At 35.7% G+C, this 72,089-nt stretch overlaps 4 protein-coding genes and 1 long non-coding RNA gene across 6 annotated transcripts in view; 1 reads left to right on the forward strand and 4 right to left on the reverse strand.

The window, feature by feature from the left end:
* Positions 1 to 12,917: 12,917 nt before the first annotated feature.
* Positions 12,918 to 16,026, reverse strand: LOC137838709 (receptor-like protein EIX2). Its single transcript, XM_090301084.1, has one exon. The coding sequence runs from the start codon at positions 14,902 to 14,904 to the stop codon at positions 13,501 to 13,503; it is 1,404 nt and encodes a 467-aa protein (XP_090157210.1). The 5' UTR covers positions 14,905 to 16,026; the 3' UTR covers positions 12,918 to 13,500.
* Positions 15,193 to 16,414, reverse strand: LOC150028018 (receptor-like protein EIX2). Its single transcript, XM_090301009.1, has 2 exons — positions 16,108 to 16,414; positions 15,193 to 15,698 (listed from the first exon to the last, which is right to left on the reverse strand). The coding sequence occupies exons 1-2, from the start codon at positions 16,412 to 16,414 to the stop codon at positions 15,193 to 15,195; spliced, it is 813 nt and encodes a 270-aa protein (XP_090157135.1).
* Positions 16,415 to 33,632: 17,218 nt separating this feature from the next.
* On the reverse strand, positions 33,633 to 35,300 carry LOC137836482 (uncharacterized). Its single transcript, XR_011085301.2, has 3 exons — positions 34,830 to 35,300; positions 34,531 to 34,730; positions 33,633 to 34,399 (listed from the first exon to the last, which is right to left on the reverse strand). It is a non-coding gene; the product is annotated as an uncharacterized LOC137836482 (long non-coding RNA).
* Positions 35,301 to 49,082: 13,782 nt separating this feature from the next.
* Positions 49,083 to 55,398, reverse strand: LOC137837550 (uncharacterized). Of its 2 annotated transcripts, XM_068646570.2 has the most exons (8): positions 55,222 to 55,398; positions 54,940 to 55,087; positions 51,408 to 53,546; positions 50,819 to 50,904; positions 50,102 to 50,461; positions 49,787 to 50,008; positions 49,580 to 49,704; positions 49,083 to 49,472 (listed from the first exon to the last, which is right to left on the reverse strand). In XM_068646570.2, exons 3-8 carry the CDS (start codon positions 53,520 to 53,522, stop codon positions 49,405 to 49,407), a joined length of 2,976 nt encoding a protein of 991 aa, XP_068502671.1. In that variant the 5' UTR covers positions 53,523 to 53,546; positions 54,940 to 55,087; positions 55,222 to 55,398; the 3' UTR covers positions 49,083 to 49,404. The 2 variants fall into 2 exon arrangements, with proteins under 2 accessions (XP_068502671.1, XP_090157964.1); XM_090301838.1 differs by lacking the exons at positions 54,940 to 55,087; positions 55,222 to 55,398 and having other exon boundaries at positions 51,408 to 53,509.
* Positions 55,399 to 71,581: 16,183 nt separating this feature from the next.
* LOC137838710 (uncharacterized) overlaps positions 71,582 to 72,089 on the forward strand; it is a 588-nt gene continuing 80 nt past the window's right edge. The window contains exon 1 of the mRNA XM_068647940.2: positions 71,582 to 72,089. This exon is cut by the window's right edge and continues 80 nt beyond it. Coding sequence (XP_068504041.2) covers positions 71,582 to 72,089 — 508 coding nt within the window.

Consider the following 72,089-nt stretch of genomic DNA (forward strand, 5'->3'; position numbering starts at 1 on the left):
AGTGAATCGCAGAGCTGGAGGAGGCCCAAAGGTCCGACGCAGATCAAATGTCCAAACTGGAAAAAAGGTCGACCGAGTGGGAAACTCTTCTGGGCAAGGTTGAACAAGATCGGGATAAGGCAGCCAAAGAATTGAGTGAGACGGCTACTGAGCTTGCCCGGGTTCGTGAGGAGAACGACGGGTTCAAACAGAAAGTCGACGAGCTTCAACTTGAAGTCACCCTGGTTCGTGAAGAGAACAACGGGTTCAAGACTGAGATCGACGAGCTTCAGCTTAAGGCTGCCCAAGTTCTTACTTCCAGCTTTGGAGCAGTTTGCTTGCAAATATCCCGATCTCGACCTCTCTGAGTTTTCAGTGTACAATGAAGTGGTGGATGGCAAGATCATGCCTCCAACTTAACTGCCCCCACCTGCCACTTCAACTTTATTGCCTTGAAATCTCTTGTATTTAACTTTGATTTTTATGTAATAATTTTCATTCTACTCGAACTGTTTGGATATACGTGAATATACGTGGCTCCAACTTTATCTGTTGTGCGATTATTTGATAACTGGTTGGTTCCTACTCAACCCAATTAACTTAGCACGAACTGACGCTTAATTCTCTGGAAATCAACTTAACTTAAACAAACGGTTAGTCTGCAGCAATAACGTATAACGCGAAATCACTTACTTGGCAATAAGGGCGTAGGTCGATCTTAGCATCTACAATCTCATTCGCCCGATCTGCCAAGAACAAACGTATTTCTACGTTATCGCCCAAAACTTCGTTGATCTGGCTCTCTCCACGTAATGCTCTTTCTATTTCAATCCTAAGCCATGGGTTTTCGGCGATGCCGTTTTCCTTTAACTGCAAATGTCCCCTGCGGGGCCATCACATGACTTCATCTTTGCTCATCTGGGAGGAGAGCTGCCTTCCGGATCTCCCCCTAACCTTCCCGAGTCCTTAACCTGAGATAACCTAAATCATTGTTCCCTTATCTGGGGGTAAAGCTGCCTTTCGGATCCTTCTCTACCTCCCTGAGTTTCAGAACAACGATTTAGGTGGTGAGGTGCCCTCTGTGAATCTTCCCCAACCACCCTTTAACTTCCAATTTAACTGGTCTTACTAGGTCAACATTGGTGTTTCACTCAAGGGGAAAGGAGTTTTTCTCCAACCCTCCTTTCCCATACTTAAGATTATTAACACCCCTGACCTTTCAGCTTCATCTTGCCTGAACTCACTCGAGGGTGAGAAGGACTTTTCCTGATGCCTCGACTTGCCCAGGGGTTACATCTCCTCCCCCCTGGGTGCATTAAGGGCTTTCAACTTGCCTCAACTTGCTCGCGCAAAGAGGTCTTGTGATCTGCTCTTTCCTGTACTCGCTCAGGGTGAGGAGGACTTTAATCTCTTCTCGCCTACACTCGCTCAAGGCGAGGAGGTCTTTTTGATCTCTTTCTCGCCTACACTCGCTCGAGGCGAGGAGGTCTTTTTGATCTCTTTCTCACCTACACTCGCTTGAGGCGAGGAGGTCTTTAAAAAACTTTATTCTTGTGCCTCTAGTCGCCATGTGGCGACGAGGACTTAAAACTTTAACTTGCACCTTCGATCGTCGGGTGGCGACGAGGGTTTAAAACTTCATACTTTGAAACTTTGCACTGGGTGCATGCGACTTGGATCCACCATTGTTTAAAACTACACAAGGGCGATAAAGTCCCTTTGCGAAAACTTAAAAAACGATGAGCTTGCAAACTTAATAACTGGGAAACTTCGATAAAATTCGAAACCTTCTTTATTGGGTGGCCTCATTAAAACCCTCCTTAGGGAAAAAGAGTGCCCCCTCAAAAAATTGTTCAAACTGAAACATCTTAAACTGTTCGAGTTAATTAATACTTACAATGCCTTAACTGTAATAAAACTTGAGATGGGTGGCGTTCCAAGTAAGAGGAATCGCCCCTCCTTCCAGCGTCTCCAAGCGGTAGGCGCCGTTCCCGAGTGCTTTGGTTATTCTAAACGGTCCTATCCATTTGGGTGATAACTTGTTCTCTATCTCGTACTGGTGGGCCTTCCTCATCACCAGGTCACCATCTCTGAATTGCCTCGGCTTTATTATGGAGTTGTACCTACGCTCAACTCTTCTCTTTACTGCCTCAACCTTCACCCGTGCTTCCTCCCTGACCTCGTCCAGCAAATCCAAGTTCATTCTCCTTTCTTCGTTCGAGTCTTCCGCCACGAAGTTCTGGAATCTTGGCGAGCTTTCCTGGATTTCGACTGGAATCATTGCATCGCATCCATACACTAAGCTAAACGGGGTTTCATGGGTTCCCGATTGCTCAGTGGTATGATATGCCCACACTATGCGGGGAACTTCTTCATCCCAAGACCCCTTGGCCTTTTCCAACCTCCTCTTCAAGCCTCTCAGCAGAACCCGATTAGCGGACTCCACCTGCCCATTCGTTTGCGGGTGTTCCACGGAAGCAAACACCTGTTGTGTCCCGATGTCCTCGCACAGCTTCTTCAACAGGTGACTTGCGAACTAAGTCCCATTGTCTGATACTAAACGCTTGGGCACACCAAAACGACACATAATATTCTTCCACACGAAACTCTGGATTTTGTGCGCGGTGATCTAGGCTACTGGTTCTGCCTCAATCCATTTCGTGAAGTACTCGATCGCCACAACCAAATACTTCATTTGCCTGATCGCCAACGGGAAGGGCCCAGAATGTCGATTCCCCACGTGTGGAACGGCCAGGGGCTGTAGATTGACTTTAACTCTTCATGGGGCGCCTTGTGCCAATCGGCGTGCTGCTGGCATTGCTTGCAACGCTGGGCATATCTCTTGCAATCTTCCCTCATTGTGGGCCAGTAATAACCTGCACGGACAGTCCTTGTCGCCAGAGCTCGACCCCCGATGTGACTTCCACAAATCCCTTCATGGAGCTCGGCCATAATTCTCGTGCACTTCTCTCCGTATACGCATACAAGAAGAGGGTGTGTAAATCCGAACCTGTACAGCTCGCCGTCGATGAGGGTAAACTTGCTAGAGCTCTTCTTTTTCTTTCTGGCCTCTGTTGAGTCCATTGGGAGCACGCCATCCACCAAATAGCGCTGGTATGGCGTTATCCACGTATCTGGTTCATGGATAGCGCAAACTTGCATCGTTTTTACCTCTTCCGTCGGGCGCGCTCTGACCCTCGGCGTCCTCAAGGTCTCCTGTGTTAGAGATCTATGGCTCCTGGCTGTCCTTTCCATTAATCTGCAAACATGAAGGACCTGGTGATCTGCGACAAAAGCCCGAGGTGTCTTCAAAGTTTCTTGAATAACGGTCCTCTATCTGCCCCCCTTGCCCGAACTGGCGAGCTTGGCTAGCAAGTCAGCTCGGGCATTCTGCTCTCTTGGCACGTGCACCACTTCAAACAAAATAAAGGATCTCCTTAACTCTTGCACGTACTCCAGGTAGGCTGCCATCTGCGGATCTTTGGCTTGGAACTCGCCAGTTACCTGCCCAGTGACCAACAGCGAATCACTCTTGGCCATCAGCACCTTTGCCCCCATTTCCTTTGCCAACAAAATACCGGTGATCAAAGCCTCATACTCCGCTTGATTGTTGCTCTCTTTAAAAGCGAACCTCAATGATTGCTCTATCAACACACCGTTGGGTCCCTCCAAAATGACCCTAGCCCCGCTACCCAGCTGGTTAGACGACCCATCCACCGAGAGCACCCAACGAAAATCATCCTTGGCGTTTTGCGCTGTTTCGGAAGATAGCTCGACCACGAAATCAGCGAAGATTTGCCCCTTGATCTGTCCCCGGGGCTCATACTTGATGTCGAATTTTGACAGCTCCACCACCCACTTCACCATCCTCCCAGCTACATCCGGTTTCTTCAAAACCTTCTGGATGGGTAAGTCGGTCATTACCAACACTGTAAAGCTCTGGAAGTAATGGCGCAGCCTCCTTGCCGAAAATACAACCGCCAGCGCCGCCTTTTCTAAGGCCTGATACCTCACTTCTGGACCTTGCAGCACCTTGCTAACAAAATAGATGGGTTTCTGGACCTGATCTTGATCCTGGACGAGCACCGCGCTTATTGCCCTCTCAGTTATGGCAAAATACAACCTAAGGGGCGCTGCTGCTTGAGGTTTGCATAGAACTGGCGGGCTCGCCAAGTATTCTTTGAGTTTTACGAAAGCTTCTTCACACTCCCTTGTCCAGACAAATCTGTTATTCCTCTTCAAGCATTGTAAGTATGGGTGGCCCTTCTCTCCACTGGCGGATATGAATCGGTACAGAGCGGCCATCCGTCCCGTGAGTTGCTGTACCTCCTTCACGGTGGCGGGACTCCTCATCGCCAAGATGGCGGCACATTTTTCGGGGTTAGCCTCGATTCCCCTCTCCGACAAGAGAAATCCCAGAAATTTCCCTGCCTCAATGCCGAAGACACACTTCTCAGGATTCAGTTTCAACTTGTACCTGGCTATGGTAACGAACAACTCTTCCAAATCGGCGACGTGCCTGCTCTTTTCCAGGGACGTCACGACCATGTTGTCAACATATGCCTGCTCATTCCTCCCGAGCATAGGTGCGAGCACCTTGTCCATTAGCCTTTGGTACGTGGCCCCTGCATTCTTTAGCCCAAACGACATCACCTTGTATCAATAACATGACCTTTCTGTCATGAAGGTGGTCTTTTCTTCATCCATGGGGTGCATTTTGATTTGGTTGTATCCTGAGAAGGCATCCAGAAAACTAAGCAACTTGCACCCTGATGCACTGTTTACTAGGGCGTCTATACTTGGCAAAGGATAAGAATCATTTGGACAGGCCTTATTCAGATCTGTGAAGTCAACACACATCCGCCATTTCCCGCTACTCTTATTGACCAGAACGACATTGGCGAGCCATTCTGGATATTGGATCTCCCTGACGTGGCCTGCTGCAAGGAGTTTCTGCGTTTCGTCCTTGATCGCCTGCCTCTTTTCCTCGTTGAACTTTCTCCTTCTCTGGCGGATGGGCCTGACTTGGGGATCCATTGCTAAGCGATGGCACAAGAAATCGGGGTCGATCCCCGACATGTCTGAAGCGGACCATGCAAATGCATCCAGGTGTCTACTTATCACCCTGGCGATTTGGTCTTGTGTCTCGCTGTCTAAGGTTTTCCCCAGTTTAAACTTCTTGTCGTCGATCTTCTTCTCAAGCCATTCCTCCACTGGCTGAGGCTTCTTCTCGCTGGCGGTCATCGCCCTCGCGATACCTGCTTCCCTAGCGGTCTCCGGGCAGTTTCTCTCTCCCTCCACCTGGGCGACGCTCTCGGACCTCGCCTCGATATCTTCCATTGGCAAATCGCCCTCGGCGGCCACTTCCAACGTTGTATCCGAAACTCGCCGGCTTTCCCGTGCGGGCTCCACGCCAGGGGGCGGCGTTGTGGTTATGTGGCATACAGATCTCTTGTTCTTGAGGCTGTTTTCATAGCACTTCTTCGCCTCCTTTTAGGCAAAACAGATAGTGATGATCAACCCTTCCATAGACGGTAGCTTGACCTTCATGTGCCTTGTTGAAGGCACAACTCCTGTCCTGTTGAGCGTTGGCCTTCCCAACAGTATGTTGTATGCCGACGGAGCGTTCACGACAAGGTACCTGATCTTCTCTATTCGTGAGGCCAAACCATCTGTGAACGTCGTCCTTAACTCAATATACCCCCTGATCTCCACTTGATCACCGGCAAAACCGTACAAGAAGCCCCCATATGGCCTCAGTTGATCGGGGGATAGTTGTAACTTTTCAAAAGTCGGCCAAAACATCACATCTGCCGAGCTTCCTTGGTCGACCAGCACTCGGTGAACAGTCCTTCCCGCCGTGACCAGCGAGATCACAATAGGGTCGTTGTCGTGAGGCACAACGTCCTTAAGGTCTCCTTTAGTGAATGTGATGTCCACGTTGGGCGAGTGATCCTCAAAAGCTTCCACCGACATCACCGACCTCGCGTACTTCTTGCGCTGCGATGCAGTACACCCTCCACCTGAGAATCCGTCAGCTATGGTGTGGATCTCACCGTGAATGGGCACCTCGTGCTGCTGTCCTTCATTGCCCACCGATTGGGAACCTGCTGATTGGCCCGCTTGCTTCTCCAGCAAGTAATCTTTCAAGAATCCACACTTGACCAACTCGGCAAGCTGGTGTCCCAAAGCCAAACACGGGTTGATAGAGTGGCCAAAGCTCTTGTGGAACTCGCACCACGCGTCTGGTTTTGGTCCCAAAACCTTTTTCGTCGTCTTCTCAGGCACCTTGAGCCTGGCAGCGATGTTCGGGATGGCGATCAGATCGGCCAACCCCATCACGAACTCATACCTTGGAGGGCGGTTAGTCTCTCTAGGCCCCCCCGGCCCCTTCCCCTTATTCTTCTTAGGGTCATAAGGATGACGCATCCTTTGGTCCCTCTTCCCCGCCGCCGTCTCCATTACCCTCTACGGTTGGACCCTTGCCTGGGCGCGCGGCTTAGCTAGGGCCACGTTTCCCCTTTTTTCGGAGACTTCGCTCTCAGCGGCGATGTGAGCCACGGCACGTCGCCGGATTTCGGCGAATGTGGCGAGGTGACTCCTGATAAGCGACTCACTAAAGGGCCCAGGTAACACACCCTTTTTGAAGGCGTGTACAAACATTTCTTCATCTTTTCCTGGCAAGCGGACTATCTGAGCTCCGAATCTGTTCAGGAAATCCTTCAGTGACTCCCCTTGGTACTGCCTCACGTCGAACAGGTCATAAGACACCAACGGTGGTGCCTTGTTTACTATATACTGCTCAACAAACATCTTGGAAAACTGCTGAAACGTGGTAATGTGACCAGTAGGCAAACTGACGAACCAGTCCAACGTTGTTCCACTAAGAGTGCTCATGAACACCTTACAGTAGACCGCGTCCGACCCCCCCCCCCCCCCCCCCCCCCCCCCCCCCCCCCCCCGAGAGCATCATCTGGGTGTGAAACGCCGTGAGATGAGCCTCAGGGTCCTCCACCCCGGTGAAAGACGCCTTTACCGCCACCGTATTTGCAGGGACCACTGAGTCCATGATCTCCTGAGAAAATGGCATGGGAAAGCTGCGCAGTGCGGATGGGGGCGCAGATCTGTCCCCGACCGCGCGCTCCTCCCGCTCTTGAAGAGCTTTACGCAGCTCTTCGTTGACCCTGTTGAGCTCTTCATTCCTAGCTTGTGAGGCCACCAGCGCCTCGTGCATTCTTTCTTGCTCAGAACATGCAGCTACGTTCTCCTGCAACGTCCTCATCATATCCATCACCAGCGTCATAGACACAGCATCCTCATCTGTTGACGACGCGACTGAACTGGATCGCGTTGTCCTCATCCTTCCTCAGCAAACTCAGCAACTCAAAGAAACTCCAAATGAACAGTGAGAACTTCGAAAACCGCCTGCGACAGCAAGCAGTTGGACAGAAAACACCAAAACTTCAGCAAACTCGAACTGTGGTTGGGAATCACCTTTTATACGGCCCCACGGTGGGCGCCAGATGATCCTGCCGGTTGACCTAGCGCAAGAGCGTTGCCTCGTCACGATCTTCCTCACCAGCTTGACACCACGTGCCCTTCAAGTCCACACCACAGATAGCCTCTCTGAGAACCTGAAAACACAAGGTGGCGCCTCTGCGACCGGTGGCGCTCCGACGCTCAAGTCAGTAACAAGAACACCCAAAAGCTGAGAGAAAAATATACTTTGTAGAACCGTACTAAAGTGCACACAACCCTAGCAATGAGTCGTAATGAAAAACGTACCTCTGCAAATTCTGTTAAGTTTACCTTTATAGCTAGGTTTTCTCTCTCTCCAGGCAATTACGCTTTGGACGCGTGGCTCGCATTCAACCCTGCACGTGTCACCATCTGGGCTGGGGTAGCAGGTAGTACCCAGCCCTACACGTGTCATCATCTGAGCCAGGGTAATTCGAGCGTCATTTCTATATCACATCCAACCCTACACGTGTCATCATCTGGGTTGGGGCAACAGGTAGCATTCATCCCTACACGTGTCGTCATCTGGGTTCGGGTAACGTGAGCGTTATTTCTGTGTAGTAATCAGTCACGCGGCTAAGTCTCCTACTCAAGGAGTAAACTAGCACGTAATATGCTCTGGAACACCACATGGCAAGGCGAGCATCAAATGCAACAAAGCGCACCATCTCTGTGATATCGCTTGTCGCAAGTGGCACCTTCCTTATTGCTACGCCATGCATGCTCTAACTGAGGAAACCTTGCCACCAGCGAATGTCCATTCTGGGAATCCTGTCGCTGATGGGCAAGCTGTTCCCTTCAACCCACTCGGCCTTTACGCCCCATGCTGGCGCAACAATCATCTTACTGAACTTACACGCTTGAACTTACTCTCCTGAGTCCCCAACAACATTAACTAAGTTTACTGGGAGATCCAGCGATGTCCGCCTTGTGGCGATGTCAGACCACCTGATCTTCCATTTCCTACTTTGTCGATGATACACAAATCCGGCGACAACCGACTATGTTTACTATAGAACGCCAGTTCCACGAATCGACGACTATGCTCACTTATGACTATTCATCTTTCTCTTGTCCACGTGTTCTGCTGAGCATGCCCCACATAGTCACGTGCTAGACACGTCATCACACCTGATGACCTGGTCGGTACACTTTCATCTTTATTCATAACAATTAATTTGACTCGAACACAAACAAGATTTCAAGAAAAACAACTTTGTCAAACATCTTATTAGAAACTTTTAACTAAGTCTTGAGGCTAGACTTAAACAAAAATCTACACGCAGGAGAAACAAAATAAACCCACTACCCTCATGTTATCCTAAGGATGAACTGCTCTGATACCATTAAATGTAACACCCCGAAAAATAACATCTAACTATTACAATACAAGTTCTACATATTTCTTGACAAGCATAAAGTTTTTCAAAACATTCCTAATACATTATTAGGACATATAGAAATACAAATATTTACAATATAAGTTTCAAAATCAACACCCTAAAGCTCTTCAAATCCTCAAACACCTGTAAGATCGTCTGCTCGTGTACGTAGTACAATCATCGCAGTTCAAACACAACAGGAAAAGCAAGGGTAAGCTAGTGAAAATAAAATTTTATAATATACACAATTAAATCAAAAGAGAAAACCAAGTTACATGATCAATTTCTCAAATTATTCAATCTTCTTCAAATCTCAACAATAAAACAATCACATAAATCTCACATGGATCTACACATTCAGAATATTCAACAAACAACGTCTTCCGGAAGACCCGTATTAAGTAAGTCCTACCAGAGACTAACACCTGATCCAAAGATTACCAGCGAATCCAACAGAAAGGATCAAGGTAAGTTCAATACAACCCAAGTCGTGCATCTCATATGTCACGGTGTGCATGAACTCCCCCATCAGCTTCTCACCACCTGATATCTTAGTATATGTGACTTAGATCATTAGTGAAGCTCGGAGATCTCTGTTACCACATAGGCATCAATACTTAATACACAACAAACATCAGTCCATACATTATCCCAAATGTATGAATTCAATTCCATACCATTCTGTCATACAATATCATTCAAAAAGTGATCCACAATATTCAAAAGTCTATTTGACATAAAAAAAATAACACTTTAATACTAAATCATCAAAACCTAATATTTCCACGAATTTAAATAATATATAAACAAACAACCCAATATATATAAACACACAACATCCCTGCAAGAGAAATGGAATATTGGGACCACTTCCCTTCCACATCCAAATCTTCTAGCCTAGGGTTCTATTAAAAATTAAATTTAGCTTCCCTTACCTCAATTGCTTGCTTTCCAAGCAACTTTTAGAATTTTATTCCCCACAATCTGGATAAACTTCAAGATTTACGGGCCTAATGCAAATTATCCAAACATAACAAAAATTCAGTATATAATAAAATAAATTGAGAGGATTAAACTTCTCAACTGACCCCACCAAGGTGGTCCGATCAGATTCTAAAATAGATGAAGATTGGGAGAGAAAATTAAGAGAGAGGGAGATAAGAGAATATGGAGAGAGAGAGAGAGAAATGGAGATAAGGAAGAAAAAATGTGTGTAGGTTTTTTTCAGTTTTTTTTTTTAAATGACGTTACACTAATATCGTCGGACAAAATGACGCAAAACCCATGCAAAATGACATTCAACGCAAAACGGACGCACTTATGGATTTAATTTTATTTAAAAAAAATCCAATTTGCGTCTGCCGCGGCCCACGCATATGCGTCGGCCACGACCCACGCATGTTTATATTTTAGAATTTTAAAATTATTTATTTAAATTTATTTAATGTATAAAATTATAAGAAATATTTTAATATTTAATTCTTTATTGTATCTATTTTAAAATTATTTCTTTAATATTATAATAAATTATTTAATTTATAAATTTGTAATATAAATTATTTAAATTAAATTTATTAAATTAATTAAGTGTTTGATTTAAAATTAATTGAGTAAAAGAAAAAATGTATTTAAATTATTTAAATGTTATATAAAATATTTTATTATTTTAAAGATCATTTATTTTAAATTTACTTGATTTTATATATTGTAATATATAAATTAAACAATATAGATTATTATTTGTTATATATTTTAAAATAACTTTTTGTTCTATAAATGAAATGAATTATTTTTGTTGTATAAATTGAATTTAATTGTTTTGTATAAATTAAATATTTTTTTTATAAATTATATACAATTGTTTATACATTAAATTTATTTATTTGTTGTATAAATTTTAAAAAAATGAATTAAATTTTTGAAAGTTTTAATATAATTTTTATTAAATTATATTTAAGCTAAAGAAAATTTTCATGTTTACCACATTAATAATATTAATAATAAGTATAATAAAAATTATAATATGACAAAAGAACTTATTTGATGTAATGGTTAAAGTCTTGTCCCAGCAGTTTGTCTAATATTAATAATAATTATTATATATAATTGTAGATAATAATAAGAAATAAATAAAAAAATGAAAATAATAATTAAAAAATTAAAAATAAAATCTGTTGCATTATATACAAAAATTTATTTTTTCATCCTTTATCCTTTATGTCGCCGTATATGCGTCCACTTGTGGGTCGCACACTAAATTCTTGATTTCTTGTAATGTTGGTTGGTTTGTTTACTGGGAATGTTGTTTTTATATGTATGAGTTCAATTTACTGGGAATGTATGTTTATATATATATTTTTATGGAATTTACCTACTATGACACATGATTGATGAGCTAGAGGTGTTAGGTCTATATGGGATGTGAAGGTTTTGTGTAATGCTTATTGAGTGAGTTTTAATAATAATTTTTTTTACATAAATATCTTACTTTATTAAAAAAATCAGATTTTGGATTATTAAAAAAGAAACAAATTAATCTATTCAAATAAATGTAAATAATAATTCTTTTAGCATACTATATTAATTATTTATTACCTTATTTATATTGTAAGTATGCTAACCTATATAAGGATTGTCTGAAAGTTTTTTAATGCAATTTTTTTATGTATCAACTTTCTAAGATTTAATATTTTACTAATCTAACTCAATTGAAAGGTAAATAAAAAGTAAGTAAAATATTCTTATCATCATTTTAAATAATTCTACCATAATTTCAACCCATGACTCTTGATGTAATGTTATATATATTGCTTGATTGGTGATTTATGATAGACTTAAGAGCAGCTCAAGTGAGACTCTCTTATAGAATTGTCCTTAACCAATATATATAGAGATTTGTTGAAATTTAGTTTAGTATCATCTTATTGTCTTGGTGTATAAGATTGTTTAATGGTGCAAGTGTATCTACTCTACATGGGTTGTCTAGTGAAAACATGTATTCATCTAAAGTGCGTTTGATAGTAGAGTTTAGTCTAGTTTCTTATGATGAATTGTGGCTTGAAAACTTGTATAGTGGAAGAGCATCTTATATAACCAGTTGTGTATATTGTTATATACAAATTGCAATATGTTTTTTTTTCTTATGTTAAACATGGTATTCATGTTCCATATGGTGATGGTGAGAGTGACAATAGTACGGACTTTCAATATATAATTTTAATTCACACGTAAAAATTAGTTGAATAAAATTAAGTATTTTCATTGTATAATTTAATTTACTAGTAAACAATAGCAAATATTTCAAATTTGAATCCCATAATATTGAATGACAATCACTGAAGTTTTTTTATTTATTTTAAAATTCTTATTCATTCTCGATAAAAAAAAAATTAAAATTCTTATTTTGAATGTAAAATAACATTAACAATATTTATATACAGTGGTATGGTAAGAGGTTAGGCGAAAATGTCATTCTGCATGTATATGCAATTCCTGTATATGAAATAGTTATTAATATGAGACTCAATGATGCTAATCATGCAATAGAAACCAATTTTTAAAAATCAAAATAATTAATTGTAATAGTAACTAAATTAGAGATATTTTAGAAATTAAAAAAAATAAATTATTTCTAAATTAGTTTCTATTATTGTTAAATAGTTTCTAAATTGATATCTAATTAACAACCAAGGTTTTAACCACCAATTATTTAGTTTCTAAATTTGGTAGCAAAACCTTGGTTGCTAATTAGATACCAATTTAGAAACTAAATTATCTCTAATTTAGTTACTTTATAACTAATTATTTTGGTATTTAAAAATTAGTTTCTATTTCATGATTTTTTTGTAGTGTGTACAAACTATTGGGATATCTCAAATTTTGCTTACATATACAAATTTGGATAGGCTGTCCGAATGTAGCAAACTACTAGCAAACCTCATTTTCAAGATGAAATGCAAAAAGCTTCACATTTTAGAAATCATACTCTTGGTTTAAAAATACAATTGCAAATAGATACACACTATCAAATCATTAAGCTTCATCAAACAGTGATTTTGTAATTCATTACTCTAAAGTAGAATTTGTCATATCTTACATTACAAACTTCAACCCTTCAAGTCTTGCACTCCCAGCAGCAATATATAAAGCTTTCATCTCATAATGGAGTCTTGAAGCAAATAGATATAAACTGCAAATTTTGTTCTAAAAATCATAAGACAGAGCTAGTAATGATGGAAAAAAATTCTCAAAAGAGAGCACACTATCTATAATTTCTTTAACCAACAAAAACATCCATTTCTTGGATAAGGGACTACCATTAGTAAATTCATGGATAGGAGAATAGGATATAATCAATGTTTAATTAAATTGATGAAAACCATTATGTAGCTGAGAGAGAGACATATACTAATGGAAGTACTTTTGAATCTACTATTAGCAAGGTTAAAGGACTTAATAAGTAAATTCTACCAATTACATTCATGCAAGCCAACATGTACGTTTGATTTTAGAAAGGCATTCTCCATTTCAATATTAAAACTAGTTACTGACATAGTTAACTGAAGAAGAGAAAAAAATACTATGAAATTCAAAGAAAGAAGTTATTAGAATTATGTCCCTGCTAGTCTTTGAGCCAACTTTGGCACTTTGCTATGTTCAGTTCAACCATTACAAGTAGATAGTCTATCAGTCTGTTCAAGAATATCATGTAAGCAATTCTCCACGGTTGCCAAAGTAGTAATGGCCCAAATACGCCCAAAAAACCTGTGAAGAATCCTAGACCCAAGCTCATGTATAATGCTTCATAGAAAACAGAATCTTCTCCATGGACTGCTGCTTCTTGAGTCTTTACTGATATCTGATCTCCAAAACAACTCTTGTTAAGTTGTTTACCACAAAGATCAATATTTCCTTCAAAACTAGAGGCATCAAATGTATCCAAGTGTCTTCCCAATGGGATTCTTCCAGAAAGTGAGTTTTGTGACAAGTCTAAATTTTGGAGAAAATCCATTTGAGAAATAGAAGAAGGAATTCTCCCATAGAATTGATTTCTTGATATGTCAAGGGATTCAAGTGAACGTAAATTTCCAATCTCGGAAGGAATTTCTCCACTCAAATTGTTTCTTGATAAATTCAAAGAAACTAACCCCAACATATATGTAATAGCTTTTGGCATTTTACCTGTTAAATTGTTACACGAGAGATCAATGCTATGAAGAATCAATTCGGGATTTGTGAAGCTCCGTTCCACTCCTTTCCACATCCATGTTATATGAAGTGTATAATAACTATAACCAGAAATACTGTAAATTTCAAAGTAAGTTCTATTGTACCAATGCACACGACTCTCAGTTTCAGTTCTGTTGATGCTGTTTTGAGACAATGCAGTAAAATTGTTTAAGCAAGTTGGAATTCTTCCTGATAAGTTATTCCTTGAAAGATCAAACAATTGAACACGCTTCAAATAACATAGATGAAGGGGAAGATTTCCAGAGAAGTGATTCCCTCGAATGATCAAGATTATCAATTGCTCCATGCTTTCTCCAACCCATGATGGTATTGAACCAGACAACATATTCTCGCTCACATCCATCATAATTAGATTGTTGCAATTCTTCAAAGAGGAAGGCAATTCACCCATTAAACTATTGTTTCGTAAAACCAAAGCTTCCAATTTCATAAGGGTTCCTATGGAGATAGGAATCTTTCCGGAGAATTGATTGCTGGTTAAATCAAGAAACAATAATCGGTCTACAGATTTCCAACAATCTGGAAGTTTCCCCTTTATTTGATTATCTGATAAATCTAGAGTGGCCAAGTTTGCAGCTGTGACGTTTCCACATAAGAATGAAAATAAATCTGAAAAGTTATTTGAAGAGAGTAACAGTTCGGAAGCTTGTAGCAAAAATAATGGAACTTTTCCCTCAAAGTTATTTGAATTTAAATTTATAGATGGTCTGTAGGAAAGCTTCAATTGCATATTAGGAATTGAACCAATGAGATTATTGTGAGCCATATTCAACATGTATATATTCTGCAACTTGTTCCAAAACCATTCTGGCACGGAATCATTAATGCCACCATCAGATATATCCAGAAAGATTAACGAACTTTGAGTCTGGAGCCAACTAGGAAAACTCGGTCCTAGTTGGCAAGATGCAAGATGCAAGTAACTTAATTGAAAAGGAGGAACCCAACTACTGTCAAATTTTAGAGACAACGAGTTGAGTGACAAAGATAAGTGATATAATTTAGAAAAATTAGAAAGATGAGATTCAGTGGCATCACCCTTTAAAGAATTTCCTTCCAACAATCAAATCTCCAGCTCAGATAGCAGTCTGATGCTCTCAGGTATCTGACCAGTAATTTGGTTATAAGATAGCCCCAATCCCCAAAATATATGTCTGCTGCACCATGAAGAATTTTGAAGGAAGTTCGGAAATTCGCCGTTAAACTTGTTATTTGAGAGGTCTAATCTCTGTAATTTGCACATGCTTCCAAAGAAAGACGGAACATTGCCTTGTAGTCTGTTATCCGAGAGATAAAGATATTGAAGAGAGTTCATCGCTTTCCCAAATTCATCTGGAATGGGACCTTCCAAGAAATTATAATCAAGGCGAAGGGTACGAAGATTGGTAGTGAAATTTGAAAGCCAGTGAAATACAGAACATGATCTTAACAAGTTATCGGAGAGAACAAGGTGGAGAAGAGAGGACAAAGAATTCATGGTGGAAGTAGATGAAACATTGAAACTTCCATCTATAAGACTGTTGTTTTGTAGACGAAGCTCTTGCAATTTGGAGATGAAACTAAAATTACCTAGAAAGATTGATGACGCTAGATTACAATAAGAGAGGTCAAGGATCTTAAGAGATGGAAAAAATGGACAGAGAAGATGACGAAGAAATATTATTACGAGGAAGATAAAACTCTTGAAGATGAAGACTAAAGTTAAACAAGAGTTGAAATGTTGACGAGGTCAACATATTAGAAGAGAGATCCAGGATGGTAAGAGAAATGGAATTGTTGGAAGAACGAGAATGAAACAAAGATTGAATATCATTATCTAAAAGATTACAATCAACTAGCCTCAGCTCTGTTAAGTTTGGAATAATCTTACTAATAGTTTGTAGCCACTGGTAAAGAGGAGACGAGGTTGTCTTCTATCCACTGAGATCTAGATGTTGAATATATTGCAAGTTAATCAATGAAGTGACATTGATTGCACCTCTCAAATACTGTGCATGGTAACCGTTTCCATGAAGATCAAGCAGTTGTACATGACCAGTTTCATTGTTGCAGTGAATGTGTTTCCATTTGCAGCAATCTGTATTGTTGTGATGGTTGGTCCAAGTTGACAGCATGCCAAACTCATCAATGAGGCCTTGTTTGAAGTTGAGGAGTGCTTGCCTCTCCCTCTCTATGCACTTGAGTTCACTACTTTTACTTGAGTTGTTGAATGTCACTGAAATTCCTGAGGTAAGCAAAGAAAGCAGCAGAAGAACACAAAATGTTTGGAGAACACAATAACTCATTATAATAGTTTTTGTGATATCAAATAATCTGAACAAAGAGGAGAGTAAACAAGAAAGTATAGTGCGAGGGAGAAACTTATGATTCAGTGATGTTTAGAAAAAACTCCAAGGCTTTATTTATATTCTCAAAAGTCGATTTCATAAAATTAAAAATGATAACAAATAAGACATAATTCATAGATATGAAAACTGTTATTTTAATATGCAATGTAGACTGCTTCCAACTTACTTTTATAATACTTTAACATAGTTTTTTATATTAAATTAGATCCATATACACACTACATACAATAAATATTTATTTTTTATATACCTAAAATTTGCAATAAACAAATATTTATCATTAGTATTGATTTACAACAAACAATCTAAATTGTCATAAAAAATTATTTGAAATAGTTGACTTTTTAAAAAAATATTAAAATTAAATTTAGAAATAGAAGAATGTAGTTTGATAGAGTGGTGATTAAACATATCAAATAAAGAGAAAGATAAAAAGAAGAGTAGTTTAATATTATATAATTTAGTATTTTATTATCACATATTTTGAAATTTCAATTTATTTAAAACAAACAAAAAATTTAATTAAACTGAATTTAATTTAATTTCAACAATATATATTTATTAATGTATTCACTAAAAAATAATTAAATAAAAAGTAATTTTAGAATTAAAAGACAAAATAATTAGTTACTATTTGACTAAATTAGATATCATCTTATATACTAAACAAATTATTCATATCTAAAGTATTTTTCATTATTAATAAAAATTTATAAAATAGTTTATTAATTATCTAATCCTTATCTACTAATATTTTAACTACTTATTACTTCATAATATAAATTAGTTTTTATTAATCTTTTAGAAATTAATTTGTATAAAATATTAGTACTTAAAACCTTGTAACTAATTTAGATATACATTTATAATTTTTATTAATAATAAAAACACTTTAGATACGAATAATTTTATAGTCTTTAAAATAAGTTCCGTATGTTGTGATGGTTTGGGCGACCTGTTATTAGGTGCTGTTAGGATGTGCTAAGCATGTTTGTTTATGGATATCAAATCACTCTGATGGAAGGTGCGACGAACCAAGGAAGCTGAAGCCTACGTTCATCTGGGTTTTGGCATGCTGTCTGGCGGGGTTAAATGAAGTTGAGTTATTCAGGAAATAGATTTAGGATGAAGGAGGTACGTCTGTATCTGGATCGTGTTTTGCTTTAGCCAAAACAATCTCAAACATCACAGGTGTCTTGAGGTGTAACAGATGCATCAAATGGCGAACTCTGCTTCTCAAGGTCAGCACCACTGTATAGTAGTTATGAAGCAAGAAAATCTGGGCGTGGCCACAGCTGTGACTGGGACTACCGTGGGTTTTTGATCCTAATCAAGTTGTTAATGGCTTTGTCTTGTTGTAAAGGGGTGGGAGGGAGTTTCTCTCCTCTTTTTTTCACAATCTGTTTTTTGTTGGTGTATGTGCTAATCAATTTTTTTGGTTTGGGAAGCCTTTATAGTTTATGGTTTCTAATGGTAAGTGATCCTTAACTCTGCTTTGTATTGCTGTTTGTTTAAATTATGAAGGTCTTCTGTATAAGGGTTGAGACACCCCTTAAGTGTATCTTTTTATTCTATTAATTTATTGCTGATAAAAAAAAATAGTCTTTAAAATAATATTTAATTTAGTTAATATATTAATTAATTATTTTGATTTTTAAATTTAATTATTATTTAATATTTTTTTATAGTGATCAATATGTGAATTAACAAATGTATAAAAAAAAAAGAACAGAATATCATATGTATGTATCTATTGTTCTTGACATGGATGTTTATTCTTAGTTTTCTAACTTTAACTTAGTTTGAAAAGTAAATAAAAAACTGTGGAGATCAACCGCATAAAAATAATCAGTTCAAAGCATTGAATTATAATTTTACAAAAAAAGAAGAAGAATATAACAAGAAAAAAAGGTGAAATTAATATTAAGAATGTTGGATCTTAACTATTAATATAAGAGTATCACTCTCCAAAACTGTTGGATCTTAACTATTAATATAAGAGTATCACTCTCCAAAACTGTTGGATCTTAACTATTAATATAAGAGTAAATGTGACACCTTTAGCAAGTGGCCAAAATATTTTGACCAATTAATAATTTTTTTAATGTTTATATAATTTGATAGATTGTTTTTATGATTGATTTATAACACAAAATATATTAAATATCTATTTTTTATTTTCTATAAAATATCTATTCACTCAAAAGAAAACTACACTAAACTCAATTTCATGTAAGTTTAAGATCACACACAGAAATATATAAAAAAAAAGAAATAGATGATCATATGTACATGACATGGATGTTTAGTCTTTTCTCAATTTTCTAACTTACTTTACAAGGTAGAAAATTATGGAAACCAATAACATCAGAAATAAATAAATTAATTAATTAAGTTCACTTAAAAAAAAAGAGAAAATGTTATTAAAATTGTATACTAATGAGAATCAGAGTCTCATTTTCTAAATTTTGAATTCTAATTTATCATATAAGAGTAAACATGACGCACTTAGTATGTGTCCAGAGCATCCATTAAATAAAATTGTTCTTTTAATATATATATATATATATATATATTACACCGTTTGACAGTTTTTATCTCAATTTATTTATTTCATAAAAAATATATGAAATACTTATTTATTTATTTATTGGTGATGAAAAAAAATCTTATTTAAAACAGCTAAGAATTCAATTAAACTCGATTTTTAATTACACATTTATGAAACAAAAAAATATCGTGTCATGTATTCATCAATGTTGACATGGATGTTTGCTTTTTCTTCTAACTTAATTTACAAGGTAGAAAATTATGGAAATCAGTCACGTCAGAAATAAATAAATAATTTAACTTAAAAAGCGACTTAAAAGGAGAAAATATTATTAAAATTATATAGTAATGAGAATCAGATACTCAATTTGTAAATTTTGAATTCTAATTAAGAGTAAACATGACACATTTAGAATATCTCCAGAGCATCCATTGAATAAAATTGTTCTTTTTATCGTCTGCAGTTTTTTTTATCTCAAATTATTTATTTCATACAAATTATATGAAATACTTATTTATTTATTGGTGAATGAAAAACAAATTACATTTTTGTTTAAAACACCTAAGAATTAAATTAAACTCGATTTAATTTAATTTTAAGAGTATATATTAATTCATCTATGCATCCGTGGACAATGTGTTGATAGGTTACAACAAATATATAAAACAAAAAATATCATGTCATGTATTCATCAATTTGACATAGATGTTTGTTGTTTTCTCATTTTTCTAACTTACTTTACAAGGTAGAAAATTATGGAAATCAATCACATCATAAATCAATAAATAAATTACACTAAAAAGGAAAAAATATATTAAAATTATTAGCAATGTGAATAAGAGTCTCAATTTGTAAATTTTGAATTCTGATTTCATATAAGAGTAAACATGGCACATTAGTGCCAGAGCATCCACCGAGTAAAATTGTTCTTTTTAATCTAAATTTATATATCTTTTGTAGTTTTTTTTATCTAAATTTATACATTTCATAAAAAAAGATGAAATACTAATTTATTTATTGGTAAATGAAGAAAAATAATCTGTTTATTCAAAACAAATATGAATTAAATTAAACTGGATTTAATTTAATTTTAAAATTATATATAGGAAATATATAACAAATAGTTTTTACTTTTGCATGAAATGAAATGAAATTGGAAAAAATCTTAAAATCCCAACAATCAATGATTTTAAAAAAAATTCAAATATTCCCACTCTACCATTATTATTAAAAAAAATTAAATAAATACTAATTTAAAAAAAATTATTATATTAATTTAAATATTAATTTAGTAATTAAAAAATGTATTAATATTTAAATTATTTTTTATTATTAACAAATAATTTTTAAATTGGTATAATTAATAAGATTCTAAAGTTGGTAATAAGATTTGAGTAGTTAATTAAATAATAAGTTAGAAACTATTTATTAATAATATAAAATATTTTTAATTATTAATAAAATTTTTTAATATTTAAATATAATTTAATTAATATAATAATTAATTATTTATAATTTCTAGAATCAATTTATATTTAATAATTTTTGTTAGTGCACTGTATATAAAAATCTATTATTCGGCAACACATACTTTTACGCAGGCAACAGTAGATAAAAAAAAAAAAAACTTGCAAAGCCATCAAGAGAACTTCAGGTGTTGCCGTTAGCAAAAACGTTAAATGGGAAGGGGACGTTATGAATGACTTTGGGATTTCGGAAAAGCGAAAGGGTCTTCTTCCAAAAGTCAGAATGTACTAATTTCTTCTTTTCCAACTTCTCCTACTATTATACTATGTTCTAATCTATACACACAAACACTAGTACAGTACGGACACAACGAAGATGAATATACTTATTATCTCTAAAATGTATTTAAACACGAATTTATATATTACATAATTATAAATTATATAAATTGATAATAAAGATTTATGTAAATAACTATGTTTCAAATTATTTTTTAGAGATCATAATAAAAATTTATACATTGAGTTTGAGTTTTTCAAAAATTAATATATTTTTTTTTTTAAATTGTGTTAGAACTGTCCTAGAATTATTAGAAATCCGATAAATATTTTTTAAATTGAACATCCGTGTCCTACAAGTATCATACGAGTATAGATATTCGATACGAGTATTTGATACTGAGAGATCATTTAAGAGGAGTTACGAACTTATAGAGCTTATAGGTTCAAATTCTTTTAAGAAGTTTGTTGTTTATATCAACGAGGTTGAATGCATGGAGCAAAAGTTTTGGTTTTGTTAGTTTTTTTATGTAAGAAATGCTCATTTTTTAGCAAATGCTCATTTTTTAGCAAAAGAGATGTACGAGGCAAAAATTGGAAGCCTAGTCCTTCACGTAAATGTTCTCAGATATAGGAGAGGGGAATATCAAAATAGAGGAAGGGAAGTGGTGGGGCCCAGAAACCGTGCCCCTTATCAAAAGAACATGCATGGGTTATGACTGTGTGCTACTTACCCCAGAAAATGAAACAGAACCAAGGAAAATGGTCGAGGAAAACAGAGGTGGATTGGAAAAGCTGTTTCAAGACATTGTAGAATGGTCAGACGCGATTGTTCCACGGAAAAAGCAAGTTTGGTTGAGGTGTTGGGGGATACCTCTCTCTCTTTAGATCAAACAAACCTTTCATATGGTGGTAGCAGGCCATGCTATGGAGGTCGTAACCATTGATGAAGCTACGTTGTCCTATGAAGAGACTGAATATGCCAGATTTAAAGTAAGAATGTATTTTACCTGCGATTCAAATTTTCAAAAATGTCTTAAAATCAATGGAACCCAGTATTCAGTGGTTGTGAGCGAGGAGTTGTCGGTCAGTGTTTTTGTTCAGGAAGGAGGATTTATCAATCCTCAGAGAGCGTGACTTCCTTGGACACTTTCGTGGAAGAAACCAGATTTGAAGACCTCGAAGTGAATAGTGATGAGCAAGGGGTTCTTCAGAGGCAAGCAAGATCACCAACTACACCAATGGATCATGCCTCCAAGCCAAGAGATAAGGCTGAACATGGTAGCGGAAAGGTGCTGCCAACCTTGGACAGTGTAGGGAAGACAACAGGCATTGACTTTTTAAAAGCCTGCTCTATCATGAAAGGGGAATGTTCTGAGTCATTTGTAAAAGAGGGGACTGCAAAACTGCTTTATGCAGAATCTGTCTCGGTGGGCCTTGCGCTTCTAATGGGTGGGGAGGTGTTTTTAGCAAGGCCCAGGCTCAATTGCACTCAGTGATCGGGGTCAAACAAAAGGGATTATGAGCCAACAGGAGAAAGGATTGTTTCTTCCTACACCTCCATATGTTCTTTTGCCATCCCATACAAAACGTGAAAATACATTTATATCATTTTTGTGTCACCTCCATAGAGTAACTTCTGGATTATGTAATCTGGACATGCATTTGAAAAAAGACTTCTGGATTACATAATCCGAAAGCTAAAAAAGACTTTCAGATTATGTAATCCAAAACAAATCATGCATTGAAAAAAGGCTTTTGGATTATGTAATCCGATAGCTAATTATGAATTTCAAAAAAGACTTCTGAATTACGTAATCTAAAATATTATAGAGGGACATTTTTGGAAATATGAAAATTTATGGAGGTGAGAGAAGAACATATGAAGGTGTAGGAAGAAACAGTCCAGGAAAAGGGAGCCTAGTTGTGGCCCACTCAAGCGAACAAAATTTTACTCTAAAGATTAGTGATGCAGGGTAAAGCCCACTTCTGTTAATTCAAAGGCTAACGATTACAACCAAGGTATTGAGGGAGGAGATGACAAGTTGGACGATAGGAAATTCTATGCTTTCGTCGGAGAAGATGGACAAACGGAGGTCGGTATGAATAGGAGGGTCACCTCTTGAAGGCGAAGGGAGTGTAGGCAGTGATGGACTTCCTGCACCAAAGCTTTTGACGAGATGAGCCCGCTAATCAAGGGTGGTTACAGGTAATTCAAGTGATAATATCTCTAACTCCAACATTCTAAATTGTAATAGATTGTTTTGGAGTAGATGGAATCTCTCATCCCCTATGAGTAGGAAAGGAATTGGGAGTTACTTTTGAAGGAGAGAGCTGGAAGTCATTACTAAAGAGTTAGAAAACATGGAGGTCAAGGATCGCATTCTAAGGAATGAATCAGGGAATCAACAAGGTTATTCATGTTAATTGGAACTTTAAATATCAAAGGGATGGGGGAAAGGGGAACTAGAACTACGTTCAAGGTTTAATTAGAAAGGATGAGTTGGAAATGATGTGTACACAAGAGACAAAAGCAAATACTTTTTCAGATGCTATGTGTTTTTCTTTATGGGGGCAACAATGAAGTTGAGTGGATAAACAAGGAAGCTCAAAATGGTGGTGGGTGGTGGAGGTATTTTAACTATGTGGCACAAATATGGGTTCAAGTGTGCAAGTCATGAGATTGGGGAAGGGTATGTGGCGTGATTGACCAACACTTAAAAACAAGCTCAAAAGTAGTTGTCATTAATGTTTACTCTTCTTGTGTATGAGAGGAGAAGAAACAGTTGTGGCACGAGTTATCTGTGTTGAGACATGTACAAGCACAAACAAACTATTGTTAGTGTTTTATTGAAGATTTCAATGTTGTAAGGTTCCTTAATGAGGGGAAAGGTGTTAGTACCTATGGAAGGAAAAAAAGAGACGTAGACGGGTTGAATGATTTCATTGAAAAGAACCAACTTTGCGGTGTGCCACTTGTGGGCATCGAGTTCACGTGGTTTAGACCAAATGGGATGGTATGAGTAGATTGGACAAAGTAATGGTTTCACAAGACTAGCTAGATTTAAGGCCAGGATGTAAATAATATAGACAAAAGAGACATGTTTATGATCGTTGTGCAATAATTGTGAAATCTAGTAACGTAGATTAGGGTCCAAAGTTGTTTAGAACCTTAGATTCCTGGCTTTCAAACAAAGGGTTTGGTGACTTGGTGAAATTAAAATGGAATTCGTACATGCTGGGTGGAGAGGCCTGGCTAGGTGCAAGGAAAAATTTAAAATGCTGAAATATAAGTTGTAAACTTGGAATGCACAAGTTTTTAGGAACATCTTTACATCAAAGAGACACCTTATAGCCCAAATTGGTACATTGGATGTTATGGAAGCGCAAGAAAGCCTCTGAGAGGGGGATATAAGGAAAAGTGTTCAACTCCTAAGTGACCTAAAGGATATAAATAGTAAAATTGAATCCTTGTTAAGGCAGAAAGCCATGATCATTTGGATCAAGTTAAGTGACTCTAACACAAAGTTCTACCATGCAACCATCTCATGGAGGAGATTGTCGAACCAAATTATAGGTGTGGAGGTAGAAGGAGTGTGGCACGAGGACCCTGAAGTAGTAAGAAATGAGGCAAGGAGCTTGTTCGAAAAACGCTTCTCAGAGCCAACCAATTTTAAAGTTTGGCTAGGGAATGTGGATGTTGAGGAACTTTCACAGGAGGAAAACACCATGTTGACAACAAAGATATTAGAGGAAGAGGTAGGGGAGGAAGTTTGGCAGTGTAATTGTTCAAAAGCCTTGGGCCAGATAGGCTTAACTTTAATTTCATCAAAGGATGTTGGGAAACCCTTAAGCAAGATATTCTACAAGCGATGCAAAATTTCGAAAGCTCGGGTAGAATACCAAGGGGTTGTAACTGCTCCTTCATTGCTCTTGTGCCAAAGGTAAAGGACTCAATGAATTTGGATGAATACATACCTATCTCTCTTGTTGGCGCAATCTACAAGATTATCTCTAAAGTTCTAGCTAACATAATGAAAAGTGTTTTACCTAGAATCATAGATAGTTCTTAATCCACTTTTCTAAGGGATAAGGAATTATTAGAAAGCATTATTCTAGCCAACAAAGTGGTGGAGGATCTCGGGAAGAGTAAGAAGTCAGGGCTTATAATAAAGGTCGACTACGAGAAGGCTTATGACTCAATGCGGTGGGGAGTTCCTTTACTACATGCTAAGCAGACCAGGTTTCTATGAGAAATGGGTTAGTTGGATTAAAGGGTGCTTGGAATCTTCATCGGTTTCTGTTTTGGTTAATGGAAGCCCTACTAGGGAATTTATCCCAACAAGGGGTCTTAGACAAGGGGATCCAATCGCTCCTTTTCTTTTCTTGGTAGTTGTGGAAAGTCTGTCCGGTTTAGTAAGGAATGTAGTGAGACAAAATAAGCTGAAAGGGGTGAAAATAGGTGTAGGTCAGATAGAAGTCTCTATGCTTCAGTTTGCGGATGATACCTTGGTGGTGTGTCAAGATACAAATGAAAACATGTTAACGGTTAAGGCAATCCTCAAATGCTTTGAATTAGCGGCAGACTTAAGAGTGAATTATCACAAGACTAGGATAAGAGCAGCAAGAGTTGAAGCTTAGGTAGGGACTTATTCTCTTTGCTAAGATGCTAAATTGTGCTCATATGTCGGTCCCATTCAAATACCTCGGCTTGATAGTACGGGGAAACTTGAGGAAGAGAGAGTTTTCGAAGGAGGTTGACGACAAAGTAAGGAGGAAGTTATTTTTTTGGAAAGGGAAGAAACTAACCTTTGCCGAAAGAATATGTCTGATCAAATTTGTTTTCACTGCAATTTCTTTGTACTACTTATCTCTCTTTAGGGCACCGGTATCACTGTGTAAAAATATTACGAGTCTGCAAAGAATGTTCTTTTAGGGATGGAGTAGTGAAGGAAGGAAAATAGCTTGGGTAAAGTAGGAAACCTTATGCAAACCAAAGAAGAAGGAGGTTTGGGTATTAAGGATGTTAGTAGCTTTAACAAAGCATTAATCGCTGGGTGTGGAAACTAAAAGTGGAGGCTTCAGGTAAGTGGAGAGAGGTTGTTGAGTCCAAATACTTTATTTTGCGGTAGAAGCAGAAATCTCAATAGAACTCTTTCTTGGTGGTTCTTGGTGGTTCTTGGTGGTGGCAAGACTTATGTAAAATCTGTGAAGAAGGCCATACGAGAAGTTGGTTCAATTATCAATTATCTTGGAAGGTGAGGGAAGGGAAATATATTCGCTTATAGGAAGACTCCTGGTTAGGTACTGAACCAACAAAAATACCCTAGGCCCCTTAAGGAAGAGATAAATAATTGTAGAGAAAATAGAATCTCCACGACGACACCAAAACCTTCCTTTACCTAATCTCATAAGACAAAGAGAAAAATATTCAGTAGGTAGGCTTGTGGGATGAGTTGACATGGGTATGGAATTTGGGTTGGAGAAGATTATCCTTCGAATAGGAAAAAGAATTAATAGTACAACTGAAAATAGACTTGAATTAATGTTGGTGTTTTACAACGAGGATCTCATGACAGGGTTGTTTGGGCTAACAAAGAGAGAGGTGTCTTCACAGTAAAATCAACTTATTGTGCCTTGTATAAGTCAATGCCATTTGAAAGTAGCCAAGAAATGGATCTCCTTTGGGATATCAAAGTCATTCCCAATTCTTTAACTTTGGCGTGGAGGATTCTCAAAGGTAAAATTTTGACAAGAGCTAACCTTCGGAGAAGAGGGATTAGTCTTGCATCCCTCTTATGCCCACTATGCAATCAGGAAGAGGAATCGATCAATCATCTTTTTGGGGAATGCATGATAGCTTTCCAGGTCTGGTCGATGACCTCTAATTGGGTAGGGCTTAAAGCAGTGCATCACTATGATATGAAACAACATTCTCTCTAGTTCGTGTTCTCCAGTTCAATGCCAAAAGGAATCGGGTTTGGAAAGGGATGCGGGTAGCAGTCTTATAGAGTATTTGGAACCATAGGAATGGTGTGGTCTTTAAAGAAGGGAAGGTAGATGCAGAGGAAGTCTTTAGTCTTACACAACTACGAGTGTGGGCTTGGATGAAGAGAAAAATTGCAAACTTTAATTTCTCCTTTTCTGATTGGGTGTTATACCCTCCCTTAACTGTATACAGTCCTTAAGATGATTCTGAAGAAATGGTCGAAAATGTGGAAGAATTTTAGGACAGTTATTTGATGGAGATAGCTAGGCAACAAAGCTATAATATGGTACATAGAACAACATATCAGTTTGTCCTATGATATCAGTAAAAATGTGGTGAACTAGCATGGAGATGCATAATTGGAAATCTATCTTGTGGAACTCCTCTGTAGTTGTAGTACTAGAATGGTTAGAATTTGAGGCCTTAAGTAAGAGGGAGGTGAATTTTTTTTATGAAATATTTTCGCAAGTATTGGAGGTAGAGTCAAAGGCTACGAAGAATCAATCAATTTAAAAATTTGTTCATCCAATAGAAAATTGTTTTAAATTTGATTCCAGAAAATCAACCAGTTGTTTCAACTAAACAACTGGGTTTACTCCAGCAGATTTGAAAAACAATGTTAACACAGTTTAATGAGTATAAGAAGGATAGAGAGAATCACACAAGATATTTAAAACAGGTTGAAATTTCACAGCCTTTTATAAAACTCATTTTTTCAAAAAAATAAAGATTCAATTAAGTTTGGATCATCTTAAGGAGTGAATTAATAAGTTTCAAACAACTAAACAACACACAAACATAAGCAGGATGTTCAAGCTTTCTACTTGGATTTGGAGACATCAAAGCACCTTGTTCAACAAAATGAAGGAACAAACTTTGTGAAGGTATTGAGACAAGCAGTCAAGGAAAGCTAGAGTTATAGGAAATCAGATTGAGGAAAGAGTTTGCAGGAGTGTAGGTAAGTGGAACATCACCAAGCCTAACAAAATAGAGTTGGTGTAGTGTTGCTGCATGTGGCAGCAGGAGTGATGTGGTCAGTGAAGGAGAAGAAAGTTATGTTGCTGGAGAGAAATAGTGCAAAAGGACGTAATGCTCACAACAGTTTCAAGCACATGGACCGGTAAGGATCCAAGCAACAGGGAGTGCAGTGCGTTAGTGCAGAGGTTTTTTGAGTGAGCTGTCATGAGTGAAGGCAATGCAGACTCAGTAGCTTTAAAGGGGTCTCTTCTTTTCTTGGGAAGGCTTTGGGACTGCATAGCAAGATCAGGCAGCTGCAAAAGCAACAATATAATGGAGTTGGAGAAAAAAAAAGATGAATTTTATGCTACTGTGAAGGATTGCAGTGAGAATTCTCTAGGAGAAAACTTGGTGTAGAGATGAAGAATGTGGCAGCTGTTATTTTATGGTCAATGCAAGAGAAGAATTCATCTTGTTGATGAGCAAATTTATAGGAAGAAAACAGAAACATCTGCAGTGGAGCTAAAGAAGTAGGGACTAAGGATGAATCATGTTCTATATATGAGCACAGCTTGTCAGTGCTTGCCTGCAATTGGTCTCACAACCACAACAGTTTCAATGATGTCTATGCAAAGCATATGAACCAACTTGGCTCGAATCATAATAGTCTCATTGGTGATGTAATGATATTGTGGCTTAATAAGTTGGATCTTATGCAATTATGCAGTTTTGCTGCATAATAGGCTATACAGTAGGGATTATGCAATTTATGCTGCATAAATTTGTTGAAAACCAGTGTCAGTGTAGGTGTCACGTAAGCATAAACTCGTAGTTGCTATTTTGTTGCTGTTTTTATTACATGAATAAGGTTTAGGGCATCCTTTAAATATCTTCTTTAATTTATTTATTTTTTAATGATAAAAAAATAAAATTTTATCTTTTTAAGATTTTTATAATTTAATATTTTCAAAAACACTTACCAAATGTAGATAATTTTTTTTTATCTTCTCTCACATTGCCCTTTTTCTTGATTTTTAGTTGAATCATTGGAACACTAAATAGATCTAATTTTTTTTTTCTCTTTTTCTGTCCAGAAACGTTCAATATTTTCTTCCGCTCGAAAGCTCAATTAATCTCCTGAAAAGTAGTACTCATCACTCTCATTATTTCATAGGCCTCATTATGGAAAGAAACTTTTGATGAAGTTGTTTTAATATCTATAATATTTTTACGGAAATGCATAATTAAATAAAATTATCAATGATATTCAAAAAAGTTTAATATGTTTTCTATTTTGCTGAGAAAAAAAATATTAATTACTTTTGGGGCTAATTAATTTTTATCAAATTATTTTTGTTATGTTTACTATGTCGGAAGTCAGATTTTGGACTCAGAAAACTTATTACATGTTTGTATACCTTCCAAGTTATATTATTCTTTCCCAACAACAAAATCATTACATAAAAATAAAAATAATTAATTTATATTGACTAAATTAAATATTATTTTAAAAATTAAAAAACTTATTAATATCTAAATTGATTTATATTATTGATAAATAGTTTATAATTAGTATTTAATTAGTTATCAAGGTTTAACTATCAACTTTAGAATTTAGATGCTTTAGAATTTAGATGATTGGTGACTAAAACTTAATACTTAATTAAATACTAATTTAAAACTATTTATCAATAGTAGAAATTAATTATGTTTTATAAATATTTTTTAACATGTTTATCAATAAGTGAAAAAAAAAAAGAGAAGAAAAGTTAATAAAACCACCATGAGAGATTATTCATAAATTTGGTCTTTAAAGTTGTAGGTTGTAGTGAAAACTTAAAAATGAAAATGATGAAGTTAATGATTTAAGAGAACATTGTGATTTGCCAAATTTATCTAATGATGAAAACTTTGATGAAGAAAAACTGTTTTACCATTTACATATTAGCAAAACTTAAACAACATGAAAATATTTTCTTACCATAACAATAACATTAATACTTGCAAATGAATTTCAAGTAAGACTAAATAAGAATAAAAAAAATTATAAAAACTTGCAAAAGGAGATTCTGAAACTAAGAGTTGGAGACAAGTCTTCTTTAGAATAGGTAGGAAATTTCTTGCAAAATATAATTTGAAATGAAAAAATTATATCAAAATAACAATGATAATTTATTAAGATTAATATAAATGGTTGCAGAATTTGATGTGATAATGCAAGATCATGTGTCAGGTGCATTCAAAATTATCAAATTCATTATCATTATCTTGGGAATAAAATTCAAAAAGATTTTATCTCCATTTTGGCCAACACCATTACAATTTCCATAAAAAAAATTATTAAAGAAGCAAACTATTTTTCTACGAAGCTTTATTCTACTTTTGATGTGAGTCATAAAATCAAATGACTCGTGTTTAATATATCAATTAATAAAATAAAAAAATTGTAAAATACTTTTTAGAATTTCGAAAAGGGATGGCACTTCTAGGTTAGGAGTTTTAATGAATTATAAGAAGTGTTGAAATCTCTTAATCTTAATATTGATTATGGGTTAGGGTTATGATAATAACTCTATAAAAGGAAAGCACCAAAAGAGTTCATAAGTGTTTTCTTCAAATTAAATACTAGAGCTTTGTATATTCGTGCTTGTTGTGCTCGTAATCTTTCTTCTATTGGTATGACCCATTCTTACATTAAGTTGTTTCATTTTTTGGAGTAGTTCAAGCCATATTTTCCAGTTCTCTGATGAATAAAAAAGTGGATAATTTTGCTCGATAATGTTCATAGGTTAACAATAAAATCCTTGTCTAATACTCGTTGGGAAAATCAAAGGCAATTGTTTCCTGCATCCAAACCCAATTTCATGTGAAAAGACGAAAATGCCCTTAAAAAATGGGGTACAATAAAAATACATTCCAGACCTCCTTTTCCAGAACACAATAATCTATTCCGGATCTACTTTTCCGTAATGCATTATTTTCAATTCTAGATTTTCTTATCCATAGTGTAATTTTGATTTTTGTTTCCAGAACACAATAATCTCATCTGGATCTACTTTTCCAAAATATATTTTTTACAATTCCAGATTTTCATTTCCGGAATAAAGGGCATTTTCAGAATTTGAAAATTTTGTTGGGTGCAGGTTTAAAAATGTTGGGTGTAGGAAGTCTTTGCCAAAATCAAATTAAAAGTGTTTTAAGCTATTGGATTTCAAGGTTCTTGATACAACAAGGCCCAACAATAATAGGCCCAAACGTCAGATTATTAAGCCCAAATGGATTAAAGATTACATTATGTAATTAATCAGATGTTATTAGAAAGATTATGAAACAATGTAAGGCCAGGTTGGCCCATACAACTTCTATTTAGGTCAGTTTTCAACAGTAATGAAGGAGGAAGAATTTTGATGTTACCCTAGTGTTCAATTATCTTAGTGTAGCCGTAGAAGGAGTCTATCAATTGGTGCTTTCATTGACTTTCCCAATGCCTCCTCCTAAACCCCAAACCAAAGACCTAGAAGAAATTCTACAATCCATTCAAGAACGTTTGTCATGTATTCAGGTGCAGATGGAAGATAATCACAACCGTCAGGCAGCCATGAAGACACATAATGATTCTGTTCAATCCACCCTCACCTTCCTCATGAATCAAAGTCCCTCCACACACCCCGATGAAAACACAAGTCACCCCCCTGGCAGCACCCAATATAATAGCAACCCCTTTCCCAATATCCGGCCACCCAAACTCCAATTAGCCTCTTTTGAAGGCCCTGAACCTCTAGATTGGCTTTTCCAAGCAGAGTAGTATTTTGCATTTTATCAAATTCCACCTGAACTAAGGATTTCTATGGTAGCTTTTCACATGAAGGGAGAGGCTCTCAACTGGTTTAAATGGTTGCATCAAAACAAACTTATCACGGACTGGACTTCCTTCACTCAAGCCTTGGAACTACGTTTTTGACCGTCCACCTACACTAACCATCAAGCAGAATTATTCAAACTCCAGCAAACTACCACGGTAACAGATTATCAATCCCGTTTTGAGAAATTATGTAACTGCGTAGTTGGACTCAACCCTGATATTATATTTAATTGCTTTATTTTGGGACTCCAACCTGAAATCCGCAGAGAACTCTCCATCCTCAACCCATATTTTGTATCCCAAGCCATTGGTCTAGCCAAACTCATTGAGGACAAACATCGTGACTCCAAACCTAGACCCCAACGTTTTCTTACCCCCTAAACAACCCATCCTACCACCAACTTCCCCATATTGCCTAGCAACAAATCCACTGTCAACCATCAAATAAATCATCCCTTGCCCATTAAATGCCTCACACCAACCTAGTTGCAAGAACGTCGTGTCATTGGTTTATGTTACATCTGTGATGAGAAATTTACCCCAGGGCATAGATGCACCACTTCTCGTTTCCTACTTCTCTTCGATGACTCAGACACCACCTTAGAAACTGTAGAGAATGCACCCACAAACACTGAATTCCCAAACACCATCCATTTTCATTTATCACCCCAAGCCCTCACAGACAACACATCTCCCAAAACTCTAAAATTTACTGGAACCATCCACAACCTGCCTGTAAATCCAAGCCCCCCCTTGTCAGTGATGGTAGGAAACGGGGCCTTCATACAATGCCAAGGGATATGCCCCTTAGTGGAAATCTCTCTTCAAACTTCTACATTCACCGTTCCTTTCTACCTATTACCTATTGAAGGAGCAGATGTAGTTTTGGGTATTGAATGATTGTGCACTCTAGGGCCTATTCAGGTAGATTTCTCTATACCCAACATTGTTTTCACCCACCAGAACAAACAAACCACCTTACAAGCTGCCACTCCATCTACCCCAACTTCAACCACCTACCACAAATTTTCTCAATACTATCCACTCATTCCATTGCATCCCTTCACCTGCTTTCAATAGACAACAATCCTATTCCATCAGTGACCTTGGACTCTGGCCTACAAAACCCATCATCTCCATTATATTCCCTTCCTTTTTCCATTCAGTCCATTCTTCTACAAAACAAAACAATCTTTCAAAAACCCAAAGGTTTACCACCACCTAGACCACATGACCACCACATGCCCCTTTTGCCTCATACCCCACCCATTAATGTTAAACCATATCGTTGTCCCTACTCCCACAAGGAAATTATAACCAACTCATCTCTGAGATGCTTCAAGAGGGTATCATTAGACCCAACACAAGCCCTTTTTCTTCCCCTGTCCTCCTCATAAAAAAAAATGGTAGTTGGCGCTTTTGTGTTGACTACAGAGCCTTAAATGCAGCCACCATCCGTGACCGCTTGCCCATCCCTACCATTGATGAATTGCTCGATGAACTAGGCTCAGCTACTGTTTTCACTAAGATTGTTTTATACTCAGGGTATCATCAAATTTGACTTATTCCTCAAGACACTCAGAAATCAGCTTTTAGAACCATTGATGGACATTACGAATTTTTAGTCATGCCTTTCGGATTTCCTAATGCGCCCTCCACTTTTCAGGCAGCCATGAATGACCTTTCAAACCTTATTTACGGTGGTTTGTCATTGTTTTCTTTGATGATATTTTGATTTATAGTCCCAATTTGTAGGAACATATTGTGCACTTAAAGATTATCTTAGAAGTTCACACTAAGAAATTTTTTGCTAACTTATCTAAGTGCAGTTTTGCCACTTCTCAAGTAAATTATTTGGGTCATATCATTTCGGCTAAAGGAGTAGCCCCTGATCCAGAAAAAGTGATTGCCATACACAATTGGTCGCAACCATGTTCACTCACGGAATTACGTGGTTTTCTCGGTCTCACAAGATTTTGTAGAAAGTTTTTTATCATTACGCCACTCTCACCGCTCCTCTCACCGATTTGTTGCATAATCAAAAATTTACATGGAGTGTCTCGGCTTAGGAGGCCTTTACAGAATTAAAATTACAAATATCTCAAGTTCCTACACTACACCTATCGGATTTTTCCTTGCCTTTTGTTGTGGAAACAGACGCGTCTGCAGTAGCCGTGGGGGCTGTACTCAGCCAAAAGGAGCACCCGCTATCCTTCTTTAGGAAGAAAATGTGTCCAAGACTCCAAGCTTCATCAGTGTATGTCCGAGAGATGTATGCAATCACAGAAGCAGTACAAAAATGGCGTCAGTACTTGTTAGGGCAACACTTCAAAATAATCACAGATCAAAAAAGTTTAAATACACTTCAGTCACAAACAATACAAACTCCAGAACAAAAAAAATGGATATCAAAGTTACAGGGATATGATTTCCAAATTCTATACCGACCTGGTAAAAACAATGTGGTTGCGGATGCTCTCTCACGCCAAGACACATATCCACCTTCAATTTTGCTTGCACTCTCGTTGCCAATACCATTGTTGTTTGAAGAGTTACAACAATTTTATTCCATCATAGAAGGAACAACATTAGTTGACTCTTGCACTAAAGATACACAAAGACCCAGTCTCTTCTCGGTCCGTCATGATCTACTTTTCTTTCGTCACCAAGTGTTTCTTCCAGATACCAACAATTTCAGAAACTGCATCCTCCAAGAACTACATGAATCGCCCACAGCGGGTCATTCCGGCATTAAACCCACCCTCGCTCGCATTGTTGCTGCCTTCTACTGGCTGGGGTGGACTAGAGATGTCAAGAACTACATTCAACAATGCACCACATGTCAGCGTAACAAGTATTTGCCAACAAAGCCCCATGGATTACTCCAACCCCCTTCATTACCAAATCAAGTGTGGGAAGATTTATCAATGGATTTTATAACACACTTACCCGCCTCAGTAGGTCACTCAGTGATATGGGTCATATGTGATCGCCTCACGAAGTATGCTCACTTTCTGGCACTTCCCAAACAGTTCAATGCCCAGCAACTTGCCAAGCGATTCTCGGTGGAGATTTTTCGTCTTCATGGGTTGCCAAAAACCATTGTCTCAAACCGAGATCCCCTATTTGTATGCACTTTCTGGGAACACCTATTCAAGGCACAAGGCATAACATTAAAGTTCAGTTTTGCTTACCATCCGCAAACAGATGGGCAAACAAAAGTTCTTAATCGAAGTTTGGAAGATTACCTACGATGCTTTGCTGGCGAACACCCTCACACTTGGTTCCAATATTTGCATCTAGCATAACTTTGGCATAATACGACTTACCATTCTGCCATTGGAACCTCACCGTTCCATGCTTTGTACGAAAGACAACCTCCCACTGCCCTAGATCTGTTGCACAGTCCACGCTTAGACACCACCGTTGCTGATTTATTGCACCAACATGCGTTGGTTCTCCACGCCCTCAAACAAAATCTTCGTCGGGCCCGTCAACGAATGTGCGACCAAGCTAACCGCCACCGATTCGAACGCTCTTTTAACCCCGATGATTGGGTATGGATACGTCTTCAACCTCACCGCCAGCAATCGGTGGAGCATCGTACATGTTCGAAGCTCGACCCTCGTTACTCGAGGCCTTATCAAGTACTCCACCGCATCGGCGCTATGGCCTATGAACTCCGTTTACCAACCACCTCGCGAGTACACCCGGTATTTCATGTATCCCTCCTCCGTGCTTTCAAAGGAACCCATGTAGCCACTGATATTCATTCACTCTCTCACGTGGATAGGGACTCGCCAAAATCTTTGAATACGCCCACGCCTAACCCCAAAAGCCTTTCAAATGACCAACCACTTCACTCACCTTTGAAACCCCTTCAGAAGAGCAATTAATGCCCTCACCTAACTCTGCACCACGTCACTCAAAACTTTCCAACCAACATTTAATAGCCCCACCTAACCCTGCAGATTTTTTAAACCCACCATTAAGTCACTCACCTAACTCTCTGCCCCAACCACCCATTCCAACCACTCACCAAAGGCCACGTAATGACCACACTACAGATTCCCAAATCCAAGACTTCACTCCTAACAATTCTATAACGTTCCAAAACAGTCCACAAATAGGCCAGCCCAATGTTCACCCTTCACACCCAACACATCCTCAAGCCCAATCCAATAATTACTCTTCAGCCTAAACCAATCCAACCACTCACTTTAAGGACAAAGTGCTGGAACCGGCGAATGGTATTGATACAACAAGGCCCAACAATAATAGGCCCAAACGTCAAATTATTAAGCCCAAATGGATGAAAGATTACATTATGTAATTAATCAAGTGTTATTAGAAAGATTATGAAACAATGTAAGGCCAGGTTGGCCCATACAACTTCTATTTAGGTCAGTTTTCAACAGTAATGAAGGAGGAAGAATTTTGATGTTACCCTAGTGTTCAATTATCTTAGTGTAGTCGTAGAAGAAGCCTATTCAATTCTCAATTAAGATTGACTCTCACGGTATTGTATAAATTTTATGTGTCAAGTAGAGCAGTTAAATTATGCTCGCACCGTAGAAAATTGGAGCTCTGAACAGTGGCAGGAGCTTAGCCGTTAAATGTGTTGTTCTTCAGTGCAGTTTTGTTGTGGAGCCGTTTTGAATCGGCGAGGAAGTTTCGAATCAAGTGGGCCTGCGAGGACTGGGATTCTTCCTTTTCGTATTTGATTTTCAACTCGATGATTGATTTCGTGTTGATTGAGGACTGGTTCTTGGATGCTCATGAGAGTGTTTTGATTTGTTGGGTGAAAATGTTGGAGAACATTTTTCTGTACTACAATATTTTTGAACTGTAGAAAATCTCACAATGGCATCCGATTTCCACAGAAAGGCGCGCAGATCACAACAATCTTCAAGTAACCATAAAACTTTTTTTTCTCCAATTTTTCAAATAGTTTTGGGAGTATGATATGATCAAGAATTTTCATAGATGAATAAGGATAAGTGTTCGTTTCCTGCAAGTTAAACAGGTGAGGTGGGGTAGAGGATTTGATTTTATGATTTTTTTTTGTCCAATGTGGGTCGTTTGGAGAATGAATTGGATCATATTCATATTTGGTAATATGAAACTCAATGTTAATCTTCCGAGATACAGAATATCAGAGCCCATTTCAAACATGGAGGGAAGAAAACCACAAGTATGAAAAAAGGGAGAAGAAATATAAGGAGATATGGAAGGAAAAGAAAAGGAAATAATCTTTTGTTGAAAAAGTGGGGTCCTTATCTCAAGATAAATGGAAGGTCCTATTATAGAAACTAAGGAACAACTCTTACCGTGGATGGAAAATAGTGTGATAGGCCACATATGTTATTGAATTTGGATTACATCAGGTATGCGGGGAATTTATTAAGGGAGGCATGTACATGATAAAAGTGAGATATGTGGGGCATAACTTGGTTCTATTAACATTAAAAGAAGGAGAACAGATTGAGGAAAAGATACAATAATTTGAAAGTGTTTTTGAACTAATTGATCAATGCTCAAAGATGTATCTAGTGGGCCATAAAATAGTTTGGGTAAGGTGTGGTCTTCCTACTTCTCTGTGGAATAAGGATTGCTTCTCAAAAGTGTTAGCTGAAGTAGCTTCTCTGTTTTCCATTGATAAATCCACAAAGGCTTGGGAAAATATTAGTATGCAAGGCTTCAAGTAAGATTACTTAGGAGTTGTAGTGCAAGGCTAGCAAAAGGCATGAAGATTAACTGGCATGTTTATAGCATTAATATAGAATAGGAGAGTTTAAGCAGTAACAGAGGCCTTTGCAACTGTCCTTGTAATCACTTTAATTCGGCCCATAGTAAATCATCTTTGAATTCAGTTGTTGAGGGGAATTTGTTCTCTGATTCTTAGAACAACAATAATGATGATGAAAATGCATCTTAACGGGGAGGAAGGAGGACCAGTAAGTGCTCGCGGTTGTGGGGGGCAACAATCACCAGAGGTGACTTTAGAGGGAGAAGAACAGGCAAATGTCAACCTCGATTCCATTTAAGGAGTCTTCTACGAAAGCAAAGAAAAGTCAAGTGCCACACATGTGCTCACCTTTAACCTAGATTCTAGAAGACTCCCCCATGTACTCACATTTGACCTAGTTTCTATAAGCTTGTAGTTATTTACACCCCTACCATTCCTCTCTTCCTCTCCAAGGCACTCATATCTATAAATAGGGTGTCTCCCTCTTGTAAAACACATTGAATTTTGAAGTAAAGAAACTTTACTTGAGTAAGTCTAGAGTGTTCCTATACTTTCTCTGAGTGGCGACTCCATCCTCACTCATCTTGGAGCTTTCTCCCCCAAGTGACACGATCCCTCTTCATTTCTCTCGACTCCCTAAGCTTCCTCTACTCCTTACTCTTTTCTCTTCAATTCCACCATTACTCTTCTTTTCTTTTGTTCATTGTCTCTTTAATTGTTCCGCCATTTTATCTTCTTTTTCAATTTGGTTTCTTCATTCCTTTGTCTTCCTTTATTTTCCGCCATCATCATCATCATCTTAGTAATTTTGTTTCTCTTTTGCTCTTTTGAAGAGAACCTTCACACTTACTTAACAACTTGGTTAAGTTCGTGTCCATTGACAATCTTCATTGAGTTTCACCTATCATTGTTAATCAAAATCATAATCCAAGTGAAAATCCTAAAAATATGTGCAATCCTAAAATCAACACCCATTATATGGTATTCAGAGCATGGTTATTTTGTGCTTAAATTTTTTTCTAGGTTGATTTTTGCTTTACAATTTCACCACATTTTAATTATGTCTTTCTTTTTCTGCACTTTACATTCCTTGTCATTTCAATTTAGCCTTTAAATTCCTTGTCATTTCAATTCAACCTTTAAATTCCTTGTCATTGCAATTCAGCCTTTAAGTTCTTTGTCATTTACAATTCCGTTTTTTATTCATTAAGTAATTTAAATTCTGCTTTTAAATTCCTAGTGTCATTTAAATTTTACTTTTGCCTTTTGCTAGATCCATAATATTCTTAGTGTTCTAGGAGTATTAATTCCATTTTGCTTATTCGATTTTAATTGTGAAGAACTAAAAAAAATATAAGTTGTTTGAGTAGTGGTTGACTTAATTTCAAATATAGAGTGCAAGTGTTCATATGAATTGAATCTCAATCCAAAATCATTTTCGAAAATTGAAAAGTGAATTAAAAATATTCATGAAAAAGAATATGGAAATTTTGAATCCATAAAAGCAAAGAAAATTTAAGTGCATTCACATTTCAAAATTTAAATTGCTAAAATTAGGGATTCTATTTGTGTGGCAAATTGTTCTTCATAACTGTGGAATTTTATCCTTCTTGCTTTCACAATTTCTAAAATATAAAACTTCATAGTTAAATTCTTAGTAAGTCCCCTTGAGTCGTAAAAGTGCTTTTGTTGTTTGTGTTGTTAAAAGTTTTGACTTCATATGGATTCAACTTTGGTTTAGCTTTACTTCTTTAATCTTTTCTTGCTTATCTTTAAATTTTTGTAAGTTTTGTGTAGTCCTTTTTGAGTGAGTGATAAGAGTTTTGACCTCTTTCACTTGAAATTTTCTCGCAAATGTGGGCTCTTGGAATTTGGGAACCTTTCTTTTTTAGTGAACATTAACCTTTTTCATCATTTTTCTTAAAAGTCGAGTGATACACGTGAGTGAGTGAATTAATTGTTAATTAAACTAATCGTTTGATTTTGTTTGTACACAATTATGGCTCACTTGTCATCCGGAGAGTCTTCCAACCCACTTTCTCCCAAAAGGGAAAACTTAATGGTGGAGCTTGAAGAGACTAAGAGGAGCTTGGTTCAAAGAGAGAAGGATATGCGAAAAATGATTGAGAGGCTTCAAATGCTAGAAGAATCACAAGAGAGGCAAACCCGACAAAGAAGATGGGAGCCTAGAAGAGCCATAAGGTATTAAAGACATTATGGAAGTCAAGAGGAAGATGATGAAGAACGGAGAGGGCACAATTATGAAGAGAGAAGCCATCATCATCAACAACACAAAAAGACATTGCCTTTTGTAAATTTACCTAGTTTGAATCACCACAAGAAAAAATGATTTTAACAGGGGTTTATTTTTACAATATCCAAGGTTAAAACCTCTATTAAGTCATTTGTCCAGGGTTCTAGTTTTCCCCACTAAACCATCCATGGGGAACGTGTTCCCCAGGGTTTTTTAAACATCAAGAAATGTCTTTCAGAACCTCTATTAAATACCACGTGTTTAAGAACTTCCATAAGATACCATGGACTTCAAAACCTCCATTACATTCCATGGGTTTAAGAACCTTCGTAAAATACCGTGAGTTTCAAAATTTCCGTAAAATGACTTGTCATCTGAAATAACCTCCAACCCCATTTTCCACCATCTTTAACGATCCTCCTGGCTTTTCTCTTCCACTGTATACACACTGCTCTTCGACATAGGCTCAATAGCCGTCGACGACAGTCTTAGCAAGGAATCACAATTAAGCAACACTTATGCCTATTATATCTAAGGAGAAGAAACACTAAATAAGGCATTATCTTCTTCTTACACCAATATTGTTTCTATTGAACTTAAAGCTTTGATATCTCCAAATCCATGAAGATTTCTTGAAGATTTGGTTGCTGCTTGTGGGCATGGGTTCTGGGTATATTAGAATTTGTCAATCAACTCTTAGTTTAATCCAAAACTAGATGAATCAAGTTCTTTAAAAAGAAAAGTGTTTTTCAAAATAGTGAAAAACAACCTGTTGATTTATCGTTTCAATAAGTTATTTTACACTTAGTGGTTTTGAAAAGGATTTGAAAAAAGCTGAAATTGGTTGACCTAACAGTCTAGGCCAATTTTGAATCGATTGTTTTTTGAAAAATCTTAACAGAATTTGTTAAGTCTGGTAAATTTGTTTTTCATGATTCTAAACTATTTTGGACCTTGATTAAAAGTCTTAAACGACTATTTTTTAGACTATATAAATGGTGTTTACATCTCTGAAGAAAAGAGATCATATTACCAAAAAGATTAAAGTTTTTCAAGATTGCAAGATTGTTTAAGGCTTTGCTTTGGTTAAGAGTGTTGTAATCCTTCTGTATCAGGTGTGATCTTTCCTGTTCTTACTTGTATTCGTTTCATATTTGTAAAACTTGTAAGGTACTGGTGTCTATCTGGTGTCTATATTCAGAGGGTGCTCTGACTTGTAGTGAATTGTGTATCAAAGAGGGTGAGTGTTCTTGAAGGGCTCAAGATCACCTCTTTGGTGTTTGTGTTTTGTAATCTAGGTTTGATTACATAGTGGAATACCCAGTGGTTTCTGGGGACTGGATGTAGCTCTTGGTGTAAGAGTGAACCAGTATACATTTGGTTGTGTGATTCTCTCTTTCCCTAATCTCTATTATATCTGTTTTAAAGTTGTTTTTATAAACTGCTGATAAAAACAACCGGTTGAATCACAAAAACAACTGGTTGATTTTCTGGAAATCAACTAAAACAGTTTTGTAACTTGAGCATTTTCATTCCTTTGGCTTTGATTCTTCATTGTCTTTCTCCACACCTTCAAAGTTGGCAAAAAACATTTAGAAACAATTCACCCTCCTCTTGTTTCAGGCCTACAATTCTAACAGTTTCTTCCATCACCTTACTGTCCCAACTCGTGTCACAAGCCACTGTTACTTAGCTCGACAACATCTAGTATTTATCTTTTCTTTATATATCCTAAATAATTGTATTATCTGTCAGATGTGGGGTTCAAAACCATGTGATTTCTTGGCTATGAGGACTTCAAAGATTGCAAAAAAATATTGTGACGAGAACTTAACTTTATCACTTCTCATTTTCATAGTGAATTAACTATTTGATGCATTTTAAAATAAAGGCCTTAATTTAAAATATTTTAAAATTATGATAATTAAATATTAACAATTATAACTAAAAATAAAAATACACATAAAATATACGTATATCAAAAGCTAAAACAAAATAAGTCATATTTTTTGAATTATGAGCTCGTAACAAAAAAAGTTATGAATTATATAAACCAACTACCATCAATAATAAGAAATATGCAAATAATGTTGAAATACTTATTATACAAGATTAGTTGTTGAAATACATATTATCCAAGATTATTATTTTGAATTTTTAAAATAAATTTTTGAAACTTTAGAAAACTTATTTGTAATGTAAAGTTACACTTTCAAAATTTTGGAGAATTTAGTTATAAAATATATAAATATATTAAAACTATACAGTTTTTAATTATTTATTTATAAATAGATTTAATTATATTTATTCATTGAAGTTTGAAAAATTTGGAGTGTTTTATTGAGGTTCTACAATAAATCTTTGGAATTTAACGAAGGTTAAAAAACCTTATGTTATTTTTGTTGAGGTTTTAAAATAAACATTTGAAACTTAACAAAGGTTAAAAAAATCTTCGTTATTTTGTTGAGATTTTAAACTAAACCTTTGAAATTTAACGAAGATTAAAAAAAACCATTGTTATTTTGTTTAGGTTTTACAATAACCTTTGAAACTTAACGAAGGCTAAAAAACCTGATTTAATTTAATCAATTCCTGAGGTTACCTCCGCTAAGTAATCTCCGTTAAAACCTTTTTTTCTTGTAGTGAATGGGGATAGGGACCCTAATGTATATCTAGGGTGGGAAGCTAAGGTAGAACAAATTTTTAATGTATATGATATAGATTAGGACCAACGTGTTAAGTTAGCTTTCTTAGAGTTTGAGGACTATGCCATGCAATGGTGGCATCTACTTGTAAATGACATTGGGCTAAACAAGAGGCCAGTCGTGCTCTCTTGGAATGATTTAAAGGTTTGCATGCACGCGCAATTTGTTTCTCCTCTTGTTGAAATTCCATCGACTCCATCAAGGATCTAAGAAAGTAGATGAATATTTTAAAGAATTAGAAACCACTTTGACTAAAATTAATGTGCATGAAAGTGAAGAGTCATAGATTGCTAGGTTTGTAAGTGCTTTAAGGTGAGAAATACAAGATATTGTAGAATTATATGAGTATACATCATTGGAAAAGTTGGTTGACCTAGCCATCAAGGTGGAATCACAAGTTTTAAAGAAAACCTTTTTAAAAAATACTCATAATGATGACTTCTATAAATCTTCTTGGAAGACAAAAACAAATTTCAAAACAAAACATTTCCTTCCAATTTCTAAAGAATCCACCTCACAACATCAACATTCTAAAGACAACCCTTCTCCTTCTAGACCTAAATTGCCAACCAAAACCTCAAATAAAATATGTTTTAAATGTTTAGGTTTCGGACACATAGGTGCAAATTGCCCTAATAAACAAACCATGATGGTAAAAGGGGAGATACTATTAAGAGACCATAGTGATCAATCTTCTAGATCTAACTCCCCTACCCCTTCAAAAACCCATAGTGAAGATGACTTATTGGTGGTAAGGCGAATGTTGAGAACAATTCAAAAACCTTTTGATGAAACCCAAAGAAAAAATAGTTTTCACACCCGCTACTTTATCAAGAACAAGTTATGTTCCATGATCATAGATGGGGGTAGTTGTGCAAATGTGGCAAGTACAAGAGTAGTGGAGAAACTTAGATTACCCACTATCTCTCATACAAAGTCCTATAAATTACAATGGTTTAGTGAAGAGGGTAAAATAATGGTTAATTAAAAAGTCCTCATAACATTTACCATTGGAAAATATAAGGATGCAGTTTTATGTGATGTTGTGCCAATGGAAGCCACACATGTGTTTTTGGGAAGGCCTTGGCGATATGATAGAAAGATTTTACATGATGGTCATATCAAGAAAATTTGTTTCAACTTCCAAGGGTATAAGATTATCTTAAAACCTCTATATCCAAAAAGAAGTTAATGAAGATCAAATAAAAATGAAAACAAAAAAAAGAAAATGAAAAAGGTGAGGAAAATAACAAAATAAAAAACGAGTCAAAATGGTAATGTTTGCTCGTCCGAAAATAAAAATTGCCTATCCTAGGTATTCTCCTTCCTTATCTTTTACATCCATTAAAAGTTCTAAATACTTAAAATATTTGTTAGAGATATTTGGGGATAATTTTCAAATCCTCTTAAAGATTTACACCTTATAAGAGGCATTACACATCAAATTCACTCTCTCCCTGAACATTCTCTACAAACACAACATGTATAGAAAACTAATACACAAGAACTTCAAAATCTCAACGCACATAAGTTTGATTCACTTCACACCTTTTGAAACCTTCCTATCTTTTATGTGAACAAACTAACTATGTTATCTACAAGAGTTCTAATTTCAGGGACGAATTCTTTCCAACTTGGAGGGCCTGATATGACCTAACTTTACAAGAAGTTGACCACAGATATAAAGGACTATTCAAGACTAGGTCAAACATCTCAAGCGGAGACACAAGGCCCCACCATCCATCAGAAGAACCACAGGAAAAGAACAATTGAGCATGGGCCAAAGTATCAATTATTTTTTCTTATAGTCTTTTTAAGACAAGTTTAATTTGTAATCAATTGGTCTCACATTGGCCCAATTAGAAGAAGAATAAGCTAGCTTAGGCTTCTAGAAACCCTAGTTTCTATAAGATCACCCATGTGCCACCCATGTGCTCACCTTTGACTTAGATTCTAGAGACTCCCCCATGTCATTTACACCCCTACCTTTCCTCTCTTCCTCTCCAAGGCACTCATATATATAAATAGGGTGCCTCCCTTCTTGTAAATCACATTGAATTTTAAAGTAAAGAAACTCTGCTTGAGTGAGTCTAGGGTGTTCCTATACTTTCTCTGAGTCTTATCTTGGCATAGATAGCTACAAGTGGCGACTCCATCCTCACTCATCTTGAAGCTTCCTCCCCAAGTGGCGTGATCCCTCTTCATTTCTCTCCACTCCCTAAGCTTCCTCTACTCCTTACTCTTTTCTCTTCCATTACGTCATTACTCTTCTTTTCTTTTGTTCGTTATCTCTTTAATTTCTCCACCATTTTATCTTCCTTTTCAATTCAGTTTCTTCATTCCTTTGTCTTTCTTTATTTTCCACAATCATCATCATTTTAGTAATTGTGTTTTTCTTTTGCCCTTTTCAAGAGACCTTTCACACTTACTTAACCACTTGGTTAAGTTTATGTCCAGTGACGGTATTCACTTAGTTGCACCTATCATTGTTAATCAAAATCATAATCCAAGTGAAAATCCTAAAAACATGTGCAATCCTAAAATCAACTCACATCAGTAGTGTCTCACAATGTGCTTCATCACCTTTTTCCTTAGTTCACTCTGAGATTTGGGGACCAAGTTGTATTAAGTCTAATTTACGATTTCAGTATTTTGTTACTTTATTCATGATTATTCAGGATGTACTTGGGTATTTTTAATGAAAAACCATTCTTAGTTGTTTTCGATAGTTCAAATCTTTTGCGATGAAATTAAAAATCAATTTAGAATTTTCATTCAAATTTTGTGCACTAATAATGGATGTGAGTATATTTTTCATTCTTTTAAAAATTTTATGGCTTCTCGTGGTATTCTACATCAAACTTCATGTGCTTATACACCTCAACAAAATGGGGTAGTTGAGCACAATAAACATCTTATTGAAACAACTCATTAAAATAACTCATACTATTTTAATCCATGGTGATGTTCCTCAACACTTGTTGGGGTGATGTTGTTCTTAGTACATGTTATCTCATTAATCATATGTCATCTCATTAATCACATGTCATCTCATTAATTGCATGTCATCTTCTGCTTTAGAGGACAAAATTCCTCATTCTATTTTATTTCCACGTGACCCTCTCCACTCCTTACCTCCTAAAGTTTTTTGGTCCAAATGCTTTGTTCATAATTTTAGTCCTGGTCTTGATAAATTATCTCTTAGGTCACACAAATGTGTCTTTTTAGGGTTCACTAGATCACAAAAAGGATATAAATTTTTCTTGCCTTTAGTGAGTCTTCTCTTTACTTTAAGTTTTGTCCTTCTTCTTGTATGTCTTCATCTAATCAAGTTAATATTCCTCTTGTTGTGCCTAGTGCACCTAAAGATTCATCACCTCCACCAATTCTTCAGGTGTATACTCGTCGTCAAACGTTCCATTATCCATCAGATGACTTTGTTTTAGTGCCAACACCTCCACCCCCTTTAGCTCCAACATTTGAACCTGATCTTCCTATTGCCATCTGATGGAAGAGTGCCTTCATCCGTTTAGCTTTTCTTTGGTGGATTGGCGGAAGCATTCATGGATTAGAATGAGCAAGGAACTCATGTAGAGTTGTGGACTCCTTGAAGGTGCATGCTAGGTGTGGAGAGTGAGTGGTGAGGCCATCTCACTTGGCAAAGGTGAAGAATGAAGATTAAAATGTCTATCCTAGAGAGGTAGGAGACAAGGAGCAAAATTGGCACAATTTTGGCAACAATTTGCTCTAGAATAATCTTTCCATTTCATGAGCCAAGCACCTCCTTGTATAGCAATGGAGGGTTGGAATTTGAAGAGCCAAATACAAATGAAATGAAAGCTAAATTCAAATGAAAAGCTTTTTGAAATTAGTGCCTAAAAGAGAAGCACATGGGAGGTGTGATTAGCGTTTCTTATTCCCTCCTCCATGGGCCTTCTCATGACCGACCTAGATTAAATTAGGTGTTTTAGAAACCCTAATTTAATCTAGGTTGGTAATTAGGTGCCAAAATTATCTCTAAGAAAAATTACAAATAAAATTCGTAATCTAATTTTAACACGAAAAGAAATTCTACTCTACAGTAGAGTAGAGTTATAGCATTTTAAACATGTACAAGAAGGTTTCCCTGCCATCAGTAGCAGTATTCCAATCTTCTTGATTCTTCTTGGTCATGGCTATAGTGGTAGGCCCGAATCTTCTCTTTGTTGGGCTTGTCCTTGGGCCTCTTCTAGTAGTTGTTTATGTGTTGATGAATTGGAAGTCTTCTTGAATATGTTTGCACATTCCTGCAACCTAGAGTTGTCCTCTTGATTTGGGCCTACAAAAATAGAGAAAAGCCTGCAATTAAATCAATAAACAACCTCTAGGTCGTCATCCTCCTTATTATATGATTGTGTGAGGATGGACAGTTTCCATCACCATCCGTAAAAGTATACATTCTACCTATAATCCCTCTCCACATTATACTACTTCGAGTTACCATAGACTATCTCAACATTTTTATACCTACCTTTCGTCTATTTCTTCTGTATCCATTCCAAAATTTGTAGTTGATGCATTAGCCTATCCTAGTTGGCGTCAGGCCATGCTTGATGAAATGAATGTACTTCAAAATAATGGAACTTGGGAACTTATTCCTTTACCTTCTAGGAAATCTGTTGATGGTTGAAGGTGGATTATTTCTATCAAAGTTGATCTTGATGGTATTATTGATCGTCTTAAAGATTGTCTTATGGCTAAGGGTTATATCCAAATTTTTGGTTTAAACTGTGGAGATACTTTTTCTCCAATGACGAAGATGACTTTTGTTTGCTTATTCATAGTCATGGCTGCTCTTCAATGATGGACACTTTATCAACTAGATGTCAAAAATGTCTTTCTTAATGGGGATTTCCAAGAAGAAATTTGTATGGAGCAACCTCCCGGTTTCGTTGCTCAAGGGGAATCTTCTGGATTGGTATGTCGTCTTTGCAAATCCTTGTATGGCCTTAAGTAGTCTTCTAGGGTTTGGCTTGGAAAATTTAGCAATGTTGTTCAAATATTTAGTATGACTTGCATTGAAGTGTATCATTCAATTTTTTACCGTCACTTCAATGTTGGGTGTATCTATCTTGTAGTATATGTTGATGACATTATTCTTACAGGCAGTGATCACCATGACATCTCACAAGTAAAACAACACCTTTGTCAACACTTTCTAACCCAAGATCTTGGCAAACTCAGATATTTCTTGGGGATTGAGGTAGCACAATCCAATACTAGTATTGTTATCTCTTAAAGAAAATATGCATTGGATATTTTGGAGGAGATTGGGTTGATGAATTCGAAATATGTTGATACTCCCATGGATCTCAATGTCAAACTTCTACCCAATCAAGGGGAGCATCTTTCAGATCCTGGGAAGTACAAAAGATTAGTTGGAAAATTGAACTATCTCATTGTTACTTGTCCTAATAATTTCTTTGCAATCGATGTGGTGAGTCAATTTCGTAATTCTCCATGTGATGACCATTGGAATGTTGTTATTCGGATACCGAAGTACACTAAAGGCTCTCCTGAAAAAGGTTTGTTATATGGTCACAATAACCATACTAAAGTCGTTTGTTATTCAAATGTTGATTAGTCAAGATCGCCATCTGATAGAAGATCAACTTTTGGTTATTGTGTCTCCATTAGTGATAACTTGATTTCTTGGAAGAGTAAGAAACAAAGTGTTGTGGTGAGATCTAGTGTAGAAGCATAATATAGAGCTATGGCCTCAACTATTTGTGAACTTATTTAGCTTAAATAGTTACTTAAAGAATTGCAATTTGGAGGATTACATTTGTAACACGCTGGGTACATATGATTTATAAGCACGGGCTTGAGGGAGAGTGTTAGATATTATTAGATATGAGATATTATGATATATTTCTATTTATGTAATGGACTTGGCCCATATGTTTCTTTTTCTATATAAACATAACCCATATGTATTCAATATACACAAGGAATTCATCATATTCTTCTTTTCTTTTATTCTAATAACATGTATAACATGTTTGAAGAACTAAAATAACATTATTATTATTGAGTCCAAAACCAAATGTATTAAGCTAACCACCGAGACAAATGTTCTTTTCTTGCAACCATATGTATTTTTCTTTTATTTACTTCAACTCAATTTAAATTTATACCTTTTTAAAACTCAGAACTAAAAATATTAGTTTTTCCAATTAATAGTGAAAGTATCCATGTTAAGTTTATTCCATGATGATCATCTTAATTTTATCAAACCTTCATTGTTTTTAAGTGTCTTCCTTTATCTAAGATTTTGTTGTTATATTTTTAATTCTAATTTTTCGTTTTAATTTATTCTGATCCATAACCCTAAATTTTCAATTTTTGTTAATTCTAATTGAAATCTTACTGAAAATTCTGAGTTTGACAAAAGTGCAAATTATTATCCAAATGCATCAATCGCTTATAGATTATTGCTAAATGTGACAATAGAGTAGCAGGAAGAAAATTTTCAAAATTGAAATTAATAAAAACTTGAGGACATCAATGTCACAAAATGTTGATTGAGTTAACAAATTTATCTATTAAGATATTGTAAAATAATATTCACGTTAGTGCTTTTATGAATGATTTTGCATCTCAAAATGGGGGAAGAAATATTTTACCATAATTTTTTGTATTTTTGTTTTGTCTACTATTAGTGAGTATTACTAATGAAAGATGACATGGATTGATGAGATAATAATTATAAGACATATTTTTTAATTTTTTAAAATTGTAATAATGCTTGCTATTTTAAATTAAATTAATTCTATTATTTTTATTATATATATTTATATACTAAAATTAAAAAAATTATACATCAGCCCTTACTTATCATTTTGTTATGGGCCATAAATTCTCACGAACTGCCCTGCTAATAACTAAAATCTAAAACACCAGTGTTATCAAAGAGCGTAAAGAAACAGGTACTATCAAAATGTACTAATTCGTGTCAATAAATCGATGGGTACAGACACTGAATTACAGAACATGAACTAGCAGAAGTCCTTGGCTGACTCTGTTTCTGAAGAGTTATGGGCTTGTGCCCATTAGTAACCTCTCCACACACCGCATCATTTGTATTGTGTGAAGTTTTTTTTTGCTCTGAAGACCCCCCACAAGTAGTACTTTTCTTGAAATCCTGTAAAACAAGAAATTCAATAGAATCATTACACAATTTCATCTTACAAACAATAAAGTCGGAATGTGCCACTGAAAAGAGTTCTATGAAATATAAATGTGACTCACTTCGGCTTTGTATAGGGAGTAATAAAGAAGGAAAAATTAGAAGATCTGCATTTTCAACCACAGCTCTTATGGCGAGGTCACGGGACATCATGTGATCAACCAGCTTGTCAAAGGACGACTCAACACTGTTAAAGCATGAAGATTTAATAGTTAATACTGAATTAAAGAGAGAAGAATGGGATCATGTTAGTTTATCCTTAAAATCACCTTTCAGAGTCAGGAAAGAAATAAAGAGCAATGCTATCCTCGTTAGGACCACAATTCATGAAAGACATCGGCCACACCGCAGTTCTTGAGAGCAAGTCCGGGCAAAGCACATCAGGGAAAAATTTTGTCTCCTCCAAAACTTTGGAGCATGCTAGAGTGGACATATGGGCCATAAGCCCAACAACAGTACGAATACTAGGGTTGAAGAGGCACATACTTCCCCTATTGGCCAGAAATTTAACTTTAGACAATGGTTCGTCATAGAAGCTAGAAAAAATTATCCGCTTCTAAAAGGGTAGAAAACAAATTTCTTACCTCCAGACTGGATCTGCAATAGGAAGTGGAACAGTCACAATCATAGACGCCTCAGTATTATTAGCTTCATCTTTTGGAGCTGGTTGACACTCTTTCCCAAACTTTTCCTTTTCAGTGGTGTCACTGCATTGAGACAGCCCATGATGAGACAAACTGTGATTGTCAGATAACAGCACCATTGTTTTATCTTCAATATTCTGTGGCCCTTGCTTGTTCTTCACTCTCTCTATGCTATTTTGAAATGAAATATTTGCTGAGTTTAGAGAGACATTTTTTTCAGATGTCTCTACTACCTCTGGCTCACAACCGCAAAACCAATTAACATCACCGGTGAAAATCACAGGCCCATCTAAACAATACCTGAAAAGGGAGTTGAGAAGTATAATGTCAATATATATGCATTTAAGAACGTGAAACTATAACTTCATAGTTCATCAAAGTAAAAGCTTCTAGGGCTTGAAAGGAAGTTCATGGTATTAATACAATTGTATCATACAATATAACATGCATTTTGACACAGGTTCAAGATACAAATACCATGCTTTGCATCACTTCAATATTCTATGCATTCGGCGCCTAAAATGGTAATACTCCCTCCTTACTATTGACAAAAAATTTAAGAATGTACCCTTGGCACATTAGAAGTCACAGCATCGGAGTCAAGCCTGGTTGTGAAGATTGCTAAAAGTACATTTAAGCAAGTAGACATAAAAGTACCTATGAAGAGCGTAAACCTGACACTTCTTGCAAAAGACAAGTGTCTCTCGAAAGCCTACATCACCACATTTAAGACAAACAGCCAACTGCAACAAAATTTTACTTCAATGATATTTATAAAAGCAAGTATACATCTGAAAAGAAACACATTCGTCCATAAATTACTGTAACAAGTGCATGCAAGCAAAAACTAGTGGGTTTTTTATGTTAACAAAAAAGACAAGAGTCATAAAACTTGCCACATCTAGTGAATCAATATTCTTGCAAAAGAACATGATAAAAAGATTTGTGGTTTATGTCATTTTATCAAAGATCAGACACTGCCTGTAAACAAAAACTCATTTAAAATGGTTAATCAAGAAAAAACTATTAACTATTAGAATTATAAATTTGATAATTTGACAAGTCTAAATTAATCATAAATTCATAATGGGTAGGTTATAAATAACCATGCTGTTACAGTAATAGTAATGCTCATAATTTAGTTCACTAACACCAAACAAAAAATTTATAGCAATTTTTTAACAAAATCTCTTAAGCAAACACTATTATTTGTTAGTTTCACATAAAAATAGAAAATGAGAAAAACCTGAGACCGCTGAGTGGTCCCAGACTGTCGGGTGATAATATCCATCTTCTGTTCATGATTGGAACATCCATCCCCAGAGTGGGCATTAGCGCGAAGACATGAAGAGGAATTGAACTCTGCTAGAACTGATGGCAGCAGCTGATTGTCTTTCTCACCAGCACAATTTAGGCTCTCAGAATCAGTTGTGCCTTCTGATAACCGAGATTCTGTTTCAATATGTAAAACATGTTGAATTTGGAGTCCAGAAATTGATATCGCTGATGTTGGTGGCTTATAATTTGTTTTCAAAGTGGGATTATGAATCTCAAGATGTTCTGTGCTTTCTAACAGACATGTCTGTAAAACATGTTGATTTTGAGGTTCAAAATTAGATGTCACTGCCAGAGATGGTGCCATTGCCATTGTGGAAGAATCAGAACCCATATCTTCAGTTTGAATGTTAATATTAGAATCTGCAGGGGCAGGTGGCTGATCAGTCACTTCTACATTTGGATTTTCAATCTCATAATGTTCATTGCCCTCTGATAAAGGTGTCTGTGATGATGAAATGTGTTGAATTTGTGGCTCAAGACTTGATTCCACCAGAAGTGTTGGTGCAATTATGTGAGATGCCACAGGCCCAGGCAGCGGTGCAAAAGAAGGTATAGAGTTTTGTACAGGAGATTCTACAGATTTTAATTGGAAATCGATATTGAGTTTTGATGATTCCATGGGTCTTCTTACCACATCATTCTTCTTTGTGTATTTACCTGTTTCGGCTCTTCTGCTCTTATGGTTGAAACCATTACTCTGACCACCACTGTTATCTGTAGGTTTCATTTCAGGTCCTTTAGCTGCAAATTCTGAGGTTAGCCCCATGCCTTTCTGCGGATAATTCTTGTGCTCTGAAATACTAGCATCAGAACTCATATTTTTTAGTGGGTGCCAATTTTTTTCAGTTATCTGAACTGTCTTAGTTTGAACTACTAAATTCTTATCAGAATTTGAAATCTGCCCATTTGAACTTGTTTGACTCCCTAATCTCTGTTGTAGTTTCAAATCTCTTTGATGTCTCAACATTCGTTGGTGCCTCTTTCCTTTGTTATGTAATTCCAATTCCTTCATTTTGCAAGTGGGTGGTAGATGAACCTCACAAATTTTACAGTATCCCATTTTTGATGGTTTTATTACTTTAGCTGCAGAATCTGAACTCACAGCTTCAGGTTGGGTGTTAATGTTTGAATATGAAGAGGCATGTGGATGATTTCTTGTTTCTACAGTAGGATTTTGAATCTCATGATATTCTTTGCCTTCCAATACTTGTGTTTGAAAGGGTAAGTTATGCTGATATACATATTTGAAACTCGATCCCACTACAGATGATGGGGCCATTGTATGAGATGTCACACCTGGGTAAGGTGCTAATGCAGGTATTTGAACAGGAGATTCTACAGAAGCTGATAGAGAATTGATATCAAGTTTTGATGATTCCATGGGCCTTCTTACCCCATCATTTGTCTTCATGTATTTACCAGTTTTGACTCCACCAATCTTACGCTTGAAATTATGACCCCGTGAGCTTGTGTTATCCCTGGGTTTCCCTTTGGCTGGATCTTCAGGTGTAACCCCACCCTGTGCGCTATTGTTATCCCTAGGTTTCCTTTCATCCGGAACTTCAGGAGTAACCCCTTTATCTTTCTGCACATAATTCTTGTTCTTGGCAACAGTAGCTTCAGAAATCACTTTTTTTTCTGTGCATCCATTTTCCCCAGATTTCAGAATTCTCTTAGGAGAATTTGGAATCTGCCCATTCGATATTCTTAGTTTCTCTCTTTCCTGTACCTTCAACATTCTTTGATGTTTCTTTCCACGATTATGCTCTTCCATATGTTTGTAACTAGACATCTTAACCTCACAAATTTTACAATATGGCCTTGGTTGTGGCGAGTGTAATGGTCCTAGAGCAGAAATAGTTGGTTCAGATGTATGATGAGGCAGATATGTACCACCAGCAGGGTGGAAATCCCTACCATGATGTGGTACATATGTACCACCAGCATAGCGGAAATCCCAACCATGATGAGGAACTTGATCATGGTAGTTAAACTGGCTCTGACTGCAATCTCTAAACGGCATATTGCCATTTAGAAACCTCCCATCCTGCAAATAAACATTCAAACATAAAGCAGTGCATAAATTGATATTGCTAAAGAATTCATGTATGAAATTAAGAAGGTTAGAGAACAGACACAGAAACATTCTTAGGTCACCACAGGTTTAGTAACCAGACTGAACACACTAGTTACACTATCACCTAGAGTAGCTTGCAATCAGGATCAAGCCATTGAACAATTTGAGCAACCCAACAACTCAACCAGACTAAATAAAAAAGAATACTGAACTCTCAGCCAAATCTCAATTTTGAAAGAACATTCAGTTTTAATAAGAAAAAAAGGTTGAAAATTGAAATATTATATCACCATAATTAGGGTCCCAACATAACGACACTGCAAAATTTACTTAGTTCTACCAGCATGTTCATTTATAAATCACTTTAGCAAAATTTGGCGCTCCATAAATTTTATAAAGTGAAACATGTGCTGGCACAATCGCTTCACTATTTCCATCCAGATAGAAAACATTTTATCCAGGATTAACAATGTTAACTACCCAACATTATACATGTTTCTAACCTCTCATACATCATAGACAACTGGTTCTAAAATTCAGCACTATAGTGCGTATCACAATTAAGGAGATATACTCATCCTAAGCCAAACCAAATATAACTTCTAACTAGACAGCACACCCTTCAACTGTCCAAACAAGATGCTAATCCCTGACTAATCTGCCATGCACCTAAACCTCTAGAAGTGGCTGATACGGCATTCAGATTTTGTGAAAATTCTAACAAATGTAAAATGCTTCATAAAAAAAACAGACAAATTAAAAAAATGTTGCAAATAGAAAAGTTGCTACCAAACCAAAACTCTTAACGTGTTCCACTAAACCCACCCTGGTAATCCTCTTCCTCATAGTTGGTGTTATGAAGGGCCACTTTTACAAGGAAAACAACAATCACCAAAGCACAAACCTCCTGAGTCATTTTCTTATTAAAAACAATTCAAATATTCAACCACCAATATTTATCTCATACTGTCCAAAACAAAGGCTACTGCTGTGCCCACGCAGCCCAGGATGAAACAAATCTTTACACCAGTAGAATTGCGAACACAGTGGCAATGGTTGATCCAAGGATTTCCTCTATGCAATGCCGCTATAATGGCTATTCAGTAACAGTGCATCCTAGAAACATTACGCTCGTATAACAATTTATCAATATCAACTTAACTAACAAACTACACAAGACATATCACAAAGCACAGTGCTAATTCTACAAATATATTAAAAAAGTCTCAAAAGGCAAAAACAAAAAGAAACGACAAGAATCCGTTAAAATAAAACCATATCATATATGTACTTCTTCCATCACATTTCCACACAAATTTTCTTCCAAATCCTCTTTGCATCTTTCATAAATCAATTATCATACCCATCTCTTTCACTCTCTTCCTCTGTTCTTTCGTTCATTATCTCTCTTCCAAGCGCCCCCTCCCCTCCCGCCCACCCAAAACCAGAATAGGGTAACATTAACTATTTTCCCAAAACACATGGAAATTGTTTCACACGGAAATTCAAACCTACACATTCACAAAGGCAAATTTTTAAAGTCGAAGAGTAATTAAAAAATCAATCAGTGCACAAACAAAAAGGTGGGAAAAAACCAAGTGGAAAATAAAAGTACGAAAAAAAATAAATGAAAAGGCGAACTAACCATGGTATCAATTTTTCAACAATGACGAAGCTTAGAATATTGGAGAAAGGGTGGAATCAGAGAGCAAAAGCAGCGACTGTCAAGAAGAAGCAACACATTCAGAATTGGCTCGAAGGCGCGAAAATTGGAAAAGAAGAAATTGGGAAGTGAAAAGGAAAAGTAAAGTTACGCCGTCATTCTTGTGCACAGTGGGTTAGAAGAACAAAGAATTCCGTAAAACAGGAAAATAATAAGGATTAATAGAAAAAAAAATTTAAAAAAATTATCAGTGTATTACTTAATTAAAATTTGAAAATACAACCAATTTCCATTTATAAAAAACAAAAATAGTTTCTCAAACGAGTAACTACCGTTTTAATCCTTAAACACTAAATTTAAAGAAATAAAATAATTTTTAAATTTGTAAATACTAAATGTTATATCTTTATATTCTGAACTTTAAATTTTAAATTCTAAAAAAAACTTATTTTAGTTTGTAAAATTTAACATTGAGATATAAAAAATTTCATTGAGGAGACTAAAGTTAGAATTAATTTTAAAGACTTAAAATATTATTAAAATTTAAAAATATACCACGAAATCCGGGTGAAGAAATTACGTGTGAAGAAAATTTGAAAAACTATTGATTAAAATGTCAGAAACACGAAAACAAAAAATGTTATTATCTTTAACATTTTTAAATTGTAGAAGAGATTTACAAGAAAATGTGCATAGTCCATTACATATATAATAATATTTTTTAATATATTATACTATTAATATTCTATAAATAATATATTTAAAATATAATAATATAGTTAATTTAAATTTTAATATTTTATTTTAAAATATAATTTTGATATATGAATACTTTATATTATTTTTATTTAAAATTTAAAATTTTCTACTTTATAAATTAATTTATTTTGATATATTTTTATTGTGAAACATAATTTTTTATTTATTAAAAATTTAAAATAATCTTTAACTTTGATTTATATTTTTAAAGTTAATTTTATATTATACTGTATTTAAAATTGATTTTACAAATTATTATTTAAATATATATTAAAAAATTATCACATCAATCAAATCAATAATCTGATCTTTATCTTTTATTCTTAATGATTTGAATAAATTAAAAATAATAATCAATTAGCAAAGGGAAGAAGAAGACGAAAACAAGAAATAACCTCAAAGTCATTGTTCCAAAATATAAATAAAAAACTACAAAGAAATTGAATATAGAACATCATTGCTCATTCAATTCGATAGTACATCAAGATGTCCTACAATTTGATAGTACCATCAAGATATGTTCTAGAGATTTTTGTCATGTGGCACTTGAGTTGTTCTATTTGTAATTGGGGTTAGATATATCATTATAACATCAATGAAAAGGTCTTATTAGTTTATATAGTTTGAATGAGACTTTTTTTATCATATTACTTTTAAACCATTTTCGTAATTTTTATTTCAATATTAAAGTTCTATAATGCCTATATTTTTAATAAAATTTTACTTATATTTTAAAGAAAATAATCATTATAATTAAGTATTAATTTAATATTAGGGTTTTAAATTGTTTTTATATTACAATTTCTTTTTTATTTTTAAAAGGAAGGGTACTGTACAATATTCGGGTCTTAATTTTAGAATCCCAATATTTTCATATAACTTTTTTATAATTATTTTTTTATTAAAAATAATGTTTCATAATGGAGATGCTCTCAATCAAATTAACAAGATCATAATAAATAGTCCATATCAAGTTGAAATTCTTATGCTTCGTTTGTTTCTAAGCAATGAAAAGTGAATAATTTCGATATAGAAAGAAAGTTCGAAAATCAATCAAGTTGAAACTCTTATGCTCCGTTTGTTTCTAAGCACGAAGAATTACTATAGAAAGAAAGTTCGAAAATCAAAACCTTAAAATATTAAAATTATATAAAATCATAAATTTTTTGCCGTCTAAACTTTCTTCGCAAATTTGCGAAGAAAGTTGAAGAAAGTTCACTATACGTATATTTATTTAATTACTTAATTATAATTTACTTTTTTATCCTTTCTATTTTTAATTTAAATTATTTTTTTAAAATAAAATCATATTTTAAAGTTAAAAATATAATTAAGATTATAAAAAAATAATAATTATAAAATAATATAATTAATAATATATATGTAACATCCCATAATTTACATATAATTATTACAGTAAAAGTTCTACCAGTCCCTGTAACAACGTGAAATGTTTTAAAAACTGCAGACCCCACCGTCTCTCTCCCCATCTCTCCCTTCTACCTTCTCTCTTAATTTCTCACTCCATACCTCATCTACTTTAGAATCTGACCATACCACGCACTGAGAAATTATGGAACATTTCTACCCGATCATATTTTCAAACAGAGTAAGTTCATTTTTACTATCATTTGTTCTCTGTTTTTCCTTAGGATTTAGTCATCAATCTTGGTGGGGTCATGATGTGAATGCAATAACAAGAATACATGATTCTTTGACATTCTTAGGAGCAACTTGAGTTGGTCATGAAATGGCACTTTACTTAGAATTGGATCAATGTTCTAATTCAAGAACTCACCAAGACTTTGCACCAAACCAAAGCTCATATGGAAGTCCATATATTGTCAAATGGAATCAAACAACAAGGAATGAAGAACAAGAATGGAAAACCGAACAGAATTGCAAGATTAAGCTACTGTACCGAACAGAAATTGAACACAAAGCTGGAAAACACAATTTCAATTGGTGGAAATGAATGGAAAACACTAAGCATTGGAAACTACCGAATAAAAATGAAAGAAATGAAGGAAGGAACACTTATGAAATGAAGCTTGCTGGATTTGAGACATTGGAAATTCAGTCACGCCACTTGGAGCCTTGTTCCAAGATAAGTGCAAGGTTGCCACCACTTGAAGCTCACCATTGGCACACAAGATAAGGCAAAGGAAGAAGAAGACAACAAGACTCACAATTTCTCTCTAAATTTGAGTATAGTCTCTCTACTTCTAATTTCCAAATCTGATTTGTACAAGGGCAGCACCTTTATTTATAGCCTATAAGGTGCTGAAATGCAAAGCCAAATGTGCCCCAAATGACACTCAAATTCGGCGCCAACTAGTGCATGAAGGAAGTGTGACTTTCCTTCCTAGTTTGGCACCTCCTAACTCCTATCTACACCCCCCTAGCATCCCCTACTACTTACACACCTATTTATTACATCCGCACCCCTACTCTATAAAAGAAATAAGAAGAGCCATCTTTTGATACTCTTGTCCCAAAGCTCTTGCCATGCTCCTAGTGATTCGTTGGGCTTGGACCCCTTGTTGGGCTTGGGCTTCATGGGCTTGAGCATCCTCTACTTGGTTTCCATCAGGTTAGTTGAGAAGTTTAATCCTCTCAACTTATTCTACTATATACTGAATTGAATTGTTCACTCATCGACCTGAATTATATAGTATCATTGCTCATGCAATTTAATAGTACCATCAAGATATGTCCTACAATTTGATTCTACCATCAAGATATGTTCTAGAGATTTTTGTCATCATGGCACTTGAGTAACACTATTTGTAATTGGGGTTAGATATATTATTATAACATCAATGAAAAGGTCTTATTAGTTTATTTATTTTGAATGAGACTTTTTTTTATCACATTACTTTTAAACCATTTTCGTAATTTTTATTTCAATATTAAAGTTCTGTAATGCCTATATTTTTAATAAAATTTTACTTATATTTTAAAGAAAATAATCATTATAATTAAGTATTAATTTAATATTAGGGTTTTAATTTGTTTTTTATATTACAAATTATATTTTATTTTTAAAAGGAAGTGTACTGTACAATATCCGGGTCTTAATTTTAGAATCCCAATATCTCCATATAACATTTTTATAATAATTTTTTTATTAAAATTAATGTTTCATAATGGAGATTCTCTCAATCCAATTAGCAAGACCATAATAAATAGTCCATATTAAGTTGAAACTCTTATGCTCCGTTTGTTTCTAAACAATGAAAAGCGAAGAATTTCGATGTAGAAAGAAAGCTCGAAAATCAATCAAGTTGAAACTTTTAAGCTCCCTTAGTTTCTAAGCAATGAAAAACAAAGAATTACACTGTAGAAAGAAAGCTCGAAAATCAAAATCTTAAAATATTAAAATCACATAAAATCATAAAATTTTTGCCCTCTAAACTTTAGTTGAAGAAAGTTCAATATACGTATATTTATTTAATTACTTAATTATAATTTACTTTTTTATCCTTTCTATTTTTAATTTAAATTATTATTTTTTTAAAATAAAATTATATTTTAAAGTTAAAAATATAATTAAGATTATAAAAAAATAATTATTATAAAATAATATAATTAATAATATATATGTAACACTCCATAATTTAAATATAACTATTACAATAAAAGTTCTACCAGTTTCTGTAACAAAGTGAAATGTTTTAAAAGCTACAGACCCCACCGCCACGGTTACTTTTCATTTTCCTTTCTCTCTCCCCATCTCTCCATCTCTCCCTTCTACCTTCTCTCTTAATTTCTCACTCCATACTTCATCTATTTTAGAATCTGATTATACCACGCACTGAGAAATTATGGAACATTTCTACCTGATCATATTTTCAAACAGAGTAAGTTCATTTTTACTCTAAGTATCCTTTGTTCTCTGTTTTTCCTTAGGATTTAGTCATCAATCTCGGTGGGGTCAGTTGAGAAGTTTAATCCTCTCAACTTATTCTACTATATACTGAATTTTTGTTCTGTTTGGATAACTTGCATTAGGCCCGTAAATCTTGAAGCTTATCTAGACTGTGGGAATAAAATTCTAAAAGTTGCTTGGAAAGCAAGACGTAAGGTGATGGAGATCAAGATCAAGACACAATGGAGGCCAATAATCAAGGACAAGAAGAGGTAGGGGCTCAAGTGATAGACGCTCAAGGAGTTTTTAACCCACCTCAAAGGGTTACAAGAAGCCAATTCAAGGCATTAGGAAATAATGGAAGGTTGTTTTCTCTTTTTATAGTTTCTTGTGTAATAAAAAGTGCTTAGAGGGAAACATGAGACACCTCTTTTGTAAAGCATTTTTAGGCTTTAGTTTAGGATTTTATAGAGCTTGGGGGTGTGAGCTTAGTAGTGAGCGTGAGCTTAGGAGTGAGCTTAGTAGGGGGGCGTGTTGTAGGAGTAGATAGCTTCTAGAATAAGCTTGTATTTGGCCGGCCCTTGCTCCTATAAAAGGAGGGCTTGGGTCCTTCACAATTCAGATTGGAAATTGGATATAAAGAAACTCTACTCAAATTAAGAGAGAATTGTGAGAACTTTGTCTTCTCCTACACCTTGTCTTATCTTGAGTGCATTTGGTTCTCTCAAGTGGCGGCATTAGCTCACTTATCTTGGAGCCTTCACCATCCAAGTGGCGTGATCACCAAACCAAGTCCTTCATCTCCATAAGTTCTTCTCTCCTTCATCACCAAACCATGTCTTAAGCTTCTTTCTATTCGGTGTTAAGCTTCCTTTTCACTTTATGTTCGGTTCTTTTCTGTTCTAGCTTGTTTGTTCGGTTCAATTCTGTATTTGAAGCATTCTATTCGGTTCTTTTTCTTTTAAACACATTTTAATCGGTTCAATTGACAATAGATGATTCTTTCATGTGAGTTTGGTGTTTGGTGCAAGTTTTGGTGAGTTCTTGAAACATAGAACATTGATCCAATTCTATTAAAAGTGCCTATTCTTTCTCCAACTCAAGTTGATTCCATAGAATGTCAAAGAATCATCTCTATTTTGCTAGTGGAATCATATCATAAGGGAAGCTAAATTTAATTTTTAATAGAATCCTAGGATAGAAGATCTGAATGTGGAAGGGACGTGGTCCCAATATTCAATTTCTCTTGCAGGGATGTTGTGTGTTTATATATATTGGGTTGTTTGTTTATATATTATTTAAATTTGTGGAAATATTAGGTTTTGATTATTTAGTATTAAAGTGTTATTTTTTTATGTCAAATAGACTTTTGAATATTGTGGATCACTTTTTGAATGATATTGTATGACGGAATGGTATGTAATTGAATTCATACATTTGGGATAATGTATGGACTGATGTTTGTTGTGTATTAAGTATTGATGCCTATATGGTAAGAGAGATCTCTGAGCTTCACTGATGATCTAAGTCACATAGACTAAGATATCAGGTGGTGAGAAGCTGATGGGGGAGTTCATGCACACCGTGACATATGAGATGCACGGCTTGGGTTGTATTGAACTTACCCTGATCCTTTTTGTTGGATTCGCTGGTAATCTTTGGATTAGGTGTTAGTCTCTGGTAGGACTTACTTAATACAGGTCTTCCGGAAGATGTTGTTTGTTGAATATTCTGGATGTGTAGATCCATGTGATATGTGACTGTGTTATTGTTGAGATTTGAAGAAAATTGAATAATTTGATAAATTGATCATGTAATTTGGTTTTCTCTTTGGATTTAAGTGTGTATATTATAAAATTCTATTTTCACTAGCTTACCCTTGCTTTTCTTGTTGTGTTTGAACTGCGATGATTGTACTATGTACACGAGTAGATGACCATACAGGTGTAAGAGAGCCTTAGAGGTTTCAGAATTTTATTTTGAGCTATGATGTAAATATTTGTATTTCTATAAATCCTAATCATGTATTAGGAATGTTTTGAAAAACTCCAGTTTGTATAGAAACTGGTAGAACTTTTATTGTAATAGTTATATGTAAATTATGGGGTGTTACATTTAATGGTATCAGAGCGGTACATCCTTAGGATAACCTGAGGGTAGTGGGTTTATTCTGTTTCTCCTGCGTGCAGATTTTTGTTTACGTCTAACCTCAAGACTTAGTTAAAAGTTTCTAATAAGATATTTGACAAAGTTGTTTTTCTTGAAATCTTGTTTGTGTTTGAGTCAAGTTAATTGTTATGAATAAAGATGAAAGTATTAAGAATGAAAAGAATCTTGATAGAGTGGTGAGGGTGCACACTCATGACTAGATCAAGATTATTTTCAATCTTAATTCTAAGTAGCTAGAGTACATTTTAGAGATAAGTCTTGATTGGTTTTGTATCTATTTTGTGTGATGATTTCTTTTAAGTTAATTTATCTTAAAGATGTAGTTGGAAATTTTTAGTAATTTCTAATCCAATTCTTTATGTGCTTAGAAGATGGCACGTAGACCACCTACTCCTCCTCCACCAGTAGATATGCCCAACTTAGCTCGGACAATAGAGATGATGGCAATAGCCTTGCAACAACAAAGTGTTACTATGGCACAACAACATCAGGTCGTCCTTCATCAATTAAAAACAACTAGATTAGCAACTGAAGCATCTCAACTTCATCAACAAACCCATACCTTTAGTCTGGAGGATTTTCTGAGACACAATCCACCCAAATTTAATGGCAAGGTAAATCCAGATGGAGCAGACCAGTGGGTGAGAGACATATAAAGAATCTTTGAAGCTACTCAATGCCCTGAAGAGAGAAAGTTATCTTATGTCATCTATATGCTTATTGAAGAAGCTGAGTTTTGGTGGATAGGAATGAAGCAAATGATGGAAGACAAAGGAGAAGATGCCACTTGGAAGAACTTCAAAGTAAGATTCCTGGAGGAGTATTTTCCTGATAGTGTCAGGTATGCAAAAGAAATTGAATTCATGCAGCTGGAACAAGGAAATCTTTCTCCAACTCAAGTTGATTCCATAGAATGTCAAAGAATCATATCTATTTTGCTAGTGGAATCATATCATGTGGTATCTAGAGTTTAGGTTTGTTCTTGTTTAATTTTGAGTTGTGTTGCACTTTTAATTCAAGAGCTCTATAATTCTTGTTGTTTACATTTATGTTTTTAGGCTTAATTTGAGTTTTATTGTTGTTTTCTTATTTGTGCCTATCAAGTGTTTGTGTCTTTTCCTTTTTAAATCCATACAAGTTTTGTCATAGTCATGTTTTTCCAAGAATGTCATCACTTCTTGTAGTACTTTTATTGTATTTTTTGTTTCTTGCTTTGGTATAATACAGTTTTTCTGAACTTTTGTTTTGATCCTTTGTGCATTTTCTGTTTTAGTATTGAGTTCATACTTGTATTTTAGATCTATACAAGTTCCTATACATAATTTCCATTATGGCTTTGCTAGTTCTTAATTCTGTTTTTCATTCCTGTTAGGATTCCTCTGTTTTTTTGAAAACGTGCTTACTGTTTCGATTTATTGCAATTGATTTACTCGCTGGAAATTTCTGAAATTTTGGATTTGTGTTCTTTAAAGTGTTATAAAAGAGTAGAAAAAAGAAGTACTTTAAAATTCAAAGTACAAAAAATCAAAAACAAAAAGTGTGCAATTCTGCCGAAAAAAATACGGTAATCTGGCAGCGATTTTAGAAAATTTATCTCAATTAATTGGCTTGCTTTTTTTGAGTGATTCCAGTGCCATTGTTGAGCTAAGATCTTGAACTTTCTGTGATTAAAATTTCATAATCCAGTTCGCTTTATATCGTTCCAGATAAATCAGTGAACATCAAGCACAGTTTGCACAAAAATATTTTCCCGTAGTTCTGTTTTTTTTTCTTCATCTAATCTAGTGCTTTTTTTTAGGTATCTTTTGTGTGCCTTCTTTTTCATTGAGTACCTTATTTTCTTGCTTGTCTTTTATTCATTACTCTTTGAGTTTGTCATACATCTAGTATTCCTTTTGTTATAGCCTTTTTTTTTGCTTATACCTTTTCTTGCTTGTCTTTCATTATTCATTGGTTTTGTGGTGATTGGCTTTGAAGATTGTGTGCTCTTGCTTTGCCATATTTCATTTGAGGTTACTCAAGGCCTCAAGATCAGCTTGGTAAAGGGAGTATTCTTTCTTTGGAGTGATTTAAGTGACACTTCACTTCGGCAGTTTGGTTCCAATTTATTTTTGCTAACTTTGTTTTCTTAACTTTGTTTGCTGTTTTGTTGTTTGCTGTTTTCTTTTACCAATGGCTTCATATTCCAGTGATGAGTCTTACAACCAGCATTCTCCTAGCAAAGCTTTTGTTCTTGGTGAATTAAAAGAGGCCAAGCGAACCATTACCCTCAAAGATGAAGCTATTAGACGGTTTGAGGAAAAATTGCAAAGCATTGAAATGAAGCAAGCTAGGTCTTCTCATTCTATCCATGGAGAGCGTCATCATCATAGACCTTCATCTAGAGGCTCTTCCAATGATCATGGCCGTGAAGAGGAACATAGAAGAAGGAGACCTCAACCACACTTTCATGGATATAGACCTCATGCTCATGAAGATGGACGCCACCATGAAGATGGCTACTACCAAGACGCAAAGGCTAAGCTCCCTTCGGTCAAAATTCCTAGTTTCAATGGGGATAGTGATCCTAATGTGTACCTAGATTGGGAGGCTAAATGTGAACAAATTTTTGAGATCCATGAGATCCAGGATGAGCACAAATTTAAGCTAGCTACCTTAGAGTTTAGTGATTATGCCATGAAATGGTGGCATAGGGTTGTAAAGGACATTATCTATCACAAGGGTCCTCCCGTGGACTCTTGGAACTCTTTAAAGGATCAAATGCGCCTTAGGTTTGTGCCACCACACTTTAGGAAAGACCTCATGTTGAGACTCCAATGGTTTCAACAAGGCACGCTAAGTGTGGATGCTTATTACAAAGAATTAGAAATGCTTTTGCTTAAGGTTAAAATGCGTGAGAGTGAGGAAGCTATGATAGCTAGGTTTGTGAGTGGTCTAAGGAAGGATATTCAAGATATTGTTGAACTTCAAGAGTATTCATCATTGGGTTCTTTGGTTCATCTTGCAATGAAGGTGGAAGCCCAACGATGGTTACTACAACAATTCTTGGAAGAACAAAAAGTCTTTTTCTAAATTTCCTTCTAAAGATTCTTCTTTCAAACCAAGGGAATTTAAGCCTTCTACTTCTATGCCTAAGTCACCAACTAAATCGTCTAGTAAGAAATGTTTTAAGTGTATGGGTTATGGTCACATTGCGGCTAATTGTCCTTCTAAAAGGAATATGTTTGTGCATAATGGCATTGTCATGAGTGAGCATGATTCGGATTCACCTATGCATTCTTCACATTCTAGGGCATCTAGTGAGAGTCCACTTGAAGGAGATTTGTTAGTTGTGAGAAGACTTCTTGGACAAGTTTCCAACCTTTTGATGAAAGTCAAAGGAAAAATATTTTCCATACAAGATGTCTTATTCAAAACAACATTTGTTCCTTAATAGTGGATGGGGGTAGTTGTGCTAATGTGGCTAGTACAAGAGTAGTAGATAAACTTGGATTGCCTACTATCTCTCATACAAAGCCCTACAAATTGCAATGGCTTAGTGAGGTAGGAGAAATAGTTGTGAATAAACAAGTCCTCATCCATTTCTCTATTGGAAAATACAAAGATGAGGTATTATGTGATGTTGTGCCCATGGAAGCAACACATGTTCTTTTGGGAAGGCCTTGGCAATATGATAGAAAAGTTTTTCATGATGGCTTTACCAACAAACTTTCTTTTGATTTCCATGGTCACAAGGTTACTTTGAAATCTCTCTCTCCAAGAGAAGTCCATGAGGACCAAATTCTAATGAAGAAAAAGAGGGAGAGTGAAAAAGAAAAAAGTCCTAAGCCTACACTTCTTGTGTCTAGGCATGCGGTCCAAAGGGAAATAGTGGCTCACAATCCTATTTTCTTAGCTATCCCTAGACCTCTTAAGTTAGAACCACTTGTTGATAGTTCTCATGGCTTGGATAATTTGGTAAAGGAGTTTCAAGATGTGTTTCAAGATCCTCCAAAAGGCCTTCCACCTTTGAGAGGGATTGAGCATCAAATTGATTTGATTCCGGGATCTTCCTTACCCAATCGTCCGGCCTATAGGACCAATCCAAGTGAAACCAAGGAAATTCGCCAACAAATAGAGGCTTTGATTGAAAAAGGTTGGGTCCAAGATATCATGAGCCCTTGTGCTATGCCTATTATCCTTGTCCCTAAGAAAGATGGCACATGGAGGATGTGTTCGGATTGTAGGGCTATTAATAACATTACAATTAAATATAGGCATCCCATACCTAGGCTTGATGATTTGTTGGATGAATTGCATGGTTCTAAAATCTTTACAAAGGTTGATCTTAAAAGCGGCTACAATCAAATTCGTATCAAACCGGGTGATGAATGGAAGACGGCCTTTAAGACCAACTTTGGTTTATATGAGTGGTTAGTTATGCCCTTTGGTTTAACTAATGCTCCAAGTACTTTCATGCGCCTCATGCATCATGTTTTGAGACCTTTCATTGGTAAGTTTGTTGTTGTTTATTTTGATGATATCCTCATTTATAGCTTATCTTTGAATGACCATAGGTTGCATGTTAGACCAGTCTTAGAAACCCTTAGGAAGGAACATTTGTATGCTAACCTTGCTAAATGTATGTTTGAACTTGATCTTATAGAATTCCTAGGGTTTGTTGTGAGTAGCAAAGGGGTCCATGTGGATCAAACTAAGGTGGTGGCCATTTAAAATTGGCCTACACCTACATGTATGAATGAAGTCCAAAGTTTTCATGGACTTGCTTCTTTTTATAGAAGATTTGTACCCAACTTTGGTACAATAGCCGAACCTCTCAATGATATAGTGAAAAAGGATGTGGTTTTTCAATGAGGAGAAGCACAACAAAAAGCTTTTGAGATTTTAAAAGAAAAATTGACTAATGCTCCCATTTTAGCCCTTCCTAATTTCGCTAAAACCTTTGAGATTGAGTGCGATGCATCAAGTATAGGCATTGGGGCTGTTCTCCTTCAAGAGGGCCACCCCATAGCTTATTTTAGTGAGAAATTGAAGGGGAGTCATCTCAACTATTCCACTTATGATAAAGAATTATATGCCCTTGTTAGAGCTTTGTTTACTTGGCAACATTATCTTTTTCCTAAAGAGTTTGTGATTCATAGTGATCATGAGTCTCTTAAATATTTGAAAAGCCAAAACAAACTTAACAAGAGGCATGCTAAGTGGGTGGAATTCCTTGAGCAATTTCCTTATGTGATCAAACATAAGCAAGGCAAAATAAATGTTGTGGCCGATGCACTTTCTAGAAGATATGCCTTGCTAAATCTTTTGGGTTCTCAATTTCTTGGCTTTGATCACATTAAGGATCTTTATCATGATGACCTTGATTTTTCTCTTATCTATCAAGAGTGTCTTAAAGGAGGGCACAAAGATTTTTTTTATACAAGATGGCTTTCTTTTTAAAGGAAAACGTCTTTGTGTCCCCCAAAGTTCAATTCGATTATCTCTTGTTAGAGAAGCACATGAAGGAGGTTTAATGGGTCACTTTGGGGTTGCTAAAACTTTGGATGTGTTGCATGAACATTTCTATTGGCCTCATATGCATAAACATGTTCATAGTTTGTGTGATAAATGCATAGCTTGTCGTAAAGCTAAATTTAGGATGCATCCCCATGGTTTATATACTCCTCTCCCTATCCCTTCAATGCCTTGGGTTGACATATCTATGGATTTCATCTTAGGATTACCCAAGACATCAAAGGGAAATGATTCCATTTTTGTGGTAGTGGATCATTTTTCAAAGATGGCTCACTTTATTCCTTGCCACAAAGTGGATGATGCATGTCATATTGCAAACCTCTTCTTTCAAGAAGTGGTGCGTTTGCATGGGATTCCTAGAACTATTGTGTCCAATAGAGATCCCAAGTTCTTGAGTCACTTTTGGAAGACCTTGTGGGGTAAGCTTGGTACTAAGCTTTTATTTTCTACCACTTGTCACCCACAAACCGATGGTCAAACCGAAGTGGTAAATAGAACTTTGGGACAACTATTGAGATGCTTCATTTCCGGGAATCCTAGAGTGTGGGAGAATATACTACCCCATGTTGAATTTGCCTATAACCGTGTAGTAAATTCTACCACCTCACATTCTCCTTTTGAGGTTGTCTATGGGTTTAACCCCTTAACACCTCTTGATTTTCTTCCTATCCCCATACTTGAGGATGTCTTGTGCAAAGATGGGGATGAAAAAGCTTCTTTTGTGAAAACTTTGCATAAAGACATCAAGATGAGAATTGAGAAGAAGGTTGACAAGTATGCTGAACTTGCCAATAAAAGGAGAAGAGCATTGTTGTTGATGAGGGTGATTGGGTTTGGCTTCACTTGAGGAAAGATCGTTTTCCTACTCAAAGGAAGTCCAAACTAATGCCTCGTGGTGATGGACCTTTCCAAGTCCTAAAGAGGATTAATAACAATGCTTATGAGTTAGATATGCCTGATACATACCTTGGTAGTCATACATTTAATATTAGTGATCTAACTCCTTTTTCTGTAGGTCTACAGAATTCGTGGTCGAATTCTCTCCAACTCGGGGAGTATGATGGAGATCAAGATCAAGACACAATGGAGGCCAATAATCAAGGACAAGAAGAGGTAGGGGCTCAAGTGATAGACGCTCAAGGAGTTTTTAACCCACCTCAAAGGCTTACAAGAAGCCAATTCAAGGCATTAGGAAATAATGGAAGGTTGTTTTCTCTTTTTATAGTTTCTTGTGTAATAAAAAGTGCTTAGAGGGAAACATGAGACACCTCTTTTGTAAAGCATTTTTAGGCTTTAGTTTAGGATTTTAAGAGTTTGGGGGTGTGAGCTTAGTAGTGAGCGTGAGCTTAGGAGTGAGCTTAGTAGGGGGGCGTGTTGTAGGAGTAGGTAGCTTCTAGAATAAGCTTGTATTTGGCCGACCCTTGCTCCTATAAAATGAGGGCTTGGGTCCTTCACAATTTAGATTGGAAATTGGATATAGAGAAACTCTACTCAAATTGAGAGAGAATTGTGAGAACTTTGTCTTCTCCTACACCTTGTCTTATCTTGAGTGCATTTGGTTCTCTCAAGTGGCGGCATTAGCTCACTTACCTTGGAGCCTTCACCATCCAAGTGGCGTGATCACCAAACCAAGTCCTTCATCTCCATAAGTTCTTCTCTCCTTCATCACCAAACCATGTCTTAAGCTTCTTTCTATTCGGTGTTAAGCTTCCTTTTCACTTTATGTTCGGTTCTTTTCTGTTCTAGCTTGTTTGTTCGGTTCAATTCTGTATTTGAAGCATTCTATTCGGTTCTTTTTCTTTTAAACACATTTTAATCGGTTCAATTGACAATAGATGATTCTTTCATGTGAGTTTGGTGTTTGGTGCAAGTTTTGGTGAGTTCTTGAAACATAGAACATTGATCCAATTCTATTAAAAGTGCCTATTCTTTCTCCAACTCAAGTTGATTCCATAGAATGTCAAAGAATCATCTCTATTTTGCTAGTGGAATCATATCATAAGGGAAGCTAAATTTAATTTTTAATAGAATCCTAGGATAGAAGATCTGAATGTGGAAGGGACGTGGTCCCAATATTCAATTTCTCTTGCAGGGATGTTGTGTGTTTATATATATTGGGTTGTTTGTTTATATATTATTTAAATTTGTGGAAATATTAGGTTTTGATTATTTAGTATTAAAGTGTTATTTTTTTTATGTCAAATAGACTTTTGAATATTGTGGATCACTTTTTGAATGATATTGTATGACGGAATGGTATGTAATTGAATTCATACATTTGGGATAATGTATGGACTGATGTTTGTTGTGTATTAAGTATTGATGCCTATATGGTAAGAGAGATCTCTGAGCTTCACTGATGATCTAAGTCACATAGACTAAGATATCAGGTGGTGAGAAGCTGATGGGGGAGTTCATGCACACCGTGACATATGAGATGCACGGCTTGGGTTGTATTGAACTTACCCTGATCCTTTTTGTTGGATTCGCTGGTAATCTTTGGATTAGGTGTTAGTCTCTGGTAGGACTTACTTAATACAGGTCTTCCGGAAGATGTTGTTTGTTGAATATTCTAGATGTGTAGATCCATGTGATATGTGACTGTGTTATTGTTGAGATTTGAAGAAAATTGAATAATTTGATAAATTGATCATGTAATTTGGTTTTCTCTTTGGATTTAAGTGTGTATATTATAAAATTCTATTTTCACTAGCTTACCCTTGCTTTTCTTGTTGTGTTTGAACTGCGATGATTGTACTATGTACACGAGTAGATGACCATACAGGTGTAAGAGAGCCTTAGAGGTTTCAGAATTTTATTTTGAGCTATGATGTAAATATTTGTATTTCTATAAATCCTAATCATGTATTAGGAATGTTTTGAAAAACTCCAGTTTGTATAGAAACTGGTAGAACTTTTATTGTAATAGTTATATGTAAATTATGGGGTGTTACATTTAATGGTATCAGAGCGGTACATCCTTAGGATAACCTGAGGGTAGTGGGTTTATTCTGTTTCTCCTGCGTGCAGATTTTTGTTTACGTCTAACCTCAAGACTTAGTTAAAAGTTTCTAATAAGATATTTGACAAAGTTGTTTTTCTTGAAATCTTGTTTGTGTTTGAGTCAAGTTAATTGTTATGAATAAAGATGAAAGTATTAAGAATGAAAAGAATCTTGATAGAGTGGTGAGGGTGCACACTCATGACTAGATCAAGATTATTTTCAATCTTAATTCTAAGTAGCTAGAGTACATTTTAGAGATAAGTCTTGATTGGTTTTGTATCTATTTTGTGTGATGATTTCTTTTAAGTTAATTTATCTTAAAGATGTAGTTGGAAATTTTTAGTAATTTCTAATCCAATTCTTTATGTGCTTAGAAGATGGCACGTAGACCACCTACTCCTCCTCCACCAGTAGATATGCCCAACTTAGCTCGGACAATAGAGATGATGGCAATAGCCTTGCAACAACAAAGTGTTACTATGGCACAACAACATCAGGTCGTCCTTCATCAATTAAAAACAACTAGATTAGCAACTGAAGCATCTCAACTTCATCAACAAACCCATACCTTTAGTCTGGAGGATTTTCTGAGACACAATCCACCCAAATTTAATGGCAAGGTAAATCCAGATGGAGCAGACCAGTGGGTGAGAGACATATAAAGAATCTTTGAAGCTACTCAATGCCCTGAAGAGAGAAAGTTATCTTATGTCATCTATATGCTTATTGAAGAAGCTGAGTTTTGGTGGATAGGAATGAAGCAAATGATGGAAGACAAAGGAGAAGATGCCACTTGGAAGAACTTCAAAGTAAGATTCCTGGAGGAGTATTTTCCTGATAGTGTCAGGTATGCAAAAGAAATTGAATTCATGCAGCTGGAACAAGGAAATCTTTCAGTCACTGAATATGCTACTAGGTTCAAACACCTAGCTAGATTCTACACCCAGACCATGACTGAGGCTTGGAGATGTAGAAAATTTGAGTTTGGGTTAAAGCACGAACTTAAAGAAGTGGTGATTCCTATGTCCATTAGAGATTTCCCTGCTCTAGTGGAGAAAGCAAAAGTAGTGGAGAGATTCAAAAATAGTAGCAGACTTGCTAAGCCTCAAGTGGGAGGACCTTCTAAAAGCATGCCTAAATATGAAGATAAAACGAAACCTTATTTCAGACCTCAATCTTATAGTAGCGGAAGACCCAGTTCTCAATCACCACCTAGTTTCAAATGTTTTAGATGCGGTGGGCCACATGTTGTTAGATTTTTCCCTCATTCAGTGTCAAATGTGACATGTGATAGATGTCACAAGTATGGTCATGCAACAAAAGACTATCATGTCCAATTAGGAGCTCTAAATTCTGGCGAAATGCAACAAGTACAACAAAATAGTAATAAAAAACCCAAAACTGCTGGCAGAGTTTTTGCTATTAGTGGAGCTGAAGCTTCACAGTCTGATAGCCTTGTTAGAGGTATTTGTTCTATCCTTGGAACACAGTTATCTGTATTGTTTGATTCAGGGGCAACCCATTCTTTTA

This window comes from Phaseolus vulgaris, chromosome 4 (genome assembly GCF_051622355.1).
Source record: "Phaseolus vulgaris cultivar YP4 chromosome 4, ASM5162235v1, whole genome shotgun sequence".
Lineage (NCBI taxonomy): Eukaryota > Viridiplantae > Streptophyta > Magnoliopsida > Fabales > Fabaceae > Phaseolus > Phaseolus vulgaris.

Bases quoted from the DNA above. Each gene is read 5' to 3' on its own strand.
- LOC137838709 (XM_090301084.1), bottom strand. From the start codon at position 14,904: ATGTTGAATATGGCTCACAATAATCTCATTGGTTCAATTCCTAATATG.
- LOC150028018 (XM_090301009.1), bottom strand. From the start codon at position 16,414: ATGAGTTATTGTGTTCTCCAAACATTTTGTGTTCTTCTGCTGCTTTCT. The intron at 15,699-16,107 runs GTGCAATCAATG...CAATCTTTCTAG, and splicing joins CCATGCACAGTATTTGAGAG to GTAATTTTAGTTTCATCTCC.
- LOC137837550 (XM_068646570.2), bottom strand. From the start codon at position 53,522: ATGCCGTTTAGAGATTGCAGTCAGAGCCAGTTTAACTACCATGATCAA. The intron at 50,905-51,407 runs GTTTTTCTCATT...ATTTTGTTGCAG, and splicing joins GGACCACTCAGCGGTCTCAG to TTGGCTGTTTGTCTTAAATG. The intron at 50,462-50,818 runs GTACTTTTATGT...CTCCCTTTTCAG, and splicing joins CAGGTTTACGCTCTTCATAG to GTATTGTTTAGATGGGCCTG.